Source organism: Nannobrachium achirus (genome assembly GCF_963921795.1).
Source record: "Nannobrachium achirus genome assembly, chromosome: 3".
In the NCBI taxonomy this organism is placed as follows: domain Eukaryota; kingdom Metazoa; phylum Chordata; class Actinopteri; order Myctophiformes; family Myctophidae; genus Nannobrachium; species Nannobrachium achirus.
Window position 1 is genome coordinate 58,419,577 of NC_137812.1, and position 71,724 is coordinate 58,491,300.

Below are 71,724 nucleotides of genomic sequence, written 5' to 3' on the forward strand. Positions count from 1 at the left end.
TCCTCATGAGCAGCATTCCTTATACATGGGGATTCAAGAGGGTCACCTGGAACTTTTCAGAGCGTTCCCATGGAAAGGGCGCACCTGATGGTGTGGGAGGGGTGCTGAAGCATAAGGCAGACATGTATGTCCTCGGAGGCAGTGACCTACAAACACCGAGGGATCTGTGTGAGTATTTACAGAAGTCCTCTGAAAAAGTCACTGTCATGTGGATCGAAGAAGAGAAGATATCCAACATGGATGAAATGGTCCCTCCATCAGTGCGTCCAGTGACTGGCATCAGCACTACGCACCAGGTTCTTTCTATCTTCCCGGGAAAGATAGTTTACAGAGACCTGAGTTGTTTCTGCCAGTTTCCTCAGATCTGCACCTGTCACAACCCACGGAAATTACAGTTCGACCAAGTCTCCAGGGCTGAGGTGCCAGGTGACAAGACAAGTGATGAGTAAGTATAACTAAATCATTCTCTTTGCCAATTTTATGATACCTGTAATTGTACCTGTTTAATGACAATAAAGTAACTTATGTCATCCATTCATTCCTTTTCTTCCTTAACTAAGTGGTGGCCCATCTGCGGAACTGCCCCCTTCCCAGGTCAGCTGCAGGCCCAAAACAGCTTCCGGAGCTCAGTGAGTATAACATACTTGGCAAACTTGAGGACTTGCTAGTAATTACATTTTACTACTAAAAACAATCTACCTGACAAATAAATTACATTTAAATGTCTCCTCCTGAAGGTCTTCTACTCAGGTGCTGGACACAAGTGCATCTATTGGAGAGGCCCAAGCTGAGGATTCAGACACCTCCTCAGATGAATACACACAAGGACAGTTTGTCATAATCAAATATGAGGGAAAGCCATATGTGGGGCAGATTGTTACCATTAATAAGGAGGGGCTAGAGATAAACTGCATGAATCAACTTGGAAAAATGAAAAATGGTTTTATCTGGCCAAAGGGGCGAGACTGCATTTTCTACAAAGAGCAGGAAGTTGTCTGTGGCATAGCAGAACCGCAACAGGGCAAACGGTTTGCTACCCTCACCAAATGTGACTGGCTGATGTACAATACAGTCTAAATGTCTATACCCTCACCAAATGTGACTGGCTGATGTACAATGCAGTCTAAATGTCTATTCTAATCTAATCTAATACTTTTGTACTTTCACTCACTGGACTGGACAATGAGGTAAGGTAGGACCCGAGACAAACATAGCGAAAATAGCTGATCTACAAGCTCTCAACGCATTGTGCTGCGAGAGCTTGTAGATCAGCTATTTTCGGAGTTGCACAACCCAGCACTCTTTAGCTAGTGGAGATGTGGTGTAACGACATGATTCGTAAATAAATTTGTTCAACTCAAAATGCTGTGTTCAAGTTCAGGAGACTTCGGAAAAAAGTAATACACCTGAATGCTGAGTTGTTTCCAATAATTGGTGTTAATAAAATGTTGCCTTGGCTCCCAGTGTGGCTATGCACCTTATTGTCTCTTTAAGATCCTTCTGCCGTGGGCCGGCAGAAGACTTAGGTGTGCGTAGCATTCCTGTGCACATCCTCATCATCCATCTACTACTACAATTCTTTGTTATCCTATGTTAAGGCCCAACAATACTATCCTGTTCAGAAATATTAAGGCCATGTTATTTAATGTTAAAGCAATTTTACTGTTGCTGTTTTTCCTGGGTAATTGTTTAATCAATCAGTAAAGTTCAGTACTCACTAATAGGTAGGTTAAAACACAGTTTGCTTTGACACATGAAGATATGGTCATCTGGTGTGACACTAAGTCATCTGGTGTGACATTCCAAATAGTGAGAAATCATACCTTTATTAATGATGAAACCGAAAAAATGTGTATGGTTTACATAGAAAATAGTATCAGGAAGAGTCACAAATATTTGTGTAATTTTAAAGAAAGTTTTTGTCAGAATAAAATTAAAATATGTTGAAAGATCGACAACATGGGCCTCACACAGAGTGTTGATTATGAAAAAAATATACAGATTCAATTAATTTTCACAAAACTATAGTGGATCACAGGTTAGTTATGATAAAGGACTTTGATAAAGTGAGTAACTTAAGAAAGGTGTACTCCATTTTCATTTTATGAACAATTATTGTCATGTCACACCAGATGACGGTTTTAGGCACAAGTACAACAAACTGCTCAATAAAGTCTGATTCCAATAAAATATCTAAAAACAAAATGTGTTTCCATAAAGTTGAGAGTGAGTAGAACAAAAGTAAATAATTTTTATGCCTGCTATTTAAAGTTTTTTAAAAAACATGTTTTTTGGGGCGTCACGTCACTGACCCATATATATATATATATATATATTTTTTTTTAATAACACAAGTTTAATAGCCTATAAACTCTAGCACTTTTTCAAAAGAATTCCAGAGAAAATAATAAGAGGAGGAGGGAGAAAACAGGGGTTGAGTGTTTTACTCAGGGACACTGCAACACATTGCTAACCTGGCCTGGAATCGTACCTGTGACAACCAGGGATCTGGTTCCCTTGGCAGGCTCACTAACCACTCAGCTATGGATGGCCAAAATGTTTGACATATAGAAGATAAAGAATGAGCTTCAACTTCTCTCACCAGAAGCAACTTACACAGGACAGGTAAAGTAATACGAATAAGAATACTGAGTTAAACATTACATCACATGACCATGTTAACAGCCTTTTGTTAAGGGCCCTTTTACTATTTATATATGAGGGTATTGAGAGCTTGAGTTTGAGAGCTGGTGGGGCACCAAATGAATTTGGGGGCCCTCAAAACGTTAAATATAAATATATACAGTATAAATCTTGTTTATATTTTTAAGGAGACTAAAGTAACTTGTGACATTAAAGCTCTTTTCAGATAATCAGAGCCCATTGTTGCAGCGACAGGCCAACTTCTTTCAGGTGGTAATTAGCTGCATGTCTGTGGCAGAAATGTCATCTAAGGATGGTTGCTTCATGTTAAATAACACACTTCAGCTCAAGTTTCATACACTATTAAACCTATGAATTGAATCAGTGTTATTACTTATAGTGTTTTAAAAAAACGTAATTATAATAAGAATAAGAATAACTTTTAAGTGCATGTTTTGCAGTGGTTTTCAAAGACAAAGTTTGTCTCACAGGACAGTCAGTGGGTTAAGGCTATACATATCCATTCGAAGTTAAACACATACATTACATGACTATGTTAAGGGCCTTTTTACTGTTTATTTATATTTGACGGTAACTCATGGAGCCCCCTGGGTGTTTCTGTTTGAGAGATTGAGAGGCCCCAAATGGATATATTTGGGCCCCTCAAAATGTTAAATATAAATAAACAGTATACAAACTATGCGTGCCATCTTTAAGAAGCCCCAGTAAACCCTGTGAAAGTATTTCAAGTTAAACATAACATTTCATGTTAAGGCCCTTTTTACCCTTCTTTTATATTGATCTCATCCCGGGCCCCACTTCAAACTATCTGGGGCCCCCAAAATGAAATGGAATTGATACACATATATTATATGTATATATAAATATGGGGGCCCTCAAAACTTTTTTTAAATATAAATATATACACACACTTTAGAAATAATGTATCCATTCCCTGCATCGATCCTTCTTAAAGTTAAAGTAATGTACGTGACATCACAGAACAGACACAAAAGAACCGCTTGGGTAATCAGGACCATTGTTCTCTGGTCACACCTTTGAGAGCCACGCTCTTTTCAGATTCTAATGAGCTAATGTTAACCCTCACCCTCACTTCAACTGTTCTCTGTCTCACAGTTGAGAGCTCAACTGGGGCCCCCTGATGGCCATGTTGGTTAAAAAATAAAATAATAATAATAATCTCATGAGGCCCCCAGGCTGTGAGGGGGCCCCAGGCGGCTGCCTATTTTGTCTGTATGGTAAGCACGGCCCTGCAGTCAATCTGACCCTAGATCTGTACTTGGAGGCATTAAAAACACTGGTTGCATCTTTCCAGACCAGTTTCAGGCTTTTATTTGTGTAAGCTCCAAGAAGTTGCCTGCCTCCACACAGCATATCTGATGCGTTTTTGTCACGCAGGAGTCTAAAACGAGGTCGTTTCTTAAACTAAAGACGCATTTTTTTGTGAAATTACGTTTTTACGCGAGTGATTTCTCTTTTTTTGGCGTGTACGATAGTTTCATGTCAAATACGATAATTCTGAGCCTCCGGTACGATAATTCAACATTTCCCATCTGGTAACACTGTGTTTACCCAAGAAATGGCCGCTCTCAGAACTACATTTGGCACACCCTATAGTAAGTGGTGACTGGTGAGTGTTCCCCACACTCCGCGCCCCCACCGTTGCGCTCAGGTTCACCGGAAAACCCGTGGTCGCGAGACAGAGGGTGGGAGGGAGTGAGGAACAAGAGAGAGAGTGTTCCAATATCATACGCTATCTATCGTTCAATGACAGTACAGTAGCTACGCGGTAGTGATTGGCGGCCATAGGTGACGGTAATAGACAGGTGTGATCTTGTGACAGGCTGTGACTGAGCACTCACTGTGTGGTATTTTTTTGATGCGACGTCCACCGCTCTTCACACCTCTGAACTCCGCTGCCGCCTACTGCAGTTGCATTTGGAAAGAAGGTAGGCTACTGTGACAAATATAAACTGCTATTCTTTCAAAAAGTGAGCTAGGGGCTATGCAAAGAAGCTGCCATAGATGTTTATCGAGATGATACAAATGTCAGAATCGATTACAAAAAAAAGAGAAAAGGAATCGATTGGTTCTAGCCCAGTATAGCCCTAGAATGGTGTATATTACATACATTTCATGTAATATCACAGCCATTCAGGGCTAGTAGGTCGGTTCTTGTCCAAGGCTAGCAACTTATCTCCGTTAATGACACGACGTGGCTATTCTGCAACAAAATCTTATAACAAAAAAACAACAACAACGTAGCGACCATGGTAGCCTTGTGCGACTGTCATGGGTGAGGATCGAACTGGGTTTGCAATAGCGACTTCGTCAGCCCATACAAACTACACAAACTTTCAAATTTCAAAAGAAACGTGCTTTATAAAGTCTCACACCTGTCTAAATACTGTCCGGTATTTTATAATTACCCGGATCCTATGTGTTCTTTAATAAGAAGACTTTTTATCCGATATTTTTCTGTTTTCCCATGTATTTCCGGACCCATGTCTCAAGGCCACGCCCACATCCCAGTGTTGGTGCGCATGGGGAAAACCGTGGAAAACAGAAAAAGATCGGATAAAAAGGCTTCTTATTAAAGAACACGGAGGATCCGGGTAATTATACAATACCGGACAGTATTTAGACAGGTGTGAGACTTTATAAAGCACGTTGTTTGTGAACTCTGAATGTTTGTGGAGTTTGTATAGGCTGACGAAGTCGTTTCTCCAAACCCAGGTACATCCTCACCCATGACGGTCGCACGTCATGTTATCAGCGACCGTCATGTTTCAGGGCTACGACCATGGTTGAGCACTTTAAAATAACGTTTAAGTTGCCTATCTGATCTGTAGCCAATAGGCTACTTATTTACCTTTAATAGTCATATAAACTATGGCGTTAACAGGCTATATCTTCACTTAAATGTACATTTTCTGAGAATCATTTATTAGCAAGCAGTGACTCACTAGTTTCGTTTCTATAAGTTTCGTTTCTCTTCTCTTTCGCAGCAGGTGTGACGTAGGCTCTGTTACTGTAGCTCAGACAGGGGGGGTAGGCAAGGCAACCGTAGGCACAGGTGCCAACATTGGCACAGGGGAGGGTGATCACCAGCACACTGGCAGAAGGGTCAGAGAGAGGATTTTTATTCTACAAACAAATCTTTTTTTAAACGTGGTCAATTAAATGAAGTTAGCAAATTTATAGCAAATTACATCTTACAGATAATTCTACATTCATTAAAACTCTGAACTCTGACTGGGGATGGAGTCTGGGAGATAGGTGGATTATTGCTCTGGTTCTAATGATCCTTATAACAATGTCCTGCATGCCAATCAAAATATGACAACATATTTGTCATTAAATGTATGTTAACATGGCACACTGACACTCTAGAAAATAAAAAACGTGGCACTTCATTTCAAAAAGGTTGCTGACCCCTGCGTGTAGCTGCTGCGTGCACATTAAGCTCCCGTGACGATGTCTGACGTGGGCGTGGATCTGATGGCTCTGGAGGATGAGCTGACCTGCAGCATCTGCCTCTGTCCATTCGACTGTCCGGTCACGATCCCCTGTGGACACAACTTCTGTCAGGACTGCCTCTTGTCCACCTGGAGAGACGACTACGTCTGCCCCCAGTGCAGGACCCACTTTGCCACAAAGCCCACGTTGACGAAGAACACAGTGCTCAGCTCTGTGGTCGAAACCCTCAAGATGAAGTCCAACCAGAGCGAGGAGGACCTGCCCAGAGAGCTGAAAGAAGCGGAGCCGCGCCAAGCCGAGAAGGTGCCGGCCGCCATACTGTGCGACACCTGTATGGAGGCCCCGGCGTCCAAGACCTGCCTCACCTGCATGGCATCCTACTGTGCCGTCCACCTGAGGCCTCACCAGGAGAACCTCATCTTCCGCACGCACCAGCTTACGGAACCACTGGGTGACCTGGCTGAGCGCATCTGCCCGGAACACCACAAGATGATGGACTTCTTCTGCGTCCAACACAGCCGATGCATCTGTAGCTTCTGCCTCCAGCAAGTTCACAAAGGTTGCACTTTCTCTACCCCTGATGAACAGAAAGGGCTGAAACAGGTTTGTGTGTCCGTGTCTGTGTGTGTGTGTGTGTGTGTGTGTGTGTGTGTGTGTGTGTGTGTGTGTGTGTGTGTGTGTGTGTGTGTGTGTGTGTGTGTGTGTGTGTGTGTGTGTGTGTGTGGTATTTGAGTTTTTGAATAATCACTGTGTCACATTGATCGCAAATTTCACCTTGAAATGACACCTTTTGCATTTGTTATTGTAGTCTGACTTGAGAGACAAGTTGTCTTTGCTGGATGGCAAGATCAAGAAGAACCAGAAGGTGATATCTCAAATGAATGACATGCAGACCAAGATAAAGGTATTAGTATTACTCCTGTCCTGTATTACTCTAAGCAATGTGTTACACAGCCAAATCCTGAGTGTAAGTTTAAAAATGTTTTTTTTTTTTTTTACAAATGGACTAGAAAGATGCAATTGGAAATTGCAAGTGTGGTTGCCGTGACTCGAATTTCGCAAATGAATTCCGTCTTATCATTTGAATTTTGCCCATTCAAGTCAATGGGGAAAACGAATTCACTAATAAATTAATGGCCATATATGGAGCGCTCTGTCAGTCCTTGTCCCTTTTATGCCCATATATGGACATCCCTGATGTCATTCATATTAAGCCCATATCTTGGAAAGCCCATATATGTACATACTGTGTCAATCTCATGTGGTCTATGATGTCAGCCATCTCTATATTTGAGAAAAGTTACATTTTTAATTAAAGTCAATGGAGAAAAGTAATTCACAAATACATTTATTATATCAATTAAATTATAAACATATCTCTTAGCAGAATAGCACGCATGCGTGTCCCGATTGAAGCTGGTCGATTTAGCCCATTTGCCTGCCACCAAAACTGTGGGAGGAGTAGCGAGGCAAAAAAAAAGTTTACTTAGTAGACGGTGGAAGAATGGAGATGGAATGAAGTCGGACAAGTACTATAGTCTCTGGTTGCCCTGCAGGGGTAACCATACTAACTAATAATAACACTCCAAGAATTTCCTTTGCAGGCTACCAACAGGCTCGAAACATTTGAACGATCAGCTTGTTCATTCTTGAACAAACTATATATAAAAGAACATAATGCATACCTATTTAACTATCTTCTCTGACTTTCACTAGGACTCAGCATCCAGCAAGAAGCAAGCTCTGGAGGCTGAGTATCAGCAGATGCGAGAGCTGTTGGACAGTGAGTTTCGCACAGCGCTGAGCGCCGTGGATCTTGAGCAGGCGAATGCTCAGACGTCGCTCCAGCGCCTCACCAAGAGGTTTTCTCAGAACGTGGAGCAACTGAGTGCTGCCAAAGATGGCGTCAACAGCTTGTTGGGTCAGTCCCAAACCGTGGCCTTCCTTCAGGTGAGATTTGTGACAATGAAATTGCAAGTAGATTAGCCTACATTAGTTGTAATAACATTTTGCTCAGGATCAAAGGGGTAATAGTGCACAATGCACATCCGACCACTTGACAGGTGCTGGCCCCAACGTGGACTCAGATCAAAGGCAACAAAGTACACTGTATACTAGGGTATTCACCAAATATTTGAATTTTCGAATATCAAAGTCACTATTCGACGTTGTTCACCGAAGTCGAATATTCAGTTATTTTAATTTTTTTATTGTTTTCTCTTTAAAAAATATATAGTTTATAAATCTTGGCTAGATAGGAAGTCATAAGAATGAGTTGTCAATGCCCCTGGTGGATGAATTTTTTAATGCTTTATGCCAGGGGTTCTCAAAACTTTTTAGGCCGTGACCCCCAAAATAAACATATTTGAACTGGGGACCCCCACCCTGACAAGCACTTGGAACTGTAGGTATTACATTTAATGTGACTCGGTTCCGCAGATAAATATTGTGAAAATAGCAGATCTACATGCTCACAACGCCTCGCGTTGCGAGGCATTGTGAGCATGTAGATCGGCTTTTTTCACAATGTTCGCCTCTTGTACTTAATATTTGACAGTTTGGCCAGTCCTGTCAAATATTCGACTAATCGAATACTTTGAGGTCGAATAATTTGAATACTAAAAATCACTATTCGTGAATGCCCTAGTGTATACTGTATCTTTTATTTAAGCAGAGTAACGTTTTGGGCTCATGCCCTTCTTCCGACTGAATGTTGCTTCCCGTTAAGCCCGAAAGCTTTGTACAATGAAAATAGCTGATCTACATCTACATCTCACATGTTGCCATGTGACGCGTTGTGAGCTTATAGATCAGCAATTCTCACCACGCAACACTGGCATACCTTTGTGTAAATTAAGTAACATTTTTTGAGAATTTTCTCTTATAATGAAAATGCCAAAATGGGGACGCCAGGGTTAATGTGGTCAAAAGAAAGAACCACAACTAAAAAAACAATGAATATTCTTTCTTTCATGCTACAGGCCTCAGTTGACCTGCCCTCTGTAGCAAGCTTTGACCCATACACCCCTCGAATCACCCTGGACTCCAAGGCAGTGACAGGGTCGCAGGCTTTCGCTGCTGTGCTGAAGGAACATCTGCTGCACATATTCCAACAGCCCATCGAGGGCAGGCTGCAGATGCTAAAACCAGGTAAGTGTGGAACATGATGAAAGAAAACAAAAGAAATACAGACAGTTAGGGCTGCCACAATTATTACATAATCGTCTAATCTCGATTATTTTACATAATCGCGATTATTTTACATAATCGTCATAATCGTTTCCATGTTAAAAAATAGGAAAAAAGCAAAAAATTGTGGAAATAGCCTATCTACAAGCTATGTTATTTTTTTAAGTAGTAAGTTGTCAAATATGTCAGTAATTTTTTTGTGTATTTAGGTTATGTGTCATATCCGCCATGTGCAACTTCAAAGCCTAAAAGCCAAACAGAAATGTAATTATCAACGACAAAAACACAATTTAATTGTTAATCGCAATCATTTGAGTGACAATTAATCGTCATGTAAAATGTCATATCGTGACAGCCCTACAAACAGTACACGTGAGGCATAGAATGCTCAACTAAAAACAAAAATCATCTAACTCTGTAATGCTAGTTCTAAGAGATATATTGTGTGTTGCATTAGAAACACTAACAGGCCAGCTAATTTTGCACAATTCCAAAGTATCACAAAAAAAGTTGGCGGATTGGAGGTAATCAAATTATTAAGAGTAACATTTTCTATGAAGCTCATAACTATCATGCAGGCATTGTAATGCATTATGAAGACATATACTGTTACTGTATACTGTATATAAAGTAGGGGTGTAACGATACATTTTAACAACGATATGATACGCATCACAATACATGGTTAACTATAAGATACATGGACGATATTGGTTCATTCCTGGCAATACGATACGATTCGATTCAATCAATGCTTTAAAATCGATATAGTAACTATTTAGCAAAGAAATGAAATCTCTGTAAAACATGTAAAAAATCCATTATTATGGAAGTAAACGCTGTGATTATCTAGCAAATACTGTACATGGACATTATATTCCACACATATGGACAAACCCACCTTGACATGAACACAGAGATTACACACATTTATCGATAGACCAAGAGTAGCTACTGTATATGGAATGGAAAAGTAATTAGACCCCTCTTTTTCATTTTCCCTCTTAAAATTGCCAAATACAAGGCACAAATACTTAGTTTCCATACAATCAATTATTTGCATTGCAAAACGATTTGATACCGATTACCGCATTTTAAAACGATACGATACGATACAAAGCTAAAACGGTACGATATTTAGCTTTTGCAAACGATATAGTAGATCATTGCAAATTAAAATCGATTTTTCGATTCAGTTACTATATCGTTACACCCCTAATATAAAGCATCACACTTAGATATATGGGCAATTGACTGTTAACCACTGAAACAATGACATTTAATTGCAACAAAAAAAGAGTGAATGGTAGAGCGCATTCTATAATCATATCATAGCTTAGACCTTGCTGCAATCAACACAGATTCGAATCCAACCTGTTTGCTGCATGTACTGTAACCAACTCTCTCTCCTGCCATCTCCTGTCTCTCTGCTGTTGCTATCAAGACTTAACTTTTCCACTGTACTTTGAATGCTCCATTAACCCTTGATACTCAGGCTTAAAAATGCTTTCTGGTCTCATTTCAGAAATGAACATTGGTAGGTGTGTAACAGGTGAGTTGGTGTCAATTGAGCCATGATGGATGGCAATCAAATCGAATCGAATGAATCCTTGTACAGTGTCGTCATCCCAAAGCCTATACCGCTTGTGCAAGGACACACTGTGATTGGCCAGTAGCCAGTTGGGGAAAATGCTCTCAGGATTTACGATTCTGTACCTATAGGTACATAACTCAGATGGCGCTATCGGCTCAAGCGAACTATGCAACGTTCGGCACGGCGACTTGATTGCTCGGTGGTGCCTCTTGTGGCTCAAGTTTGCTTGAGACGGTGCGTCTCCGTCACGGTCAAAAATATACTTTATTGGCCACAAAAATAGTCTGCAGTTCTAGGCGAGAGGCAGTTCCACTTCCGCATTGGTCACAGAAGCGGAGCGTGGTTATAAGCACAAGCAGTTTAGGCTTTGGTATGTCGCTGTACAGTGCAGGTCTCCACTAATTGGTGCTAAATTGGTTGGTTGTTGCATCGTTACACTATTTTAAATTCCATAAATAAAGAAAGACTCTTGTAACGAGAGGTGTGGTATCAGCTCAGTGGCACTGGCCTTGTGGTTAGAGTGTCCGCCCTGAGACTGGGAGGTCGGGTTCGATCATCGGCCTGGTCATACCAAGGACCCAGTGCCTCCCTGCTTGGCACTCAGAAATCAGGGGTTGGATTGTGGGTAAGTCCCTGCGACATACTGGACATCTCCAGGAGGGGGTATACTTGTACATCAAGCTGTACAGTGCAGGTCTCCTCTAATTGGTGCTAAATTGGTTGGTGTTGGTTATTCCGCTATTCACTATTCACTCACCGTTTTGGCGAGTACAATTTAAGACCTGGCTTTGTGCCGAGGTAGTAAATGACAATATTTGCATGGCGACCATATTGTCCATCCCGTGCTGGACAATAGTCTTTGCGTTCTCACTTCCCAGGACATCTTTATGCTTTCTGTCCTAAATCCTAGTATGGAAAATTGAAATGGGGCTTTTGTGTATTCTGTACCCTAGGCGTGGAATACATTGCGAAAAAGACTTGAAACTCAGTGAATTGATTTTGCTTGAATGCTTTTAAATACATAATGAAAGAATCAGAGGCAGAATCTTTAATATATTTCTATATAGACATAAATCTTATCAAATCAAAAGAATCCTTGTATGGCGCCGTGCTTGTCTTAATTGGTGATAAATTGGTTGTTGGATCGCTACAAGTATTTTAAATTCCATGCATAAAGAACAACTCTTGTAATGAGAGGTTTGGTATCTCAACAGGTGGAACAAGTGCTTCCCATCCTGGATTTAGTGTCTTCTCACCTGCAAGAACAGTTCCACAGCCACTATTTGGTATTATTTCAATTTCGAGTACAATTTGAGACATGGCGGCCATATTGTCCACTCCGTGCTGGACAGTAGTCTTTGCGTCCTCAGGACATCTTTATGCTTTCTGTACTAAATACTTTTTGTGTATTCTGTAGCCTAGGCATGGAATAAATTGCAGAAAGACTTGAAACTAGCTTAAATGCTTTTAAATCCATAATGAAAGAATCAATTCTTTAATATGTCTGCCTTTTTATCTGGTCACAAAATTGACTCAACAGGTGAAACGAGTGCTTCTCATCATGGGTTTAGCGTCTTCTCACCTGCAAGAACAGGTCCACAGCCACTATTTGGTATTATAATTTCTGTCTTACAGTTTTGGCGAGTACAGTTTTCTTTGTGCCAGAGTAGCATTTGACCATATTCACATGGCGGCCATTTTGCTTGGGGTGGTTAACCCCAGGGTCAGCAGTAGCTCAGGTGGTAGAGTGGGTTCCCGGTTCGATCCCAGGCTCCCCCTGGGTTAGCGTAGAAGAGTAAAGCCCTTTGCACACAGGCTCGTTTATCCGTACGGATAAAACTGACAATTTCACTTTTTAAAAAGAAAACAATGATTCTCTACGACCTCATGCACACCGGATCCGAATTAGCCGTGCGACGAGTGGCTGCGGCCGCGCGTCTTTTTCTCGATCGAACCCAGTTCGATTTGTGCGTCTTGTCGCATGCGGTAAAAAACTCATCACTCCTTTTGGGATCCGCAGCGCCGATTCCGCACAGCATTGCACACCAAATCCAATGCGTTTTATTCATGCAGCAAACGGAAAAAACACAACTGTCCTGTGTGCAAAGGGCTTTAGACACTGAAACCTAATAACTTTGCATGGTTTACTCTGCCGACAGTGTGTGAATGGGTGAATGTAATGCACTGTGTAAAGCGCTTTAGATAAAGGCACTATATAATTACCATTTACAGACTCTGTCCCCCTTCCTCCCGAGTATGAAATGAGAGCAAAATGGCTGCTGTGTCAATATGGTCCATACTATTAAAAGTTTACTTTAAAAGAATGCTTAAATATTTGCTGCTGGGTTTCAGGTGAAGGGTTACTGCAACAAGGACAACCAAGACACCACAGGGCCCCAAGTCCAGGGGCGCCGCTCAGGGCTGGCCAGGCCAAGAAACCACCAAACCAACCAAGTAGGAAAATGTTGTTAATGACTAAACTTGGATCTAATTGTCTCCGCCAGGCCAAAGTATGTTTGGCACCTGTCCGTCCGTCTGTCTGTCCGTCCGTCCGTCCGTCTGTCTGTGACCAGCTAATCTCCTCTGGATGCCAGAGCAGAACCTCTGGCCCAAAATGTTAAGTTCCTCAAGACACATTTAGTCAGCTCCTATCATCCACTACAGATGTGTGTGTTTATATCTCAAAGCATGTCACATTGCGTTCCCTTCCCATTAACACAGCTGCGTTGTTGTCAGGACAACGCAACGTGTTATCACGTAAACCAGGAAGAACACAGAAACGAACAGTGCAGCAGTAGCCTATCGTTTTTATTTATTTTTACACGATATGAAGAACATGATTTGAATCCTGACCATCAATTATAAAAACGCTTCCGACCCGTGCTCGGCCCGGTGGGATACCCGTCGGTTATCCCACCTCTAGTGTGTGTGTCACTCATACACAGTATATACTTTCAGAAATTAAAATGAACTAGGACCACAGTATATGAGGGATTGAATGTAGGAGTCTCAGAAGTAATGTTGGAGAACCCAGACTTACCAGTGATGTCAGTCATCTCCAAATTTGGGCATTGTTTCTGCAAGCATATTTGTTTACTGATGCTATTGCGTTTATACTGTTGCTTTTCCCTTTTAGAACAAAACAAGGACCAAACTGAGAAGAGCCAAAAAACTGACCGTAAGAATACTCCTACAAATCTTAATTATGTTTCCTTGATATGCCTCCTGAAAACCAGACAAAAAACGAATGTATGTATACCTGTATATACAGGTATACACACTAGGGGAAAAGGCTGGAGCATACACTTAAAAACATTTTAAGGTTACGGTCACACCAAAGTTTAATTCTACCTATGTAGAAATCCACAAATGGCAAGAAACCACTCCATTCCCATTGAAAAGCGTTGGCAGAATCCACCCTCATAATAAGTAATTAACTTCGGTGTTACCGTACCCTAATACAGTAGCCACAAAATGGATTACTGGATGATGTTTTGACAGCAGTGTCTTTGAAGAAGCAAAACATCAGTAATCCTATTTGTACCTATTATGTTTTTAACATGATCCATGTTCTTCAGCCTCTTCCTTTTTGATGCTGCTGTGGTACCTGTCTGAGAGACAGCGGCTCTCATCCTTAAAGTGGGTTTTAGCTTGTGAAATTTCTCAAGTTTATATTTAATATGTATGTGTGAGGAAGGTGTGAATACAGAGTATTCAACTAGAAAGATGCAATTCTAACACACTCACTTTAAACTACAGGCAGGCTCATGCTATAAAGACCAGAGTCAGACCTTCTGGCATGTCAACTCCACTAGTTGCAGTCAGAATTTTTTTTAAATATACAAATACAATATATTATTGGTACTGTTGGACCACTTGCATTTAACCTGAAATTTCTAAATGTATTCCAAATATATATATGTATTTTCTTTCTTTTTTTCTTTAAGAAAAAGGCAAGAAGCCACCCCGTTCTCAAAAAGACGGTACAAGAAAGATGAAAGCAGCCCATTCCACGGAGAACCTATTGGATTTGACGGAGAACGAGTTGGATGTGACATTGAAAGAGACACCCAGAGGCCGGCCCCAGGCGACGGAACCTAAAGAGACACCAGGTTGAAGATCCTGTCCACATTTAAAATAGAAAATGGAATAACATTTATCAGTGCCAATTCCAGTGCTCCCCATTACTGACACATTGTCTGTAATGTTGAAGGTTTTCAGTAATGTCACAATAAGATCTAATCTTATCAAATGAACATTATTTTAGAATGTTAGTCATCTTTCCAGGTGCAGTGGCACAATAATCTATCATGATTTGTTAATAATATTGCTTTTCCCTCTAATTTTTTTTAGCCTCTTTTCTAGAAGCTTCAGGAATCCCTCCTAGCATTACATCTGCTGCCAAAAGAACCGAGCTTCTGCAATGTAAGTTTGTGGGCCTGACTTGTTAAGATCAGTATCGTCATGTGGACAAAGTAGCTGCAGTAGCTCAATGTTAACCTCTGCTTGTCTCCCCAAAATAGATGGCACAGTGCTCACCTTCGAGCCAAAGACGGCCCACAAGCGCATTGCCCTCAGTGAGGAGTTGACCAAGGCCACTGTGTCCGACGAGCCCGCGACCTACCCAGACTGCGATGCGCGTTTCACTGTCTGCACCCAGGTGCTCACTTCCAAGGGTTTCTCCAGAGGACGGCACTACTGGGAGGTCAAAATGAGTAGCAACAACTTCATTGGCATAGGGATAGCGTACAACAGCATTGACCGCAAAGGGCCCTCCAGCAGAATGGGTCGCAACAGTCAGTCGTGGTGTGTTGAGTGGTTTAATGTCAAGCTGTCTGCCTGGCACGATAGCAGCGAGACAGTGCTGGCAAACTCCAGTCCCAAGCGTGTGGGTGTGTTGTTGGATTGTGAGGACGGGGCAGCCACGTTCTACAACGTAGCTGACAGGGCCTATCCCTTCCATACATTTGTGTTCCCATTCACTGAGACGGTGTACCCAGCCTTCTGGCTCTTCTCCAGTGGTTCGTCCATTAGTTTGTGCAAGCTGGGGTAATGTCACCCGAAAATCCCCATATACACACCCACACTCTAAATACTTGCATGTGTGTGTGCACAGATTAAAAAATATATATATTTTGTAGAGATAGAGAGTAATGTTAAACCCATGGGTACAATATGTTATGCTCTGAACTTTGGTCTCCAGTTCCAAGAGACTGCTATACAGCATGCTATAAAGTTAAATCAATGTCTTAAATTTTACAATAAGTCTATGTTGCAGTTGCAGTTCAGATTTCAAGTTTTGCCATAATATAGGAATTATTGTTTTTGCTTATTGGTCTTGAAAAGTGACTTGAACAAAAGCTGAAAAAGACATGAAAGCATGTGTGATCATACTGCAAGCCACACTGATAATAACTAGCTGTCCTAAAAAGAATGTAAGTGACCAGTATATATATAAAATAAGAATGTGTTAGTGACCACCAGTAAATATAGCAAGTTTAAGTCACTCCCTATTCATTAATGATTCACATTATCTCATGACCATTGGTTAATACGACATGCTCTCTTTTTGAAGGATAGAGGTTTTCATCAAGTGTTAGTTTCATTCTGCAGTAACTATGTCGTTCTGAGGCTAAATACATGTACTCCATGGTACCAGATGGTGGAGTTCGTCTCTGAACCAAATACAGGTTTAGACTAAACACTTACGGTACAGCAAATGCAGTATTTGTGTTTACTGACTTGACTGCCAATGATAACCTGATGCCTCAAAATGTGTCATGATGAAGTAAGCTTGCCATTTTCAATTTGAATGAGGTATAGTGAGTTTACACAGTGAATACTTTCAATGTTTAAGGTCTTGTCCTATGTGGCTTGACTGATAAATACAGAGATATAGCATCGATATGAAACACATTAACACTGGCACCATACTTCAAAATAAGTGAGATTAGTTCTCTGGCTTGCTGAAACCTGTTCTCTGTGGAAGAAATGGTTTAATATGTGATGTAGCTTCGCTTTAAGTACTGAACGATCCGGTATACAAGTGCAGCCCTTAGTTGGATTTTGTTGTGTGTTATGAGTGGACTTGTCCTCATAACTTGCCAGTGATATAAGATACCATGGCTAATTCACAACTTGGTGTCTTCTGTCTTGACTTAGCTCCACAGAGTGCATCAGTAGTTGATATGATTCCATAAAATGACAAATGTCAGGATGCTATATCTTCTCTAGATTTCGCACCAGCTTAGCTGTTCTTTACAATAAAGTTGGGTCAATCCGCCCATCCTAAAGGACAGGCATGTTGATTTTGGTGTGCAGTAAGCCCAATGGAATATAAAGTGGAAGCCGTTGCTGGTCAATGCAGAGTTCTATTAAAGATGTTTTCTTTTGCTAAACCTTACTGCTTACCTGTGGTTACATGGGGATTAAAGCAGTATGGTCAAAGATTGGTTCAAGTAACAACCAACTACATCTGACTATAGTACTTCAAACTACAGACTGGGTAATTTCATTAAGAATTTTCCCAGTGGGCATTGCATACAGCATAGTTCCATTATATATTGGTACAGACTAAACAAGGGTGCTCCTCAGATTTAAGATTTCAAAAAGCAAAAGATGTTTACATTTGAAACTTATCCCAAGTCTTTCATTGTAAATGACTGATTTATAATGAAAGAACGAGTAGGATTTCAATCTTTTGCTATGGAAATCAAGTTTCTGTAACCACTTGTATATACAATATGTACTAGTATATAGGTAACGTGCGGTACATCACTTTAGTGTATACTACTGCTGGTTGTAATCTGAGTGGGGAAATACCATTATGCATGTTTGCTGTTTGGATGTCTTTGGTTTTGGACAAACTACTAGACGTGAATAATATAGTGTCAGTCTGCTTAGTTTGTTTCCTGTTTTTGTGGAATTTAATTACACTTTGCATTAAAGTTGTGCACGTTTAGTTCCAAAATGTTAATGTTAATATACTTACTTTTTGCATTCCAATAAATGTTAGTATGCCATAGTGCATTAGTGTATTGTTATAGGATATTTAGTGTATTGTTAAAGGATATTTCTTGATTCAGAGGCAAAGAAAAACACTGGCTACATGTGAAAATATTTATGGGCACATATTCAGATCCAAATAATCATTCCAATACATTCAGTTAAACTTATGTCAGTTTTTGAACATTTACCAAATCAGTTTGTTTTTCAATTATTTAATGATTGTTTTCAATAAAAGCTTGTTTACCCAGTCCTAGTACATTTTTGACTGACTTCAACAAAAGTGTTCTCAACTCCCTACCCACAGCTTAACATGCCACAAGTTCTGACACAATGGTTGCTTAGACACTCATCTTAGTTTTTCTTACATAACTATATATATATATATATATATTAATATCATGTCGCTCTGACAGAAAGAAAAATAATTTGAGTTTTACACAGTGGCTGTCTTTATGATTGTAAACACATTCTAAGACTTAATATCAGCCACCTCAATCCCATCCATGTCGGAGGGAAAAAAGTAACCAATCACCCCTGTAGTTTACCAACACATGGAAAGAAAATAGAATCACTGAGCAATAAAATGAGTATAACATACAGTATACTGCTCTGTATCTATGACAGTGTTGTAAACAGAGGTCAATGTTCAGTTGGCAACAAGACATTCACAAACACAAGTTAATCATCACAGAAGTTAATCGCCATGAAGAACTACCTGCAGAATTGCTGCAAATTCCACAAGCATAGGCATTATTTGGGAAACTACTGATACTTGATCAGCCTTATGTGCAGCCATATTCTTAAAGATTGATTTAATTCTGTATCATAAAATATTTCTATGCCAGTGGGCTTTGATTACATAGTAAAGCAATAAACATTCTGTAGACTTTTCTATTATGGCTGTAAGCACCAGGCAACCAGTTTGGTAGAAAGAGTTAAACATCCATCCACTGTAATTTCCGAAAAATATTTACATTCTCAACAGGTAGGTAGGCAAAACTGTGACCAATTCAATAATTTGAAGTGTACACGTTACAGATCTGATGTAACCAGTAAAAATAACAATAGTCACAAAACAATGTAACAATGAGAGGAAAGAAATGTATGTGTAGAAATGACTTCAGGAACTGTCATACAAAATACTAACTCTAGGACAACCACGCTGTGGTTAATGTTGTCAACTGCATGAATAAGGAACTTAGGTGGGATTAAGAACTTAAAAAATACAACATACTTGACAAACATTAAAATAAGAACACAGAAGTAAAAGTAACATAATTTCGCAAACACCAACGTATAGCAGTTAAAGTCGTTTTAGGTGGTCTAGTCTTGACAATTTCACGATTATAAACCGTTTTCTATGCCGTGCAAGCGCCACAACAGTGCAACACAACGTAAACAGGAAGAGGAATAAAACGGAGTGGATAAGATTTCTCGCAGGGCAGCTCATTAGCAGCAAAATATATATTATCCACTCTGGTTGGCAAAGGGTCCTTCTGGAATATACTGTAGACATGTTTTAGGACTATGTAATGCATAGTCATTTGGCCTGCATCTTCTCTTGTGACAGTGCATTGTTAAAGTAAGCGAAATCTGAAAATCTCCAGTGATTTAAGACGACATAAAAATATATTCTTTGTCAGTTAAAGTGTCGGAGCCCTTGCTCTCTCCTGAGTCAGAGATTTTGGCCTACATATATCACCCATTTCAGAGCCAGAGTTCTGATCTCTTGAAGCAAAACAAGACAATATAACCATTAACTAAACCTAATACCATTTTATTACTTAGAATATGTCAGTTTTTCTATTTCCATCTACTGTATGTAGGTTGTAGTTTCTAAAGGATTTTCGTCCTAGTCATGAATTGACTAGGACTTGCCCATAAGTTCACATAGTGACTGGTTTAGCAATCCCATCGTAAAGCCTGATATACTTAGTTGTGCGACGGTGGTAGAACTTGTAGATCTGCTCTTTTAGGTGTGCGACACAATGTGCCGCTCAACAAAGTATAAATCAGGTGTTAACAGTCTGAAGATGTTGTGAAATATGGGGCCTCTGATCCCTGCTGTGCAGCACTGAGCATTCTGTCTGCAAAGGCAGTGTTTTCTACAAGGGATTACTTTGACTATGGCAGAAGGTAACAGTGCAAATTCTCAAGAAACTTTGAGCAAAACATTCTTCTCGTGACAAGGGAATTGAAAGAGCTCTGGGTAATAACATATGTGCGAGTGAAGGTAAGTTATACAAAGAATATACACTACCAATACTGAACTAACCCCTGGAACCAACCGTCAGAAAATAGGTGAATCCTTTATAAGGATGTCAGAACCAAAGTTATTATAGTTTTACATTTTTCATTTTGAAATATTATATACTTTCAATTTCAGTTTAGTTTTGATAAAACTTTCAAGCGGATTTGCTGGTTACTTTCGTAATTTTAGTTTAGTTTTATTTTATAGTTTCATTGAAATATGTATTGTCATGGGCAATATTCAAAAAGGTCTGAATGAATTAGCAAAAATAGATGCAATGTGAGCTTGTAGATCTGCTATTTTTGACTAAAATAGCAGATAAAACTATATGGACATTTTCTCTAAAGAAAACACATTTTAATTGGTCACTAATATGTTTTTCCAATTCTAGTTTTCAGTATTTTGTTAGTTTTAGTTAACTATAATAACCCTGGTTCAAACTTGAGGTCCTTTACATTAATACAAATAATACAAGGGACAAAGAAAGAATATAAAACGGGCTAAACTAAGGCAAAATAAAGCAATATAGCGGGGAGCTTCAGATCACCAGGTGTTGGGCGTGTGTGGGTTATGCACGGGCGTAAACGGGGGGCCCCGGCGGGCTGGGGGGCTCACGGGGGGTGGCGCTGTCGCCCTCCGAGGCGCTGGATTCATCGTCGTCATCCGTCTGCTCCGCGCTGTGGTACAGCATGAGGACCTGGGTCTTGTGAGTGATGGTGATGGTGCAGGGGCCCTGAGCCCACGGCTCACCATCCACCTGCATGGGCATCCTGGAGCTCTTCAGAACCAACTGCAGCGGGGAAACAGCCGGAGGGAAACATTCCGTTTAGGGCTGTCACGATTATGACATTTTACATGACGATTAATTGTCACTCAAATAATTGCGATTAACGATTTAATTGTGTTTTTGTCGTTGACAATTACATTTCTGTTTGGCTTTTAGGCTTTGAAGTTGCACATGGCAGATATGACACATAACCTAAATACACAAAGAAATTACTGACATATTTGACAACTTACTACTTAAAAAATAACATTGATAGTGGAAATAGACGATCTACAAGCTCACAACGATGCGACGCCTTGTGAGCTTGTAGATCTGCTATTTCCACTATTTTTGACTTATTTAACATTTTTCAACTGGAAACGATTATGACGATTATGAAAAATAATCACAATTATGTCAAATAATTGCGATTAGACGATTATGTAATAATTGTGACAGCCCTAATTCCGTTACAAAGGTATTCCTTGTAAAATGAATGGTATGCTGAGGAAAATTATGGAATTAGCAATACATACTTGATCATACTAGTCTAGCACCCCCACAGTATACTGGGGCATAAAACGCAAACAGGATGTGTTGTTAGGCCTGTCACAATTATTACATAATTGTCTAATCAAAATTATTTGACATAACAAGCTCACAACGAGTTGCGATGAGAATATGTCAGTAATTTCTTTGTATATTTAGGATATGTGTCATATCTGCCATGTGCCTAAAAGCCAAACAGAAATGTAATTGTCAACGATAAAAACACAATTAAAGGACAACTTTGTTTTTTTTTACAACAAGGGTTTATATTTAAGATTGTAATTAGAGAAAAGATGAATGTTAAAATGCTTTCATTCAATGCTTTCTATCGTTTTAGCCATTTTAATGATGTTTATTTCAGTGTTTGGGGCATGCATGCAAGTGGCTAAATATGCCTTTTAGACACAATAAGCCGGAGATTTCTTTATTACTATTTACAGTAACACTACTATCCCCCATATGTAAAATGTCAATCGTGACAGTGTAGTGAAGCGAGTATGCGTTGTCACCTCACCCTGACAGTGTGAGCCTGACCCAGCCGTACAGGGTTGGCCAGCTTGACCTGGATCTGAGCACAGTGGAATGAACCAAACACCCCCACCACCTCCAGCAGACCATCATCCAGCCTGGGGAGGCAGGGATTTACACAAGAGGAAAAGTGTGAGGAACCATGAAAGATGGTGAGATACATAAACAACACCTACAGCAGTGGTTCTCAAACTATTTCATGTCAAGGACCCCCAATTTAATATGCATTTGGTTGCAGGCCCCCTATCTGAAAAGGTTTTGTGCCAACGACCTCCATATAAGTATATGTCACCGCTAGATCGAGAATCAATTAGATCGAGAACCGGAGCGCTCGTTGTGCGGCGCGGGGCGGAACAAGCGGTCGCTTTGATCCACAACAACGACAACGTAGCGTCGGCAGGAATGATAGCGCCTCACCCCACGGAGGTTAGGGTTAGGCATAGTTTTACTGAGGTTAAGATTAGGGTTAGGGTTAGAGTTAGGCATAGTAAGCTAATGGCTAAACACAGCTGAGCTAGGCTGGTAGATAAACAAAGAGGGGTCGCAAACGAGTGACGTCAGCGACTACACAAGTGAATGGCTGTTGTCGCCATCTCATGGTGATTACGCAGAATTACACAGGTGCGCTGATAAGAGACTATCAAAGTGAATTGATCCAGGTGGCGGTAGGGTAGGGGTGTGTGGTGAACGACAAAACGAGTGCTCTTACCACGATCTAACTGAGTTACCCAATCTAACTGTAACATATATATAACAGATCTTGGCTATTTTCAAATAGCCTATGTATACACGGTTAAATGTTTAAACAGATTTTGGTGGGGACCCCCTGGAACCCCCTCAAGGACCCCTGGGTGTTGCCAGAGCACACTATGAGAACCACTGACCTACAGAACACAGCTATATTTGCATTTCCAGGTAGCCATGTGGTCTTTGCATGAATTACTATTCAGAGAACACAAATATACTACAGCATCTGCCTGAATGCTAGAGCTAAAAACACAACTGAGCTATAATTATTAAAACATCAACCACGTCCTAATGTACAAAAAAAACTCCAGTTAACTATGGGCTTTATTGTCCAGACATCAAGGTGCTTGTAATTCCCTCGTAAGAAAGTGCAGGTAATGGTATTACCGTGTTGGGGGGCAGGGCTCATCTCCCATGCCTTCCCACAGTCTGCAGCCCCCTCCCCAGTAACCTATGTTACAGACAATGATGCCCTCCAGACTGGGCAGTGCCACTCTCTCCCCGTCCAGCTCCAACTGGGAGAAATCACATACAAAATTACAGAGTAAATACAAGGTGAGAAAGAGGCACTACTCAAAGCAATGTTGCACGCACATCGATGGAAACATAGTTAATACATTATTGAGTTGTTTTACAATTTAATTTAATTAGTAATTTTTAAAGATACAATCTGTAAGTGTTGTTTGTTGTCTCCCTCTTCTGACGGAAAGAGGTCATACATTGCAATGATGTCTAAAGATGGCAGAATATCTAGTGTCCGGCTTCTGCTTCAAAATAACTACCCTCAATGGAACTAATTTCTTTTAACCCTAACCCTTTTTTTTTTTTTTTTTTTTTTTTTTTTAACTTTGTTTATTTGATTTTCAAGTGAAGCATTTAAGGCAATGAAGTGGTACAATAATAAGAGTAGCAGCTTCTTTTGTACAAACATCAAATATACAACAGTGGTATGAGGATTGAAAATTTCACCCAAAACAACAATTAAAAAAGAATATATACATAATATAGGATAAAGAAAATATGTTATTACAAACAAGCAAGCACAAAAAAAAACAAGACAACAACCAAAAAACAAAAATAAAACAAAAACATCAACATCAGTCAAACAACACATCCACGTCTTATGAAATCCATATAATCCGCATAGCAGGACAACACACCCAACACAGCAAACCCATCATATCCAAACCCCAATGGACCTCCTGTATCCTTATAGTATGTCCTCAACCAGAGATGGATTCAGGTTCGTACCAAAATGAAGGAAAGGACCCCATAGGAACTAATTTCTTAAAGATGCGGTGCCATGATAAAAACATGATGATCAGGTAGTATGATTATACTAGGAGGAAGAATTTTTTCCAAATAATAATCAAGCGGATCTCAAAACTTCTAAGATATTTGCTTTCATACTGTATGTGTACATGTAAATGGACAGATTATCAGCCCAGAATACAACAGCTATGGAGAGAAATGCCCAAGTCACAGAGGACAAAGCACAGAAACAAAGTGATATTGATCATAGTAATTCAGTAACATAGTTACTATACCTCAATCCTCTTATCCAGATCCTTGCATTCCTGCAACACACAATCTTTGGTGCCGTAAAGGAAATACACAACCTGGGAACACAGTGGAAATGTATAAATTAATAGGTGTATACTCTTTTGTTTACAATGTTTCAAGTCTTTGAAACAATGTACAGTAGCAAATTTGTTTACAATATGCAGTACCCATGTTTGTCTTATCACTATTTACAAAACACTGCCATGGTCTGTGTCGTTCAATTTACATTTACATTTTAATATTCAAATATTCTTTTCATATGGAAATGTTTTCAAAATTAAGTAGGTCTCCCTTTCTCACCTTGTTGATGATGCGACTAGAGAAAAAGGAGGGCGTTTTTTCTCTGTGAGTGTGGAAGTTCAGTGCCATCAGAGCATCTGGCCCCATAGAGAAGTAGTTATTCATAGACAGAACCTGGAGAGAGAGCATAATGTCACCTGTATCTTTGTATGGTCAGTGTAATTCTGTGAGAAGTAGGTAAATAAAGTAGTAGTAGACAAGGATGCACCTCACCTTTGGTTTACGAAAGTAGAGGCCTTTTGAAGGCGCTACCTGTACTTTCCACCTGAAAACATCAACTGTCAATTAACAACTTGAACACAAACATTTTCAAAATAATTTCCAAAATAGCAGATCTACAAGCTCCTTTTCTTCCAGCTATAACAACATGCCCAGAACTGGGATGCCACGGTTCAAATCTTTAACAGTAATGCCATATATAGTGACATAAAAACAAAGCCAACCATTAGTCTGGAGTGAAAGACAAGTTGTATCATTGCCTCACCTGTCCATTTTAACCACCTCTGCCTCCAGGACGTTACGTAGAACCTGTTCAACAGGGATCTCCCCAGCGTATCCAGCCCCCCAGCCCAACGTATTGGACAGGTCATTTCCTGTCCCCAGGGGCAAAATGGTCACCCTAGGAATAAACTGGTCATGGCCCTAACAAAATAGGAAATTGAAAATATGAGAGCAGTAGTGAACAGGGTAAGGAATGCATGTTATAATAAAGAATGAAGCAGAGGTCAAGCTAGAAATGTAAACTGCCAACCACAATGACAGGAATGATTACAATGTGTTGGACTTTTGGTATTGTAATGCATACCATGAATGATACTACAGTATCATTTTGTGTTATGGTGTAAATAACCCATTAGAGCTTGACGTTGCATCACTTCACAAACACATTAACATGCTGGGACTTAACAAGCATTGATGATGAATTTAAATCATCTGAGAAATCACACAGATGACCACTGCACAGCAGAGTTCTCACAGGACAAACAGGGCTATATAAGGTGACTAAATGCTATTAGACCATTTTGTTTTTGTTATTTATCCGTCTTATTTAATGCTAATGATTTCATTTCTTAACACAGACAAACAAATACCGTAAAATGACAGTGCGTGCCTGCCTGCACAGCAGATTGTGAACAAATAGTGCGCAGTCTGCTCACACAAAGTTCAGTACAACTGACAGTGATCATCATTTTAGAATCCAATCCACTTCAACTAATGACCAATACCTACCGTAAATGATCAACAACTAGGATGTTTAGAAAATGTGCATAGTGACACTGTCTGTTCATCAATCACCAGTATTTGAAGGGTGGTGTGGAGTTGCGACATGTCTCACCTTAAGCTTCATGGTGTCAATGGCATCCAGCACCCAGCCCACAGTGCCATCCCCTCCACACACAAGCACCCTAACACTGCCAGGGGGAAGCAAGGTGCACAGCTGGAGGGCCTTGGATGGAGACAGCTCTGACAGATCGAACACCTGGAGGAGGAGAGGAGAAACACAATGTAAATTAATAGACATGCGTAAGAAATTCAGTACAGAAAAAGAGGCAAGATTTGTGCAGTATGAGGGAAAGACTGTATATTGGGAGGAGGTGAATCTACGATGATATTGCTATACTGTACCTTGTGTGGGCCACTGACTATTAGTGCATATACAGGTACAATACAGACAAACCATGATGCCCTCTAGTTTATGAAGAAATATTGTCATTCAAAATCATTTTTAAACTCTATTGTCGTCGTTGATATTTTGTTAACAGTCTATTTTTGACAGTCTTATTTGTAGAAACTTGGCTGGCTTGTAGTTTATGCCTTGTAAACATAACATTTTTTCTTCCATTTGTGATGATTTTTGGAGAACAATTTGTATTAAAATTTGTTTTTAATGGAACATTTCTTTGTGACCCAGGGCGGATGGCTTTGACATAAGGACTTCAGTACTTTATAAGCGCAGCAGGGATACTGACCTGAACGGGGTTAAGGACTGTACGAAACTCTCCCAGCAACACCTCGCCCATGTTGTTACCGCTTCGAGTGTTAGCCAGGACTAGCACTGGAGTCCAGCCACTACCACAGGCAGAGGCCAGCTACAGCCACACACACACACACACACACACACACACACACACACACACACACACACACACACACACACACACACACACACACACACACACACACACACACACACACACACACACACACACTTAATACCATTGTGTGAAATAATATGTCAGCATCTCAGCAAGTGCTATCCACAGCCTTCAAGGTGCCATTTATAACGTTCAGAGTTCAGACCTTGCTGTATTCATCAGGATGTCTGCGGCGGAGCTTGTTGACATGGTGCAGGTAGAATGGGGGGATGATGAGGCTCCGGAATTCTCCCAGGTCACAGGCCCCGGGTGCCAGGCTGTCCATGCAGTCATCATGCACCGTCATCTGACACCACACACACCTGTGGGGGAAGAGAGGGGGGCACGATTTTGTTCAATGTCAGAAGTGTAGCCGAAAACTTCCTGGTTTTGGTAAGCGTGTGGACCTAAAAAAAAGAAAAAGCACTTTCAAAGAAGCAATCATAGTAAACAGTTAATAACAGCTCGTCCATTTAACTCAAGCCAAGTAATTAAAGCCAAGACATTAGATATTTGTGTACAGTAGAGTGGAATATGTTACACCAGTGTTTCTCAAATGGGGGTATGTGTACCCCTAGGGGTACGCAGAGGTACTACAGGGGGTACTTGAGAGAGAAAATGGAAAATGTTTAATAAAACATTGACACATGTATGTGTAAATACTGCTCTGTAAAGTTGTAAACCAAATGAAGTAAGAATTTTGACTAGCACAACTGTTACTGAATAGAAAACAATAGGCTACTTTTATTTTCAACATATTGATATCAAACCAGGACTTTTGATGTCAGTATTGTCTAATCAAAATGTTATTGTTTAAAGGGGGTACTTGGATTCAGCAATCAGGAAAAGGGGTACTGAAGCCCAAAAGGTTTGAGAACCACTATGTTACACTATAATGAACATATCTGCAGTGGCAGCAGGTGGATTCCCTACTCTTCCATTGAGAAATGTAGAACCTGGTGTCATGGTAGGAGTACGACACCTACTAGTTGATGGTGAGCAGTACTGCCTGTAGCTCATATGCGCAATATATCCCCTGGGCAAGAAGGGATTCTGCCTTGGATCTCGAGCGAAACCTGTGATCTAATCCCGGGTGAGACATGAAACTAAAAGATTGTTGCATCAAGGACTTTACAGTGCATTATTACCTGAAGTCGCACAACTTGGGCTGGGTCCCACACTGTTGTTTACACACCGCACAGTAGCTGGCGAGGGGGACGTTGCCGCGGGCCCAGCGGTGCTCCATGGTGTCGTGCTCGGTCGGGGCCATCATGATCTCCTTGCAAGGCAGGCTGCGGTCGGCCCGCCGCAGACACTGCTCGTCGGCGCACAGACCGCAGCAGTCGCAGAAGGCACCCTGCATGATGTGCTGGGAGCACACACAGCAGTACGTGGGCTTGTTGAACAGGTCTGTGACGTGCCAGCCATGCTTGCTCTTACGGAAGAAATCCTGGGGATGGGACGATATGAACATTTCATGTCACCATTTAATGGCCTGTCAACTCTCCTGGATTTCCCAGGAGTCTCCTGGATTTTGACCCCATCTCCTGGCATGCTCCTGGATTGGCAAATCTCCTGGATTTCTCCTGGATTTTGTATCAAACTCCCAAAATTCACCAGAACACAGGAAATTACATCTACTATGTTAATTTTCTTCTGGGGGAGGACCCCCAGACCCCCCCGCTTTAGGGGTGGGGGCAATGCATGCAAGAAAGATCATACAGATATTCACTTAAGTAATGACTTAAAGATGAGAAGTCATTATTAAAGATGTCCTTTGCTTCAGTCATCAAATCTGTACACCTAAATTTGGCAGTTTAGGCTGAAATTGTACCCATGCTAGTAAAGCAAGCCTGATAAAAGTATCAAACATGCACAAAATTCACCACAACACAGGAGATTAAATCTACTATGTTAAAAAAATTCTGGGGGAGGACCCCCAGACCCCCCGCTTTAGGGGTGGGGGCAATTCATGCAAGATCATACAGATATTCACTTAAGTAATGACTTACAGATGAGACATCATTATTAAAGATGTCTTACTTTGCTGCAGTCATCAAATCTGTACACCTACATTTGGCATTTTAGGCTGAAATTGTACACATGCTAGTAAAGTAATCCTGATAAATGTATCAAACATGCACACAATTCAACAGAACACAGGAAAATATATCTATTAATACGTTTTAGGGAGAGCACCCCCCAGACCCTGGTTGGGGAGTTCCGCGCACCCCCAAAAAAATAAATCTCCTGGATTCTGACAGTCCAATGTTGACAACTATCATAATCGTAAATCGCAACTTCTTTGGTCACGATAATGGCATTATCGTGACCAAAGAAGTTGCGATTTACGATTATGATAGCGATAATCAAAATATTCCCAACAGTTGGGGATATTTTGATTATCGCGATCAAACGTCCATTATCCTGGACCAAAAATAGCAATATCGGATAAGAAATTTGATAGAGTGAAAAAAAGACTGTATCAAGTATGTTATTTCCAGGTCCGTTTAACCAATGGCCAGAGAATTTAAATTTTAAATGGTACCGGATAATGGATATGCAGCTTGTGAATTGATCCCAGTGCATGACGGAGGATAATCTCGCGATTTAAATCTCCACAATACGATTATTGTGAGTGTTTTTCATCACGATAAAATGCCATTACCACTGGGCACGATAACTAGCCTATATCTTCCACCATTGTATTTTTTATAGTTGATGATGTGAACACAAAACTATATGAATGTTTGTATAGTTATACCATGCCAAGACGCCATGTCTTTGCTGTCTGGCCAGTGATGTATATCGGACCAGGCAGTTACCCATATATGGAGACTCCTGGTACCCATATATGGAGATCCATGTACTGTATATGGAGATATGTAGCCCTAGAATGTCTGTGATCATTCATATAGACTTTGTCAATATGAGATTACACTAAGTGTCAATCGAACGAAAATCAGAGACATTCTAGGGCTAGGGGATATGCTGCGAGACCCCAAACATGCTTACTCAGTTATTTGTTATGTGAAAATTCTATGACGTATATCAGAGATCCCTGTCTGAACCAGCCTCACAGATATGGGCTGTCTTCCTCCATATACTGTATGGGCATTCCCATATGAAGTCCTGTTAGATATGGGTGATATCAGGGATCTCCATATATGGGCATAAAATTATGTTAGAGTGGTTCCCATCAAATCACAACATACAATTCCTTTTATGCCCATACATGAAGAGTGTCTGAACCAGCCACACCACTGTGATGTCCCCTGTTTATGCCCATATATGGAGATCCATGCTCTGAGTATCTGACATCACTGTGATGTCACATGCGATGTCACGGTGATGCGTCAGGGGAACCACAGTCAGTGTCAGGGAAGGCGTTATACGGACAACCTGTGACGGTTCTGACCTACGGTCGCAATTATAGTGTTCAATGTGAATGGCCCTTAAACGATAATAATGATTATCGTGGCAATATCGTCTCGTCATCCCTACCTTCATGTGCGTTTTCCTCTTGGAGCGCTGGGCGCTGCACCACAGCGTGATGATAACAGGCACGATAACGGCCACGGACGTCCAGAACAAGAGCGTCCATTCCTCTTTGGAGCCTCTGTGGTTGTGGTGGTCGTCGTTCACCTCGCCGCCCCCAGCCTCCCCGCACATGATCGTTCACTTCAGACGGGGGGAGGTGGATGGATGAGGGAGGGCGCTGTGAGGTCGCGGTGACGGCGATTTTAGGCAAGGAACGAACGGAACGACGCACGTTCAGCCGAGCAGAGATCAATCTGTGTTGAGCCCCTATGTAAACAACACAGCCGACTGTGTGCGGGGCGCGGGCATCATTGTCCCCAGTAGGGTTCCCATTGTTATCATGTTATTATGAAACGACCACTCCAGTCTTCAGATGAAAGAAGGGAAAGAAAATCCACCACCTTGCTAACTCACCAGGCTAACCTTAGCATCCGCAGCTCTGAACTCCAGCGCCTGATGTTGGCTGCTGCCTGCCTGGCTGGCTGTTGTTGCTGCTGCTCATAGATAATCTACCGCTTCTGGTTCATTCTCTACTTTGTACCCAAAACCTCGCGAGAGTGTCGATTGCCAAAAAAATACAGATCTACAAGACAACTATGCGTCGAGTTGCGGTTCGCTGTCAGCTTGTAGATCTGTACTTTTCCGTACAGGACACGGAAACGGAAACAATGACGCAGTTTAATTCTCTGATGTGCAGCATAATCAAATTATGAATCACTCAAACAAGACAGATCCGTTAGATTGAACCGAGGTCTGAAACTATATATAGACTAGCCTTGAAATGATTTAGCTAAAAATGTTAAAGTATGATATTTTTGTTGTAGAGTCTACTGATACAACAAAAATATAATATAACCCCCCCTCCCCTTTTCCCATTTTTTTTAATATAAAGCGAACTAGATGTTTAGTGGTCGTCAAAACATGAAACAAGAATCAAGATTGATCAAAAGGTAATACAAAAATGTTAATATCTCAGTCATTTTAGTATACATTTAGCACTGGCAGCCAGACTAGCTTCAGAAAACCAAAACACAATACCGGTAATGTGGTTTTGGTCGCCATCTAGTGGTCAACATCATAGTTGCCGTGATGTTTCTTAAAGCTGCGCTCCCTGCAATCCGTTATCTGTAGCCTACATAATAAATAATGTCCTACTCGAGATTTGAAGTGAACCCGCGCGGGAGAACGACGTTTCTACCGCTTTTCCGGACTAGTCGGACACTGTCAGAGAGATATTGAACTTGTTATGAGCTTGAGGCAGTACTACTTGTCAATCAGTAGGCGTTCTACCCGATGGTAGGTCTTCATTAAACCTGCGTCACAATATATAGTAGGGCTAGGGAGAAAATTTCAATTCAATTCAAAGGGCTTTAGTTTATTGGCATGAGAAAATACGTTTACATTGCCAAAGCAGATCTGAGTGTACACAATACAATACAATCAGAACAAAATATGTACAGGTGAAAACAGTTTTCATACATCACGGTTACATGCAGGCAGAGCAGGGATATAGACCTATACAATGGTTTTTAAGGTGGTTGGGTTTCATTTGATATCCTTCTCCTATCACAGCAGCTCACGAATCTTGCTGCTGTGTTTGCACATTGTTTTACTTCACCCAGCAGGTATGGGAGTTTTTCATCATTGGTCATATTTTCAAACTCTCCTTGGGTGGTGGGAGACACCCACTGCAGACGTGCTAGTTATATCATATTCTATTAATATACAGATCGGTTAAAATTACGTTTTAAAATATTTAAAATAAATTCCGGATTGCAGCTTCAAATTAAGGCAACATTTGTAATGAGATTAATTATTTCATCTTTGGCATTAAATCAAATAGACCTGTGATGTAGCAGTAATAGAATAGCAATAGGTGTATCATATTACTTTTTTTTTGGGTGACGTGACGTATAAGGGAATCTTAACCCCTTTCCACTTGTGAGCAGAACCTCAGAGCAGAAGAGCAGGGACAGAAGAGAACATGAAGAAGTTTGCCGTGTTTTTCCTCTGTGTGGTCCTGTTGGCCATCTACACAGGTAAGATAATATTTGGGGCAAAACGATGCAACCTTTATTTGGGATTGTGCATTTTGATTAATTTAATTAAGATAGGCCTAAGCTACTTTCAGATTAAACGGTTTGTATTTTTTAGCTTAGTTTAGGCTATGTGATTTGCTTTGCAAAGAAATAGAACATGCCTGTAAGACATGAATTTTGACTAACTACAAAATGGTAATTTTATCTTTTCTTGTAGAAAATAATTATATTTCATTTTACATTAAACAGTGAACATATTGATAACAATAAACTATCATTAAATTAAATTAATTAACCTTTTTTATTTTATTAACATACATATTCTTATGCATTCCATTCCTTTTCTTTCAGTCCAGACATTCCTCTGTATAGAATTAATACACATTCCTGCTTAAAACAAATTAAAATAAGTAAAAACTGCCTTAGAAAATGTGGATATTTTGGAAAAAAAAAGAAAAAGGAAAGAAAAAAAGAAACCAAAACGATAATCTATATGACTAGCTGAAGAATGTAGAATGTGTTGGTGTTTTGCCACGTCGCTGTGAGTGAGAGGCAGCTGTACCACTGGCCTTGTGTTGACAGAGCCTGCTTCATTTCTCTGGCAGAGAGGAAGAGTGAGCCAGCTTGGGCTGCCTGGGGTCACGTGCTTCATGGGCCATGCTCCCCAAGGAGAGGGGAGGATGAATGGGCACTTTGTTGCCTTCCCCTCAAAACCCTGCCTCCTAATGCAATACTGAGTCAAAGAGAGAGAGACAGAGACAGAGAGTCCTCGTTCGGCAGAGACCTCTGTGCATGCAATGTATTTGTGTGTGTGCATGTGCATGTGCATGTGCCGTGTGTGTGTGTGTGTGTGTGTGTGCGTGCGTGCGTGCGTGCGTGCGTGCGTACATGCGTGTGCATATGTGCACCGTGCGTTAGGGCACATTGGGGCAAGTCCCCTGGGACTAACTTTGTGGGATAAACAGACATACATGGACTGGCTAAACAAATCACCACGGCCACAGCCGGTCACCCCGTCCACCCCTAAAGCCTATGCATCCCTGACAGACAGAGGTGTACTCATGGGATTATGTTTACACAGTAAAATACTCTGAGCGTGCCGTGTACAAATGTAACCAAACACTCTCTCAGAGTTACTAACGGATAAATTAACATTTCTTGTGCTCACATAGGAAAATCACAGTGTAAAAATGCTTTCCAAACAGCATTCACAACAGTAAGCCTAATTGACACAGTCCTAATTAAGAGGGACAAATGATATACGATGTGCACCTTACACCTCACTATGAAATAAATATATTTGATGAAAGCTGAACAAACAAGCCAGCTCATGAATAGAAAACATAGGAAACAGGCTGCATACATCCTTCACATATACTGTACACAAGGGTGGGGAAATGGCTTACAAATGCTACTGAATGGTTCTAACATGTGAATAATATTTTTCTTTTGTTTTTTTTGTTTTTAAATCCACAGATTAAACAGCAAATTATTGCATTCATTTTTATTTATTTTTTCCCATCCCTCTGCAAGATGCTAACCCAATCATCAAGGAAAGCTTTGCCAAGCAACTTCTCCGCAGCAAGAGGCAAGAGAGGCCAAGGAAGGCCGGCCACCCTGATGAGCCAATGAGGGTAGGGTTTAAAGTACAAAGAACACAGAGATACACTATCAGAGGTGAAGAGTATAAAGTCCCGGGTTGATTTAACTCTCTGAGTTAAATGAACCCTCAGGATGTTACTGGGTGACACCTTTCTGAGATTACTTATTTTAAACTAAGAGGAATTATATATTTTCTACTTTAACTCTGCCTTAAAAAATGTAATAGCAGGACTTATAGAATAGTGAAATATACCTGCTCATCGCCATCAATACAAGTTAATATTATGCTGTACTGTACATTCTCTTGACATACTCACTTCTGTCATTTTATTGGGGATCTTTCTCTTTCTTTTTAAGATATTTTTAGGGCTTTTTCTGCCTTTATTGATAGATGTATAGTAGGCTGACAGGAAACGGGGGGGGTTACACTCAGCAAAGGTCGTCAGGATCAGGACTCGAACATGCGACGCTGCAACGTTGGATTACCAGCCTAGGTGCCTGGACCACTACCCTGTGGCCCAGGCCATATCCTCTGTTTCTGTAAAAACGGGAAATTGTCTATATCATTCTACCACCTCAATACAGCACATTTTTCTTAACTAACTTTAATTATCAAATTCACTCACACCTTGACCCCTGTTTCTTTACCTCTTTCCATATCCTCCATCTCTGATTGTTATGAATATCCACTTTCACTCATGGTGTCCCTATTTTGGGTCAACACTCAGAATTTCTCTCTATAGAGTTCCCTCTGTCCCAAGCCCCTTTTCCACTGGCCCAACACCACACCACTCCACACCACACCACCCACTTGTGCCAGGTTTTCCACTACAAGGACCTGGTTAGAGTGGTGTGAAAGTGGTACTAAATGTGGTACTAAAAAGTATCCAATCTAGAGTAGGTCTGAGCTAGGCCAAACAGGGCCAAACACTTCATAATGACTGACTTTTCATTTAGACCACCAGGATATAGTTGTGATACATGATAATAGATTCTATTGTGTTATAACCACTATTATAATCTATTATAGTGTATTATGATTATCATAGTAATACATTAATACTTTATAGTGTATTATAATCACAGTTATAATCCATATTATGCATATAATTTAGGATAGTTGTAATACAAATTTATATTGTATTATAATCACAGTTAAAAGGGTAAATTTGTTTTTTACCGATAGGGGTACTTTTGTGTAATGGAAAATGTAGATATTTTTATATGGTGCGGTGTGGTGTGGTGTAGTGTGGTGTGGTGTGGTGCTAAAGCTGCAGTCGAAAAGGGGCTTTACTGACTCTCTCTCTCTCTCTCTCTCTCTCTCTCTCTCTCTCTCTCTCTCTCTCTCTTTCTCTCTCTCTCTCTCTCTCTCTCTCTCTCTCTCTCTCTCTCTCTTTAGGAACATATGCTCCACATGCAGGCTTTGGATCAGAGGGCCCAGGAGACCAATCTGGAACACTGGTTGAACCCACACTGCTACCCACGCTGTGACAGGAACTATGGATACCCAGTCTAGTGATGAAACACATATACTGTAGGTCACTATAATAGCCTACTCTCCACTCAGTAGGCTACAGGATATTATTTAACAGAATGTCAAATTATCATGCACAGTTGCACACACACACACAAACACACACACACACACACACACACACACACACACACACACACACACACACACACACACACACACACACACACACACACACACACACAATACGCTCAGGAAAGCAAGGCTTATTTACATTGAGGTCCTTTTTTTAACTCATATAGATATAACATTGAATGACAGACAGAACACAGTACTAACAAACAAACAAAACAAAAAAAAACATGATGCAAAAACAAAAGGTAGAAGTTTACTGTTAACAGTTTTGAGTGGCAGAGCTGTTTTAAAGGAAGTTAGGGATGTACTCTCCTGCATGGTTCTGCAAGGCCTTCGGTAGGGCGTTCCACATTTTAGTGGTATAGCAGGAGAACGAATTTAACCCTTTGTTTGAGCCGAATCTGGGTTGAACATGATCTGTGGAGTTGCCTCTGCATTGTGTTGTGATTGTGGACATCCTTGACGTTTTGGAAGTATTTTGTCAGGTGGGTATCTTAGTGGTGTATAGTGTATCTTGTACACCAGGCCCATTGCAAGATGCTATACTCTGTCATATAGCCTATACTGTGAGACATGCACCCCACGCTTGAAAAGTGAAAAGGGGTGAGGTGAGCCGAAAAGGGAGGTTAAGCGGGACCCTAATTAGTTTGTTTTGGGCTGTTTGGAGCCTTTAGGTGTTGAGATTCCAAAGTCAAACTCCATACCTCTCTCTCTATCTCTATCTTTCACACATGCACAATGCACATGCTGCAAACATTTTATTTATTTACTTATTATATATATTTTGGTTATCTTTATTGTTTATTCTTTGGACTTCATGGGACAACTTTGCAACAATTAGGAAAGTGCAACAGATGGAGGTACAAAGACTGATACTGCTCTCCCCCCCCCCCCCCCTTCTTTCCACAGGAGAATGACTTGGCCTGTGATGACCTCAATGACGACAAAATCATTCAACATTGACAACAACATTAATTGTTTTTACAGACTGAATATTTTGTTAGATTACTTTCCCTCTTTCTAAAACATGATTTATACTTCTATTCGACGGTGTCGCGTGCCGAAAATAGTCGATCTGTAAGCCCACGGCGTGTTGCATTGCATCCGCAACGCGAGCTAGTAGGCCTACATAAATCTGCTAGATTCGTCGCGCGACACCGTCATACGACGGAGCATAAATTAGGCCTAGTGGCCAATGTTGGAGACCTTGGACAAGCAAATGTCCTTGATGCATGCATAATATGCTTATTCAGAAATATTACGTAGATTTTAGATTGTTTTACATCTTGTGTCATATAAAAGATTTATTTTAGGACTATGGAAAATTATACAAAATTGTAAACCCTGAATAAATGTTAATGCACGAGTGCCGAGCCTGATGTGATTGTATCTTTTTAGATGTGAATACAGAAAAGCCTTGCCCAGTCTGATGAAATGATAAGCCTACTTCGGAATTCACGCGGTAGCCTAATTGAAGAGGGATATTTCAATCTACAATGGTGCAGTTTGGATCGTTGTGAAGTTGTGTGTCCACAACCAACCTTCAGACAAGAATTGGCCTATAAGGGAAATGAAGAGTTAATTTATGAAATAGGTCTGTTTCTAAGCATAGGCATACTGCATTTTTTAGAAGGTAAACATGACTGCTATTATAGTTATTAGGTCACTTGCATTCACGGGGATTATTCTGTTCCCCTTCTTTACATAAGACAATTAAATGACTGAAAACTGACTTGCCTAAATCAAAAGATGTTTAAATGAATGTTCGAATGTTCAGTCTATGGGGAGGATATGTATTAAAGAAATCTCATCCCAGTGTCTATTGCACACAGAAAAATAATGGTTCTTAAATGGTTCTTTAAAAGGCTATATGGTTCTTTGAAGAACCATCACCTACTAAAGAACCATTTTATTTAGCAAATGGTTCTTCAGGATCCTCATATGGTTCTTTGGGATTTAAAAGGTTCTTAGGCCTATATGGGGGTTACAGTATGTATTTTGCAACTTATAAATTATAATCTACATAAAACAATTACAATTTTCAATTTAGGCATTCAGCAGATACGGAGATGGAAAGATTTATAAAAAAACAATATCCTATAGGCCTATTAAAATTGTCTTAAAGGAGGAATGTTTGGCCAGCAGGCAGGCTTACCTCTGATGTCACGACTCAGCCATAAGCTACACCCAAATATGAAGTGTTGCATGTCTAACCTAAATATGTTGTCATGGCATCAGGTGCAAATAAATCAGTCTGCTACATATATGGGTACAAAAGGTAGCATGCCTTTATATGGAGATATACTGATGGCATCAGGGAGATCTCCTTATATGGGCATATCAGTTGGCTTGGTGGTGCAACATAGGTGTGAGCGGCCATTTTGCTGTCATATAGATTTCAGAAAATATGCATATACATTATTATAAACCTGGAACCAAGACATCCAGTCCCTAATCATGATTATAAAACATCTGATTCTGTCAAAACATATTTGAATAACTGAAAAATGTATTTGAATATTAAATATATAGGATAATATCATTTTATATAATATATATTTTTAAATAGGCCTGTCCTGGGCAGGTGTCAAGAATCTAATGTTTTATCATGGTCATCATGATTCACCATGACCAAACCTACTGCTTACTGTTTTAAACCTGTTGTCCACCTGTTGTCCCCCCCCCCCCCCCCCCCCCACACACACACACACACACCAACAACAAGCTCGCGCTGATTGTTGGCCACGCCCACTTCCTCCTTCTGTTCTCTCTCCACTCTGTGATTTACTGCTGCGTCACCTAAGCTCACCTCCTCATCTGTGGACAAATTTAACTAACACTTTTCGGTTTCAAGTAACTCCAGATTAATCTAACAGCTCTTCAGTTTTACCTTCATTCTGTAAGTAAAGTAAGTTTTTTTCGACTTTTAACATGTTTTAGTTGACGTTAGGATGTTCCACAGAGATGAAGAACGAGCAGTAGTTGAGTTTGTTATATAATGGCAAGAGACGCCATTGTGTTGTTATTTTAGCTACAGGTGCAGCTTTTTCATTCAATGTAACAAAGTTAACTGAAAGCTAAGAAGGTATGTTTTTGAAAATTCGATGTGAACTAGCGTAAAAGTCAAGTTTGGTAAAGTCATTTGGTCATTTTGAGTAATGTAGTGTGGTCTGTGTGTTATATAAAGGACAATGGCCAGATTAATGCATTTAAAAAGAGCGCCAACAGCTACGTCAGTCCATAAAGGCACCCACACTTAATAGTCAGTAGTGGCGTTTCCATAAACTTAATCGAATTAGGGAAGCGAATTATCAGAAATACGTATTAAGACAAAGCGAATTTAGCATGTTTCCATTTGCGGGTGTCATTCGAATTAGCGACGTCGCAAGAGTTGATCGGGCTGATTTTTATCAGACCGAACCTGAGCACTGCACCGTCTGGCGTCTGCACGTCTGACTGCTGTGACTCGGTCGCTGTCTAGTAGTGGGAAGAAGGTGTTATCATCATCATGGCCCCAAATAACTTTTAAATACAATTGGCGACGAGTCTCTTACGAAATTGGCAAAAGTTCCTCTCAATACATAAAGCTATCGGTTCACCGGGAAAACCGCGGTCGCGTCGCTGCAGTTGCACAGTGCATGTTTTAGCGTCCTCTGGAAGGTCAGGTGGCCGATCTGCAAGCTCTCAACACGGCGCGGAGACGTGGATGCGAGCTGCTGCATATATCTATGAGCTGCTGTGCCTGTGAGCTTGTAGATTGGGCACGTCAGGCACGCAACACCGTGGGATGGGATGAGGAAGGGTTCGCTCGCCACCGATGGCTTGAGGTGAAAACGGGAGGAATTTACACATGGTCCGTGTCACTCCGTGTGTACCGAGGTTTGTTTTGTGGGCTGAATTTTTCAGACCGAGAGACGTGAGGGCACTGCTGTGACTCGCTGCACACGCATCCCGATTCCCGACCCAGAGCCAGTCGCGACGCACCGCCGCGGAGAAAGTGCGGCCGGCGGGAGCACAGAGCAAGCGACCCCGGCCGGGGCGCCCCGAGTCCCCGAGCCGAGGCGGCCGCCCCCCCGCCTGGTTTAGTCCTCCGGGCAGACTGCATCCTGCAGCGTCGCAGATGCGAGCTTGTACGGCCACTTTTTCCACGCGCAACGCGGTGTGATGACGAAGGGGCACTCCGTGTGTAACAACCGATTTGTTTTGTGGGCTAACGCTATACAATGGACGTTAATTAAGCGGCGGGGGAAAGTGTTATTGGAGGACGATATGGACCAGAACGTCATATTTTATTCGCATTTATTGTCTGACCCGTTTCCATTCACTTAAGCGAATTTAGTTTATTCGATTAACCCTCAAAATCCTCCTCCTCCAAGCGTATTATCTTTTTTGCGGATAATGAAAGTTTATTCGCAAATTGAAGTGTTTCCATAAAAAGATTTTGCGATTAAGCCGTTAATGCGCAAAAAGTAGCTTTATGGAAACGCCACTATAGAGAATGTTTTAGATCCATTTGAGAATACACTTTGACTCATTTGAGCTCTGAATTTTCCAGAACATGTGAAAAAGGATGTGCTGTCAGTAAATGGAAGACGGTGGAAGCCAGTGTTAAAGAAAAGTAAGTTATCGTGTGTGTGTGTGTGTGTGTGTGTGTGTGTGTGTGTGTGCGTGCGTGTCTAATATGTGTACAATTTAATTAACTGCTGTATGACTACAATTTTGATAGACCAGCATTGTGATACAAATAAAATGTCAGTAGGCTACAATGGAAAATGCTCTTTTTAGATGGTTTTATATCAATGGTGAAATCGATGTTTGACAAGAATTGGACAAATGTTAAATATTATAAACATTTTGCTGACCCTACTGTACATACTGTAACCCCTTAAAACCTGGAACACATTATCAGGCATTATTACTTTAACCATTATTATATGCTTTACCTGGGCTATTGAAATAGCAGATATACAAGCTCACAGCACGGCACCGAGTGCTGCACTGCAAGCTTGTTGATATCTTTAACATTTGTGCATATCTTATCAGGTGTTCAGGCCTGGTGATGAGGTGGACTTTCACGCCTTAGACTCATACCATTTGGAGGGTAAACACCTCATTACAGTGATCCATCACCCTTTCAAGCAGTTGAGTAAGGTAAGAATGGTAATTGGTAAATGGTTCATTTATATAGCACCTTTTCCTAGAGCGCTTTACAATGTAGTTTACATTCTCCCATTCACACACACACACGTTCAGGCACCAATGGCAGAAGCAAACATGCTAGGCACCAACCTAATCCTCAACAGAAGGGTTTAGGCAGCTCAAGGACACTTTGACACTCATCCAGGGGGTGTCACAAGGCACTGATCATATTGCAATCGTACCCTAATATTTTGTTTATTTTTGCCGTAGATAATGAAATAGATGGTCCTACTCTTCTACAGATGACTGAAAGAATGAGTGAGCGAATTAAAGACCAAGTGAAATTCATGTCTGCTTTGGAGCAGTTGAAACTGTAAGTTAATTACGGTATACATTGAGTCTACTCTACATCTGATGTATTTCAGACTTTGAAATTCATAAGATGATATTAATATATAAAAACTATTAACTTCTTTGCTTGAACTAAGTTGTTTTTTCCCCACTCTACTTTTTACAGTGGAAAAGAAGCCCCTGTGATCCAGTCAGCCCCAGCAGCAGAAGCAGTCCTACCAATGTTGAGCAGCAGAGTTAGGTTTCCTCCAGCAGTCCTCACTGCATTGGCCAATAAGGATCCTGCTCTACGGTCACATGGAAAAAACAGACTCAAAAACATGTTTATTCAAGCATTGTTTGACCACTTGAGCGAAACATGTAAGCCATACATGTAAGTTGATATCGTCATCTATAACTGCGTGTCTCTATCTTATCTGTCTATTTATTTATCATATATCATGTCTCTATTTATACAATGTAATAATTAATAGACATCTCTATCCCTAGATTTATGCATCTAGCCATATCCAATTATCTATCCGTAGTTCTCAATTGATTTTCATTTCAAGGAACCCCATAATCTGTTGTATATTTTAAATGGTCAATTTACAACCCCATGCCATGGCATTGGTCTGACATTTCATTGTTCCTACATTCCATTAGTCTGAATCTGGTGATGTTAACCTGGTGAAAATACTATGCTTAAACCTAAACCTAACCTCAGTAAAACTGCCTAAACCTGACCCTAACCCTAACCTCAGTAAAACTATGCATAACCCTAACCCTAAAACCCACCCTAACCAAATTAAGACTGAGATGTAGGACTTGTGGGCACCTGAGGGTCCCTGAACCATACTTTGAGAACCACAATTTTATATTTATCTAACCTCTAAGCTGTCAACCCTAATAGGTTATCGGGTGCCTTTGTGTTTAATCATTCTGCTCACCCAGGGAAAATAACTGCTTCTTATGTTTATCACTGATAACTTAATCAGCCCTAGAGCTGATACACCAGTAGATGACATCACATCAGTGCAAACATAAAAACATTAAAAAAAACATAAAAAGTGTCACTGCATGATGCACTGTCACATGAGTGACCTCAATGTCTTTGTATGTGTCTTTTTATAACTTGTAGGTATCCAGGACACGATGGATATGTGGAGGTCCTCAAATCTGTCCTGTTCAGCTTCCCTTATTTGAAGGAACCTTATGGAACTGGATTTGTAAGTTTTAGTTCACTGTTATGTTTTTGTTAATACACGGGTGTGCATGCGTGGTCAAAATGAATGTTGCGTGGCAGATCAAATAAAGTGAAGCGCTCTTGCGCACCTGCCGCTATACGTTTTTTTATATATATATATATATATATATATATATATATATATATATATATATATATATATAGTAGTGTCAGTTACAAGCTAGTCACAACTAACTTCCTGAAAGTAGACTTGGAAATAAAACTAGTGGTGACTAATCATTACAAGTGGCTCTTATTTGAAATCTGGCAAAACATTTTACCTGATGGTCATTTGCTCACTGGTAAAAATGTTGTCCAACCAGGTGCAAATCCTTGGTAGAAGAGGACAATTACATAGTCCTGCTTTAAATAGTGATCACTGTTTTGAATTGGCTACCTAAATATCATTTACATTATGTTTAATATTTATCTTATGTTACGACTAAAAATGTACATTGACCAGAGCTTGAACAAGTAAACGGTAAATATTCATCTGGAAGTTCTCAACTGATGCTATTTTATTTTTTATTTTATTTTTTCTCTAGGATGGCCTGCATTATTCCTTGAGGAACAAGTTTAAAAAGGAAAGACGGCCACTAGTGAACGTGGAAGAGATTGACAAAAGGAGGCAGAAATACTCTGAAATACTCTGAAAGTGAAATCACTGTCAAGATGGATGGTCATGATAATGGACAATGGAAGCGTTGACATTTCAATGGCACTGGGTGCTGTGTTGGGAATCTTTCATTTGTACAACATAGCGTATCCAGCCCAGCTAAAAAAAAAAACCATTTGCTTTCATTGAGGCATTCATCTTAAAACTCAACATTTCAAAATCCAAAACATCCAAAGTGCCCCTCTCTGTGAGGAAGGTAGCGAATGCACTAAATCTGTAGGATGCCACTGTATGGCAACTGTGTAGGCCAGACATGGGCAACTGGTGGCCGGGGCTACATTCGGCACCCGTCTTCAATTAATGTGGCCCACAGGTTTATAGCTGTTTAAGGACTAGTATTAAAATGTTATTGTCTTTGTCCAATGCGATTGTATAAGTTCATAAAGTAATATGATGTTAACTAAATGCATGCAATTCAAAATAGATCGTCTACTTTTGTGTGACATACTATTGATTAAGTAGTACATTCATTTACAGGAAACAAAGTTCAAATATGGAGAGACGGCAACAATATGCAATGTGGCCAGATGGAATGAGTTTGACAATATATTGGCCCCCTCCATTAAAGTTGCCCACCCCTGGTATAGGTGGTTGAAAGGGTAGTGATGTCTTCCCAAAGGACAACCCCTTAGTCATGTAAATAGGTTCTACATGCACTATTTATTTATTTCTTTATTTGTGTATGCATTGTTGCACAGCTCTTAATAGTTAATAGTTTTGTAACTGATGTTTGGTAAATAAAATTCTAAGTTATAACTAATCTTGTGTTCTTCTTTTCCAACAAATGATATTTTAAAGTGTAATGAAACATTTAGCTGAAGAACCATTTTGTAGCTGAAGAACCATTATAAATAACCATTTTCCAAAAGGTTCTTCAGAGAACCTTTTTTTGACATGGTTCTTTGAGGAACCAGAAACGGTTCCTCGAAGAACCATTTTTTGATGGTTCTTTGAAGCACCTTTAATGGTTCTTTATCGAACCATTCGAATAAATGGTTCTTTAAAGAACCTTGGTGAAAAAGGTTCTTTGTGGAACCAAAAATGGTTCTTCTATGGAATCGCTCTGAAGAACCATTTTTGGTTCCAGTTGGAACCTTTTTTTTTCTGTGTGTGAGGCAAAACAACACTTGTGATTAACTGAGTAATAGGCCTAGACATCCGTCGCCGTCGGCATTTATGTTTGTTTTTTTAGCCAGCATACCATAACTGAAACCATAAATAGACATGAACGGGCACAGACATGACTGATTTGTGAAATTTGTTAATTAACTGTTGGCTTTGCATAATTTGGATTTATAGACGAATCAAAATAAGGTGCCTTACCATATGCATTAATAGTTGTCTCTCAAATTGTATCCTGCATGTGCTGCAATTTGATAGCGATATCCGCACATTTATATCCGTTTCACTTTATTTTGAGCGGTCCGTCTTTATCAAACCTTCATGTCACGTGTCAAATTAGTCTAACCATTTTACTCTCCTTCTCAGTATTAAATCGTGAGCTGTACCATATGCTCTGAATTAAGGTATAGAGCCAAAACTAAAACATGAAGTGAAACTGTATAGATCTAATTCAGCGCGTATTTCTTTTATCAGGTTGCTGATTGATAATGCTCCCACGTAGACGGATGGTCATCATAAATGAGCCGTTTGATTTAAAAAAAAAACTAAATTCCACTGAGAAATTACCACGCCCAAATTATAGATATCATAACTTGCAATGAATGTTTAAAAATGCCTAAATAAGCGTTTATAGCTACATGATAAACTCAACTCAACAATCAAACAAACGTGGGTCTTGTCACGAAGGTCATGAGGCCTGAAATATAGGCTGCTGCCTACCACACTCGACGGCTTTTGGTTTCTCAAATTTTAAAAATAATCATGCCAAGAAAATGATAGTTCAAAATGTTTTAATGAAAAAGGTCTTGAAAGCAAATTAACATCAACAACTGTGATCATCTCGCTACATCAAGAAAGTATCTATACAAAAATAGGCCTACTGTATTAATGTAGAAATGTGCACGGGAACGGGTCTTGGATATTTAATTTTCTTTTTTAGTTAAAAATAGAACAAAGAACACATATCGAACTGTCCTATAAGGCAGACTCAGTCAGACTGATTAATCGTTAGACGAAAAAGTGCTTGAGAAACTTCAAATTAAATGGGAGACAAGTATAGGATAAGCCTTTGTTTTAACGGGAATAGCGCATTAATCAAGGCATATTATCGTCCGACTCCAATTTGTCTTTTGAATTTGAAAAAATCAATAATGCTCCAATTCCAACTTTAAAATGTATAGCTACATTTTTTTATAAGTATTTTCGCACATTTGACACTTGAAAATCGACCATGAAGCGCTGTACAAAAGGTAACTATTTGCAGCAAATGACACATGCAAGTTGCAACCGTTGCATTTTACCCAACGAATGTTGTGAATTGACTTCATTTAATTTGGTCAATACATTAAATAGATGTCCAGATTTTTTTATATAATATATACACATTCTGTAATTTTCCTTTATACATTAGATACAAAGCTGTTATGTTTAATCACACTATATTCTTTAGACATCAAAATGATTATGGTACAAGCTATAAAAAAAAAAAGAAAGAAAAAACAAAAGTGACAGAAGACACATTGAAATGACATAAATCATCTTTTGTCTTTGAAGAAGCCTTGTGAAGTGCTGCTCTCCTTGATGGTGACGGTCAAGAAGTTGGTGGTCACGTCTGTGACCAGGACCTTCTCCATGTTGCTGCGGGACGGCCTCCACGTCCCTTCGTCCATGTCACCGATGACTCGGGTCGGGGAGGGCCTTTCCAAGAAGCAAGGCTTTCCCGTTTGACAAAAGTCACTGGACTGACCGTGGTTAGTTTTGGACTGGTGTTTGAAATGTGCAGGCACTAGGTAATTGGAGCCGTCTTTGGCCCGGTGTGTCTCTGAGCCCGTTCTGTGTTGCTGCAGACTGCGGTCTGTGTAGCGCTGCTGCTGGTGCGAGCTTCCGATGGAGATGGCCCTGCTGTGGGCGTGGTGGTGGTGTTTATGTCTGTAGCCGTGGTTCTCCTGGTGTCTGTGGCCTAGTTTAATCAGCCTCATTGCAGAGCCCCTCTCCTCATCGCCGTGAAGCTTAGCCACTTTGTGGGGGGGGCTGTAAATCACCAGCTCCTCCGCTCTCCTCTTAGGCGTGTCGGAGACCGCAGGAGGTCTGGCGGCGGCGTCCTTGAAACGGAGCTTGGGCTTCGGCCCTCTCTTTTTGGGCACGTGAACGAATCCGTCCGGGCCCGTCTGCTGGTCGCGGGCCAACTCCGGAGGGCGGACGCGTACGCTCTCGCCACGGTTGACGGTGCTGGGTGGGAAGATGGTAGGAACGACAGCTCTGAGGCCCTCTCTGGCCCTGGGGGTGACGACTAACTCCGGACTGGAGTATGTGTTACGCAGCCCTCTGACTGCCTCACTCCTGAACTCATAAGACTTGGCTTTAGCTTTAGCCTGTGCCTACATGAGGAAAACAAATATAATAATAAGACAAATTACAAACAATGATGACAGGTAGACTGCATTTGTGCATTAATATCAGTTCACTTAATTAACTATTAAAGATTAATACTGCAAGAAACCAGATGTTTATAAACAGGGTGAAGCGTTCATGAAATTCCACTTTCTCTATAGCAGCTTTGTTCAAAAGATTCTGTATGACATTTCTTGATAATTAAACGACTATCACTACCCCTTCGTGGACAACTTGAGGCACTTATTAACAATGTACATATTTATTCAGTTTAGTTCACGTCGGGTGTTGCAACAATTGGATCTATTTTAGCGCATTGGATCTATTTTAGCACAGTTTCAGCAAGCCATATTTCAATAAAAAAAAACTGTTTGCCAAATGAACAGGACATTAACAGACGGGATATAGGCTATTTAAGTCATTCCTAATAAGCATTCGCTGAATGCCAACAGGCATCGGTCAGATTTGACAGACAAAAGACCGAAATACACAGCGCTGAATAGGTAGGACTGATTCGCATAATGAAGCACATTCATGCAGGGACATTTAATGGAGCGTGAACCGATGTCAATTTGCAAGTGCATAAAGTGTATAAGTAACGAGTTGGCTAATAAGTGTTTGAAATTATTGGGTGAACATAAGATTTATTGGTATTTCTACAGCAAGGAGTCGTTCCCATGATTTATGTCGCACAAAACGTACCTTGAGCAAGAACGTCTTGGGTTTTGGCCCTCTCTTTTTGGGCCCGTACAGTTCCCTTTCGCGCTCCCTACGAAATGATCAAAACACACCCACGGTAAAGTGTCAATATGGACAGAGAGACGGGCACACGCATTTAATATTTGTCGTCCGCCTGAGCCTGATGAAGGCCACTCTTCATCTTACGGTTCTTACCTCTCCTCGAAAGCGACGAAGAGACGCGAGTCCAGGATATTCTCCTCTGGTTCCCAGGTGCTGTATCTGTGGAGGAAACACGGAGAGTGGTCACGGTTCACTGGCCGATGCACTGGAAAAACAAGCGCACACTCGGCCACACACACTACCTCAATGGCCCTACAGCGTTAGCTCGCAAGCTAACCATTTCCAGCGTGCAGCCTGCAATGACTTTGCCACTAATCCAGAAACCTCGCTAGCCTTCAGCGAGCTAACGAAATGCACAGCTGAAAAAGACCAGACACATAAAATGCGACGGTCCGGGTTATGTAAATGACACAGAAAATGTGAGCGGACTTACTTGGGAGACCAGCCCTTCCATTTCACCAGATATTCCATTCGACCCTATAAAATGCCATCGGAAATAGAAACAACACTTGGGTTAGCAGGCAAAGTGAGGCTGGTGCTGTTGCATTATAAATACAGCAAAAACACGCGGCGAGCCGCCTCGCACTCACCCTCCTGATCCGCCGTTTGATGATGGATTCTGCGGCGAACACCCGCTCTCCGACGGCAGACAGCTCCATGTTTACTGCGTCCTGTCTACCGTTAGCCTGCTGAACGCTAGCTGGCTGCTGCTGCTGCTGGAAAGAGATTTTTCTCCCCAGCCCTCTTCTTACTCTCGCTCGCTGACTGAATTCCCGACAGACCATAATACTCTCGAACCGAGGGCGACGTCATCACATTTTTTTTAAGGCGTTGCTAGGGAACCGCCGTCGGTGGAACCGTTTGCGGGCCGCTCATTGGTCCAGCCGTTGCTACGTGCCCCGAGTTGCTAAGTGAGGAGGAGGAGCGAGCGAACGACAGGACTGGTGGAGGAAAATGGTGGCTTCTTTCGCGCGGTGGCTCGATTTCGCGCAATATTTTCTGAGATTTTCCAAAACAAGTCATCGTTCAAAAAGGGCGCACGTGACGTTATCCGTCACGCAAAAGGTGACTTTTGAAAATACTGGTCCCGTCTGGTTTAAACGAAGGGAGAAACGGCAAATAAAAACACCATTAGTTTCGTCTTTATCAGCAAACCGTGAGGGTTGGTTGAGGTTTACACATTAGGCCGGTAGCCTGTCGGGTTTTATTTCAGAAAATCCCACGCCACGCCTGTATAAAAAAGACAGCGAGCATACATTTCACTTGACTTGTCTTCAATCAATTCTTAGACAAGGCCCAAATCACCAATCTAAATATAGATAGTTACTCGCATTTGAAACCGCTCACTCAACCCCTGTAGTCCGTGTGTGGTAGAATAGATTAACCTTGAAAACGATATTCGGATCACTAGGCTAGTGTCAAGGAATTGTAGGTTAACCTAAACCTACGTTCCGCAATGTATTACAAATATTTGGCTATACACGAGAGGATGTATATAATTGAATAGCAAGGCTATTAGCGGGATGCATAAATTATACCGAAATAGCGCTCCATCTAGCTTTCATTGTAAATGTCGGGACAGAACAAATAGCCTATGTGGAGAAAGTAGACGCATATTCTTAGGCCTATTTTAATATAGCCTATACAAGAGTCAAGACGTGTTTGTGCAAAACCCGCATCTCAGGCTGGGATGCAAAGGTGGACTATCCCCCTTTCATACTGCCCAATAAAGCAGATGTAATAAGTCGTTAGTCTGCCTGTGGTCTCTTCGTCCTTTGTTTTATTTGTTATGGTTATAATTGGGATTTACTTATTTGTTTGTTTGTTTCCTTTTTGTATCAGAACGATCAGCAAACTCTGCAAGCATATGCATAGGTTGCTTGTTTTCAAAGCAATATCTATAAAGGTTAAATTAGCCTAATAATAGTTCATACTTAAAATAATGTCATATAAAACATCACAATCAGACAATTAGTCGCAAAATGGTCATAAACTGATTTAAATTATAAAGTGTTATTTTAAGCTGAACGTCCGCCTAGCCAGATACACGTGGGGTGTGATATAGCTGTTCCACAACGAGGCAAACATGTATTACCAATAAAGAAATAGCATCCCTGCCTGCCAGACATAATAGGCATGCTATTACTATCACAGTCCATCAGTGCTTGGAATGTGATGAGTAGCTATTTATCAACCCCGACCTAACATGACATGAATCACTTTTGTTTACAAATCATAAATCAGGCTCGTGCTGTTTTAATCTACCATAGTGCTAAAAGCAATTACAATTAGATTATTCAAATCACAGAAATAGCCTGCAATTTTGAACAAACTCAAGTATCAGAGGAAGATCCTAAAATGATAACCTAAAGGCTAGGCTATGATGATGATAATGATAATAATAATAATGATATGCTAAGGTCTTTTTGGATTTAAATAATTAGACAAGTAATATTTATATGTATTGCAGATAAAGTTCTTAAATTGTATATTACAGATTTCCACCGTTGTTTTGGCAGACAGGACATGCATGGGATCTATGTGAATCTATGTGAATTATGAGATACTTAAATGGTTTCCTGTGGAAATAAGCTTAGTCTTTTCTAGGATCTCCTTTTAGTAGACCTTGTACCAGTGAACTGTACCGTCATGACCTTTTCCTATGAAAACTTCGAATAAAGTCTTCAATCAATCATTCAATCAAACCCGAATACGCCGTAAATGATAGATAATTATTACATAATAATACATGGAAAATTGTTCTCTCGGCTACACTTCACAAAGTTAATTGAATCATTCCTTCCTGATTTCCTAACATCCACTGACTTAATATTTCTAATATTTATTATAACTGTGTGAGCCCACAATATAGCCAATATCACACCAACATTTTACAGTTTCTTTGTTTCGGCTGTAGCCTGCATGGGCTATGAGGTGTGCATCAATATCGCTTTACTTTTTGTGAGAAATGTCCCTTTCCATTTTCCAAGATGATGATATGATATAGGATGCCCATAACACATCCAGCGATTCGCAAAAATAAATACATATAAAATAGGCCTAATAGCTATATATGCACACAGTTTAGATTGCACTGATAGAGATTAAAAGCAAATTAATTTCAATATTTACAATTTTACATTCCAGACTCGCACCCTCGTCGTTATATGTGATTGAGAGTATAGCCTATAGGCTATTCTGATACCTTGCTATTTATTCAAAATAGATCTTATAGGCCGACATACTTTGGACCACAACTGTTAATAACAGACGGTTATGATTCTTCTAGCAATGCAATGCCGTCTTTATTTATTTATTTACATACATTTTTGGCCTGTTGTTTTAACGGTAGATTTCATTCATGGCGCCTCCACGCATTCAATCAATAAATCAAAGTTTTAAGAACATGCCTTTAGGCCTCTATAAATATATACAAGTCTACTGCCAGTCTGCCACATGCATGCCAATCCAATCCATTATGAAAAAAGCCGTTGTTTCTAAATGTATTTGATAAAGTTTAATTACTTATAGTAATTATTTATAGTGGCTCATAGGAATAGACTATGTGACAACCAGGAATAGTTTGGTGACCACCGGAGACTCGGTTGACGGCCGGAATTTAGACGGCACCCGGGAGCAGGTTGGGTTAGCGCCCCAGCCTGTGTCTTCCGTGAGGAAGAAGCCCAACAAATCCACGGTGAGGCCTTTAGGAGGGCCATTCAACTGCAGCAGCTGAATGGAATGTTTGGATTGGGGTCTGGTGCAACGCACAGGTTCTGAACCTGGTGAGAGCAGGAGAGGACCTGGTAAGACGTAGGAGGAGCCCGGCCAGGAGTCAACCCATAGAGCCTAGTTCTTCCACGCGCCAGAATGGCTCCCCAGTCCTGGCAGAGTAGTTCCGGTGCTGCACATTGAGTGACCCTGTCTTTCCCTAATAGGACTGATCGTGGATAGCTACTGGGACGTAAGTCGGGACTTGATCAACCCCGGCTGGGTCACCTGGGCGAGGGTGTATGATGTTGCGAGACCCGAAACACCCGTCGACCCCAGGCTACATCACTGATGATACGTCCCAGCTGCATCCTTGTGATGTTTTTTTTTTTTACACCGGTAACTGGGGTAATAATAATAATAATAATATAAAAAAGGTTAATCCATATATCAAAGGACCTGTGTGGATTAATGGCAATTCTTTTCATGCTGGACAGATAAGCAGAGCCGAGGTCTTTTTGATTAGGCCTGATGATGTTTTCTCAGTTGATGTTGCTTCAGTGCTGCCTTGATGTCAGAAGAAAGAACTGTTGTGGCATTTTCCGTCTTTTCTCCACAATATGCTATTTTATTCTTCCATAAACAAACTACACCAGTGTTTCTCAAAGTGGATTCCATGCAGGGACCCTCTGGGTTCCTTTACAAGTCCGTAACTCTGAAAGCGTTAAGGGGAGACCTTGAAATTTGCACTGTACAGTAGGCTATAATAAAATGTAGTGCGCCAGCGCCAAGTGACGAGGAGTCGGCGGCAGTGAGAGTGGACGCGATTGGTCTGGACGCGCCTGCAGTGCAGCAGCGCAGCTCCAGTATGCGGGAGCGCGGTGGACCTGGTACAACGTTATTGGTTCGCTTGTATCTGGGCAACCGCCAGGGAAAACCAAGCGGTGATTCCAACTGCCGAGACTTCGGGGAAGAAAAGAACCCCCAAATTAATACGTAGGGCCTATAGCTATTTGGCCACGGACCCCCCTGTATTTTGTGGCGTGTATAGGCTACCCCAGGCCCATACACGACTTGTCTTTAAAACATTTCAAAATTGTCAAGAAAATAGCACATCTACAAGCTCTAGAAATGAGAGCATACACATTTTGGAGACCTCTGCAACTTGTATTTTAAACCATAAGCTAATGCCAACCAGAAGGACGAAATGTTAGCAGTGCTGCGTTCTACCTGTCGACGCGGGTATACGGAGTAGGCTATGCTGTGAAGATCTTTTTTCTTTTTTTCTTAATCGTAGGCCTATATGCCCTCGTGAACCTTTCAAAGTAGCGTAGGCCTATGCCTATCTGATAGGCATTATGCACTGGCGTATGCGCTGGCCACACGAATAGGCGCGGATCATAGATTATAGCCTATGCCCGGAAAAAAGTCTAGAACACACCACTGAATGTTAGGCATAGCCGGCCTATTCGGGGACGAAATGGCCTATTAGGTTAAAACCATTACGTGTTTATTATTTCACAGCGGGTTTTTTTAGGCTACTAGGCTATAATAAACCTCTAATTGGCCTATGGAAAAATAACGAGGTGAAGAACTGTAAAAATAGGCTACCTGGACTAGGCAAAGCAACCTATATAGGTAGCCTACACTATCAGGGTTAAATTAGTATCGCAATTATAGGCTATACATACGGTAGGCCCTATTTGACCTATAGCCTACACACCAACTACTTTCCAACCTTGCGCTCACCTTCAACTTGACGTGTGAACGAATGACATAAATAAACCTGGCTGTGGTATCTTTTAGACTCGATGAAAACAACGACAACACATTATTATTATTGTTATTATATTATTATTAGGCTATTATTAGGCCTATGTATTATTATTAATATTTTCTGAGCACATGCGGCAAATTAAACCGATAGATTTACAGTTTGGCCTACACCGACACACGTATGTTTCAATGTATAAAAATGCATTTTAATCCATTTCAATCCATTCACCTATTATAGGTGAATGGATAGAAAGTCTACGTTGTGCAATTATTCATAATTATGATCAATAATTCAGATAATGGCAAGATAAACCTATATTCAGAACGAAAGTTCGGCTATGTCCATTTCTGTCGTTTGTTCAAGTTGAGTACCATGTACGCAAATGAAAATAATAATAATAATAATAACGAATTAGGAATCATTTCACCTCATATAGGATATTGCAATTTCACCGCAATTCGAAACATAAGCAACACTAATGTGTTTAGTGCTGTGAGTGCAGCTCCTGAAGGCGTTTCAGAGAGGCGCGCGATCGAAAAGAAACTGGATCGAGAGGACAGCCATTTTCTCTGTGGATCTCACATTAACGCATACCGAGAGCACTTTGATTCGCTGCAGCAGAGAAAATGGTCGAGAGCTCGAGCCACAGGCACAGCCGCGATTGGACTACTAGCCTATCATCAGCCTATGATATGCGTTTTGGTCTTTGCATTCTGTTTCTGCTTTGTTGTCAGCGCGGGTTACTTGTTAAATCTATGTGCGATATAGCCTATCATGTCTTCTTTATACCGAAATAGAGACAAGATATCTTGGAATGTGTGTGGTTATTGACAAGGGTCTTGGAGGAATAGCTTGCCTACACTTGATAAGAAAATGTTACATGCCAATATGTTTACCGGTATTCTATTCGTCCCCGAAAAAATGGCTTGGTTGGTTGGTTGGTTCGGTTGCGCTTTTAAATTCCCATTGATTGAGAAATTGTCTTATTTCTTTAAAGCCGTGTTAAAATGGCTGCTTGCATGTCGCCACATGCAATATAGTCTCATAATGTTGACGTAGCCTAAACGAGCAAAAGGATTAACGTGAAAATAGATGAAAACTAATACATTAAATAATGAAACTAGGTCTCCTCCATCTTCAATGCTGAGGTTGCAACGCCTTGTAGGCCTATACAGATTAAACGGGTATGCAGCCACTTCACTATAAGCTATACCATTCAAGAGAAATCCTAAAACTATACAAAACAATAGGCTAGTAGAATTATGGAATCGGGATGCAGTTATATTATAATGTTTCTCATTTCAGAATGTATAAATAGCCCAGTGGTTCTCAACCTGTGGGTCGGGACCCCCAGGCCAGGGGGTCCCCAAATTATTTTGGGGGGTCCCCAGATGCATGATTAACTTAACGTGCAACTGCTGCAACATTGTTTTCTCACTCAATAATAAACAAACGATGAAAGTTTAAGTAGGGTATCTGCACATTGACAATTTAATGTATTTTAATACCACTAAAATGACAAATTAAACATTGGCCAAATTGTTTAGAGGCAGAAATCGAGAAAATAGCCAATCTACATGCTCACGAGTCACAACGCCTCGCAACGCGAAGTGTTGTGAGCGTGTAGATCAGCTATTTTCACAATAGAACCGTGTTATACAAAATGTAATGCCTCAACTCGTATAATGCTCGTCAGGGTGGGGGGGGGGTCCCTAGTTAAAATGTGATTATTTTGGGGGTCGTGGCCTTAAGGTTGCCTGCTATGTCGGCATTTTGGCAATGCAGCATTTCAGTGTTGATCCATGCACAGCTCTGACACAGATTCAAATGCATCTCACAAGTCAAGTGAGTTGTGAACTGCATGCATTTAAGGTGAATGCTGTTATTCCCCATAACTTAATATGAATATTTCCCAAGGTCAGCTTCAAGGTCTCTGATATAGCATAGCTTTAGGTCTATTTGCCTTTAGTTCAGCAAACATTGTTGAACAATCAAAAAAGTAGAGTTCACTGCACAACCTGTTGCCCCAGCTGATGGCTTATAGCCTAGGCTATATGTATATATTAATGATCGTTGATGTTCTAGTATTGGTCTGAGCAAACAATACAGACAATCAGACAATTTATCCACGTTATTTTCACGAACGAGTATAGCCTAAATCGAAGTCACAGTTCTTCATTATAGACTACATTGATTGTAGCCCTTTGGCGGCTTTTGGTTTTGGGGAAAAAAAGGAAAAAAAAAGAAATTATTGTCAGCAGCCTATGGGCTATGGCCTTCTAAACACCCAAAGTTCATAGGCAAATGATGGTTTAATCTAAATTGTTGGTCTTGACAGCATAGATTGTTGGTCTTGACAGCATAGGAGCTGACTGTATATAATTTGGTCTGAAAAAGCAATCGCTAACGTTTTTTTGGATAAAACAAAACTTTTGTCAATTTGACAATTTCATCAGGGAGAGTAGCCTATAGACCTATATCATTTCCAATTTTATAGTGTTCCATTTGAAAATGTGTCTGCTCATTTATTCGTGCATTACTTCCAATTTTTCATTTTCACTGTCCTTGTTTCTTAAAATGTCAGGAGTTTCCGACCTGAAAATGCATTTTCTCCTGTTGAGCTTCAGAGAGGACACATGTAACCAAACACACGCTATCAGAATATAGCTGTATAACAAAAATAAAGTTAAGGCACCATTACGTTTTTAAGTCAGGAAGATGCAGATTGTTCTGATAGACTTTGCAATGTCGGTATACGCCCGGTCCTCACTCAACCTCTCACCCATAGGGCATGTGGCTTTGGCAAACAGAGGTCTCTTCAGTAGGCCTACGACCTTGTCAAAACCTTTTCTGAGAAGCCTATTTTGTAGCCTATTAAAATCCCGTGTCATGTGCAAGTTGTGTATTTTGTATGAGGCAGGTGTATTGTAAAGGTGTAGCTGCACATTAAACCACTATATTGCAAACCTCTTTTTTATTGCAAAACTTTATCTCCAGAAACCTTTCAACGTAATCTGAACACAAAACACAATCAAAAGTGCCTCAGATCACCTTCTTAAAGAGGAAATAAAATCCATCTTCAGACCACATTTAGGCCTAAAAATAACTTCATAAAAACGGCAAGAAGAAGCATGTGTGACATTAAGGGACAGGTTTGATTAGGCCCAATGTGTGCTTTACCATACCAGTTGTACTTGCACATTAGCACAAAGCATGTTACAAGTTCCATTTTTGACACCTAGCATATTCTTTTTTTATGAAAAAAACAAACATGTAAAGTCATACACTTCTCATGTAATCAAATGGCATGTAATCTCTCCCGCTCTTGGGTCTTATTGAGATAACACATTTACACTGTTCAATAATAACAGAGATGAGCAGAAATTAATATCACAATTAAATTACAATGATTCAGGATGGAAGAGATGGACAGTAAGCTTATACTAAAGTATTTCAAACTCTGAAACAGTAATCCTGTTGCCCACAACACAATTAACAGAGGCAATGGTTGCATTCCTTTTTGTCTTGTGCTCAATAATATCAGGCCTTTAGGAATCTTGACCAAGAGAAATCCCAAACGCTCAACATCCACCACTGATAATCATAAGTCATTTGAAAAATTGATACTCCATCGTACAATGAATCTGGAAAATTCCAGATAATTCCAACAAGTGCGACAGTCACTTATTTGCTTGTGTAAGCAAGGCTAATGACAAGACCTGTCCAACTAGAATACATACAAGATTACATTTGTGCATCTGTTCTCTTCCCTCACTCGCTCTCTCTCTCTCTCTCACACACACAAGCGCGCGCACACACACAGTGTAATTTACCATTTTTCAGTATAATATCTATTCCTTATAACTTCAATATACACATTTTACCCATTTTCTGAGGTGTTGACAGTTAAGTATATAAATCAAAACGGATCTGAATCCATAGAAAAGGTCAGATTATTTACACACGTAACGTTAAGTGCTTCTTCGATGAGCCCTGACACTACTGGTCAATTAACATTTTCTAATTAGTTTTTTAAACTCAATTTGAAAAAGCTGAAATTAGATACTGCATACGATTAAATCTCAAGAATAATAACAGCATATGCGGAATAAGGTTTTCAAACGGAATTAATCCTGGAAAACCACAAGGGCTCCTTTGTACATTCAAGCAGCAGAAAAATATCAATAATGATTCATACATTTTCTTCAACTTCACACAGACGTTGCTGCGTTGGGATCATCTTCACTATACCGTTACATATTCCTTAAATGTAACAGTGAGGCAATTTGTGGTAATGTCTGTGATGATTATATTCCCAAGGAAAGGCTTGAAAACAGGAAATGTCTCCTCCTTTGCCTGTTTTGAGTCAGAAGGCACCACTTCCTCTACCTTGTCGTCTTGATCAACCATATGCATTTCATCCTGCACTTTCAATTGCGTCTCAGCCTTTTCTTGTGTTTCGGGCCGTTTTTGCGTTTCGTCTTGCGTTTGTGTTTCAGTCCGGGTCACAGTGGGTGCTACAGTCTCAGGTTTGGACTTGACAATGCTCAAGTCCATGGGCTCCACTTGGTCAGCATACACATAGTCCTGTGGTCCATTCTGGCTCTGGTGTCCATTTAGGTCTATGCTGATGCTTGGGGTGGGTGAAGACACGGTGTTAGGTGCACTGATACTCCTGGAGCTCAGAAAGCGCTTAGCATCACCCCTGTCCTCATTGTCTGCTTCAGAGAGGCGCCGTTTGAGTGCTGCATGCACCGCCTGGGTTCCTTTAGGCGCCAGCAGGGAAGAAACGTCCGTATCCAAAGGCACAGAGACCAGATTAGGCTTTGTTTTCAGCTCTAAATGCCCAGTCACTGGGGGCTGCTTTTGACACGCGACCTCTGAACGTTTATCCTGTTCTGTCACAGTTGGATCCAATTTAGGAGAATGCACCTTCTCTATAGGGCAATGTCCATTATATCCAGAACGAGGGACATTTGGTTTGTCGATGGGGTTTTTAACAAACCCATTGACAAGGCCTAGTTTCTTGACAAGCTTCATCTTATCAAGGTGGTTCTCCATACTGGTGTCGTTTTCTGGTGGCGGCTTGTCAGCGGTTTCAGAGTCTCCATTCTTAATCCTAGCCGCCTGCATTCCATTCTCCATGTACTTGCTCATGACAATTACAATCCGTCCATTCTTGTTTTTGTTCTTGACTATTTTAAGCTTGTTGCTGCTGACACCATTGGGCAGTGGTAGAGCCTCCTGTTTAGCAGGGATCTTTGCTTGCTCAGGTTCAATGTTGCCATTGAGGTCTGCTGGCAGCTTCTTCAGCTCCATTGTAATATCCTTAACCTTGGTCAGACAACCTGAATCTTTGTCTCTGACCCATTTTTGCTGCAGCGCTGGAGGAAGGTTCCAGGCCTGGTTAGCCACCTCTCTGGGCTTGGGGAACGGAGGCTCGTACATCTTTAGGTCTGGCTGGTAGTGGTGATGTTTCTTGCTGTTGAGCTGGTAGTAGAACTTCTTCTTGCCGTTGGTCTGCTGCTCAGCCTCGCGCTCCTTGCACAGAGGCTGGTATTGGTGGTGCTTCTTGCTGTTCAGCTGGTACTGTTGGGTCAGGGAATCCACCGTCTGGTTTGGGCAGGCCTTCTGGCAGTCTTCTTCTCCCATAGACACATCGTGAAGGTCAGACAGAATGCTGGATCGCCTTGCGAAGGACGGGACCTGAAACACAAAGTGTCCAATATTGATTATACATTCATAAATGATCATACAAAGATTAATTTGCGATGATCCTCTAATTAATATCTCCAATGTTCAATTCAAGGCACTGTCCTGGTGAGATGCACAAAAGTAGCCCAGTGGGGGCCCATGAGAAGTATTCAAGAAACTGCTGTATTCCAGGGGCATTCATCCATGCTCACATTGCCCTTCTACAGTTAGTGTGTGTCCCTTTCAGCCACTGGCACAGCCATAAGTGTGACATTTCAAAGTGGGCCCTGTGGCTGTGACCTCAGCACAGAGGAATGCCACTGGCTGCTTTGTGTCCCATCACTGACTTTATCCCATGTGTTACCACCAACACGCTCCTGAGAGGAACAAACAGTCCTCTGAGGGTTCCCCTGGCCTAAAGGATTTGGGATTGATGCGCTACATGTACAATTCACGGTCATTCAGCCACAACTGGTAGCTCAGGGGATTGCTACCTATAGAAAGAAATACAGCTTAGCGTCACTATATTTAATTGGCATTCTATTGCCATATTTGAAATGGTACAGTAAGAAAATATATCCTACACCAAAGGGAAACAGTCTATACTATTTAAAGAAACAAAGCCTCTCCACTAATGTGGAAAAGGAGTCAGGGGAATAGCAATGCTGCCAAAAATGTGTTTGTAATACAACCTTATTACCAACTGTGTAAACATTCCACAGAGAGATGACCCAATTAGTAGATAGAAAAAGGTAGGCTTCTAGAAACACTAAAATATAAACATTTATTCCATATTACACCCTGGGAATAGAAATGAGAGAATAATGCATAGAAATGCTGAAGAGAAGCATATGTCTTTAGTTTTTCATCCATGTATTTAGTATCATCCAGTATTCAAGAATGGCCCCGTGGTGATATTTCCTTACCTGAACCAGTAGGTGCTTGGGTTTAGGACCTCTTTTTCGATATCCCACCAACTGTTCTTGTCTTTCCCTGCAGAAGCAAAGAAACAAAAGCAAACAATGACTGAAATCATCCTGACAGATGGGTTGCTGCTACATGGAAACACAATGTAATGGCTTTCTTCTTCAAGTTCAACTAGTTATTTCTAAGCAGCAGATGTCACAGCCTGGACTAAAATATGTCTAGTATTTTTAATCCTACACTTCTGTAGGATTAAAATAGGACCACAGATTGAGACCTAATTATTTTCCACCTTTCTCTACTACTCAGACACCCAACACCAATCCAACTGGAGAAAGTTCATGAATGGCCTATGCTCCCTAAAAAAAGCTAAAGGGCATTTTTGGACTCCTTGCATACTCTGCATTGACTATTCTCGTCCATGCCAAAAATAGCAGATCTACAAGCTCACTACATATTTCGAGCTTGTAGATATGCTATTTTTGGCAAAGAGAAATGGCGTGTAGAGAAAAAGCAATCCACACAGTTGCAAGTTGCAACACATGGTGGTTAAAAGGCATTAAGTAACTCGTTTCATGTTAACGTATCTATACGTGGTGGAAGATACAAGGCTGACTTGCCTTTCCTTGGCTACATGGCAAGTGTTTCTCACAGGCAGTAACTCAATACCACAGACAGGAGTGATGTCAGTCCCCTCCCCCTCCCTCCTCCCTCACATCTAATTACAATGACGACTCAGTGTATTTTCATAGCCTGGCATTCAGACGATTTGGCTCCCCGGAGAGACGTGCAATTAGTTTCAATAAAATCTCTCCCTTTAGAGAGAGGTAATTGCAAAAACAGATGCAGAGCATGGTCAACGTTTTGCTTTAACATGTGACCTACCCACTAGAAGGTTGTTGTGTGAGGAGACCAAAAGGAGGATGAGAGAAAAACCAGTGCTGGTTTCATTTACTGTGTCCTTCATATGAAAAGGTGTCTGGCCTATCTCTCAACGAAACATCTAGCAATAGCCTTGCAGCTAACACAACCAAGGTAGCCCACATTAAAAAAAGGGCTGCCTGTGCTCCTGCAGCTACAATTAGATTTCCAGAGGAAGTTATTTTGGTATGGTATATCATGTTCTTTTGAGACTGCATATACATCTGATTTATACAGCTATTGCAGTTTGGTTTCCTGTTCACTTTGTCTACACCTGCATTACCGTGCATGCAATTTTTTAATGCATCATAGATTCATAAGTCAAGGCAAGGAGCAAAGTACATGCTCACGAAGAAGAAATGTCAGCCATGTCCTAAAGAAAAGATAAGACCCACTAACAAATAACAAAGATAAGATAAGATAAGGAAAATATATGACTATTTGATTAAAGTGGTGTAAATTATTTTTGGTGATGGTCTTCACAGTCAAGTGCAAGCTCACACAGGCAGTGGTGTCGCACCAAATTCTGGGCCCTGGGTAAAAGGATTCACTGCGGGGCCCCCATGGTTGTTCTTCATAGGGGGAGGGGGTTTAACCCTTTTAGACTGGGAATGCATTATTGTGTTTTAACTATTGAAAAATAGCAGATATACAAGCTCACAGCACGGCTCTGCAAGCTTATATAGATCTGCTATTTTTCAATAGCTAAATAATTAAGGCCCCTCCACCTTGGGCCCTAGTAACTCAGTCCCACTCCCCCCCTTGTGACGCCCCTGGTTATCACTATAAACACTCAATCTGTCTGCACACACAAATGCAACTCCAGGTGGCAAATGGACAGGATACCATGAAACTCAGGTAGGTAACCAACACTTTTCTCTTCAATAATTCGATAATAACTGTTATGCTATCAATTAAACTAATTGATCATGATAGGAAATTTGGGGTCATTTCAAACTTTCCCTTTTGCACCTGGATCATCATAATGTGCCCACCCTTGAACTCACCTGTCTTTGAAGGCATCAAGGAGCCTTGGATCCAGAATGTTCTCCTCTGGCTCCCATGTGTTGTATCTGTTCAGAGTCAGAGATTGAGAGGTTGAGGAAGATATTCAAGAATTAAAACTCACATTTCAAGGATCTTAGTAGGCCTAGATGGGTGTATAGGCCTAATTCAAAAGCAACTTTTACGAAATGTAGTTAAGACGATGGAGTGGGCTATCGAACAAGTGAAGTGACTGCCCCCATTCGACTGCATTCTATCAACACGCAGGCATTTCTCAAGGCAGACGGTTAATATGCAGTGCGTCCTTGAAAGGTTTGGGATTCTAGACATTCTAAAGCCATGCATCGATCATCGAGGTAGTGATCGCGCAGCTAAGCGCGCAAATCAGGCACGCGCACCCGCCCATACGCAAGCGCCCCAACACACACACACACACACACACACACACACACACACACACACACACACACACACACACACACACACACACACACACACACACACACACACACACACACACACACACACACACACACACACACACACACACACACACACACACACACACGTCCGAGGGCGACTTACTTCGGAGACCATCCTCGCCACTTGACCAGGTATTCAGTCCTCCCCTACAAATGGAAGAGAAACAAGATAAACACACTTTACACAGCGAATTCAGTCGAGAAAACTCATGTTTACGATGGCCAAGAAGACACCGTTTTGTGTGACGATCGAGGCGTCCAAATAAAGCACACAAACCTTCCTGCTCCGTTTCTTCTCGATGCTCTCCACCGCAAAGACATGTTCTCCCGCGGCGGGCAGCTCCATTTTTCGGTTGCTGGCGGTTGGGTGATAATAAATGCCTTGTTTTTCGCTGTCGTTCCTCCGCGGCGTTTATATATTGTTTTAAATATATGTCCTGGCCTGTGGCCCAGCTCGTTCTGTTTCCCTCGAAGGCTAACCGCGAGAAGAAGAGTCCCCTTCCTTATCTCCACTCGCTCCCGGGTTTGGGATCGTTTGGCAGGAGACACGGTGACACCGAGAGAGCAGGGCTTTGAGTTGGAGCTGCAGCACACATACACAACACTTCATGCAAATGGCCATTGACGTGACGTCGGCTGGGAGGCGGGGACTCCGCTCTCTCGCCTTCGTCGTGCGACGGTGTCGCGCCGGCGAAAACAGCAGACCTACAAGCTCAGAACGCGTTGGGGACCTGCCGCGCCCTGAGCTTGCAGGTCTGCTGTTTTTCGCAGCATAATGTGTAAAAGATCGAGACTCGACTCAGCAAGAGGGTGCTATGAAAGACTGGACGGAGATCAATTCGTCAACATCAATGTTGGCACCCTAATTTGTGTGTGTTTTGTGTGCGCCAGCGTATTTTATATTCCAGTAACCTAAGATCTCCATAACAGGTAGACATATGTCATAAACAAATATGATATATAAGTAATATCTTATTTATATATCATATTCGTTAAGGGCATAATATAAGGAAGAATCATTCTGAAATAGCCTACATTAATAAGGTAAGCCTGGCTAAATAAAAGTGGCATTTAAAATAGTCTATACGATAGGCTATTTGTGAGATCTACAATATTTCAGGAGATCATTTTAGTAGATCTAGCCTATAACCCGAGACGCGTGCAACTTGGTGCAAGTAGGCTACGTGTTTGTTTACGACCATGGATGGCTTTCCCTTCCGAGTCAAGGTCACACAAATACTACATGTTTATGGCACATCGTTGCGAGCCGAGCACGCTTATTTTCTGCTGGCTTTCTCCAGCACTGAAATGGCTCGTGGTCGTATATACGTGCCATCGCCCTATGTAGGTCAACATCCTCTGTTGGGTCTTCAAACCGTCAAACGAAACCCCGATGGCTTTTCCTCTAGTTGTGGTTTATTTTCTGACCGCTGAACCTTGACAGGCACCAGCCGCTTGCGTTATCACTTGGCAAAGAGGCGCACAGCCTACAGCCTACAACTGCCTCCTCTCTCAGTCCTCCTGAAGTCCTCTGGCAAATTATAAACCCGGTCCGTGTCTGTCTGTCTGTTAATGCAACATTAACAGAAACCCCACTTTAGGGTCATCTCATCCATCTTCTATTCATTTGGCTTTATATTACGTTTCGTCCTCATTTTGCATGTGATGAGGGGACACACACACACGGTTACCATCCATCTACCTGTATTTGGCTTTCCATAAGGCTCCCCCATTTCCATTTCCCTGACCCATGTCTCATGGTTCGAATATAATACAATTTACAGTTCAGAATGATGCCTGCTATATCAGCTAAGGCTGTTTTATTTCATGTGAAATGAAGTCGCCCACACGCGCATACCGAATAGGCTTTTTTTTGTTTCAGATCCAGCAGCCACTAAATAAAATACAGCAGTGGAAGGGTTAAAGAGTGGCGGCAGTGTTCAGCCTATGGCAGGCAGGCACGCCTGCATGTCCTTATAAGGCATTGAGCACAAAACGGTGCTGAAATATCAAATGAACCGGTGTAACTACTTCTGTGGATTCACGCTCGTGTATTTGCGTTCGAAATCACTTCCATGCTTGTGCTGGCTGTCAAAACACACGTTAATATTCATTAAAGAGTTGACCAGCAGCCTTCCACGGGGAAGATTATAGTCAGACCACCAAGGAACGTCTGCGACTGCTGCTATTCTCGTGTGTGTCTGTGTGCAATGCTGTGAAACCACAGTTCAAAACAACTGCGTCATTCTTAATTTAATTGTGACTAAACATGATTTGAACATGCATTGACTAGTAGGGCTCACCAAAATTCGTTTGGCTTTGGTTTTGCCGTTGATCTGTGTGGTATTCCGCAAGAAATGGCACCTGCCAATCATTTTGTCAACGGGGGAATTTCACCCCACCGAAACCTCAGACGGTTTCACAAAGAGGTTTTTATATTAGGCTACAGATATAAGATATAAGACATAAGCCGTTGATTCATTGTGAAACAATGGATTATGTTGTGGTCATTCGCAGATACTGGAGGCACCATTCAGCCGACAGTCTGGGCTGAGCTGTCTGTCTCCCAGCCCTGAGCACGGCACGTGTTTCACGGGTTGAGGGAATGTGATGCTACACGTGCGCGCGTATTAATATGTTACCGTATAAACTTCCATTTGAACTGCTGAGTCCACCCATAATAACCCATGTATAATGCGAAAGAAAATAACCCGACAGCTGAATGTATAGAGTCCAACAAGATATCCAACCTTTCTTTAACTATTTCCCAAGCTGCGCTGTCAATTAAATGACAATTTGATGGACTATCTGCGGGACCATTAAATAACATTATAATAATTAGACATGTCATCAAAATGTGTGACTAAATCCTACAAAGAGTAGAGCCTTATAACCAAAACTTTACTCGTGCTGTTAATGCACATTTTCAAGATCCATACATTGAATTTTATCTTATTCTATTGGGGATTGGGCTAAAGGTTGCTGCGCAGTCCAGTCCACACAGAGGGTTACAATTAGGCCTATAACAGCATCATTGAATGTAAATGGTCACATATAGTTGCTACATGTTTGTATAGCCTAGATGTTGCATATAGCCTTTGTGAAGTTGATTCAGACTACATGAGATGAGAATTAGATGATTTGTCGTAAACCAATGATTTCAAGACAAAATGAGGCTCGTTTAGCCTATTTGTATATAGCACATTTCAACAAGGCAATTCAAACTTTTCAAATTAAGAGCTTTATACACAAATCGTTAAGAGCATTAAAACGATGTGCAAAATAAATAAACATGATAAAACAATCATTAAGAATGTGAAGAAAATAAATTAAGGTTCTGTGAATTCATTAATGAGGTGAGGGCACAATCCCCTGTCAATGTGGGTGTAGGGAGTAGCCTAGGTTCTGTGAATTCATTAATGAGGTGAGGGCACAATCCCCTGTCAATGTGGGTGTAGGGAGTAGCCTAGGGCCCTTTTGTCTTTTAAACTTGAACTTGATATACAACTCACACATGGTGGACTTTTTGAGTTTGGACTTCCTCTTCTCAACAATGGTTTCCACATCAATCAATTAATGTCACTTATTGACTTCATGTTTAGTTATTGCAGCTGCAGTCTCTGAACAATTAGCCTAGCATGCATTCCCTGTGTAAAATATATCTCACACAAGATTTGCAATACAGATACAGAGAGTAAAAATGTACACACATTTTTCTGTTTCTGTCCATTTTTACTTCAGAGCTAAATTAACACACAGAATAGTGTGCAGTTCTACACTTTGGCTTGATTGGCCTTGGTGAATGGAAATATGGGAATTCTTACTGTACATGTACAGCCCCATGCATTATGTCCAAGGACAGACATGCATTGAGTCGACACTTTAACACACAAACATTTGCTATGAGTGGGGATCCAGGGTTTTCACACATGTGAGACTTTGGGACAGCAGGTGAGACTAACTGATAAAAAGATGTGGGTGCACTCTAATCTTTATGCAGGCAAGGACATCTGATTAAGATGACATTTCAGCCTAGGAACAAATGACGCTTTGCCTGCGTCAGAGTGAACTACAACAGATCAAATTACAACAGATGAAACACTTGACAATGGAAAGAGAGAGCAAGACAGAGAGAGAGAGAGAGAGAGAGAGAGAGAGAGAGAGAGAGAGAGAGAGAGAGAGAGAGAGAGAGAAAGAGAGAGAGCAAGGGATGTGGAATGCACACTTTAGGTTATGATGACAAAATGTTTTAAATAGCAAGCGGAAAGCACAAAAGGTGTAGATGACTGTCTCAAAAGGACTGGACCCCACACACACTTTAACTCTGAGAGTGTAACACCTACTAAAATGAAAATGTATACAACCTCAGAGTTAAATTAACACAGGATTCTAGTGTACAGAAAAACCAAAGGAAAGCAAAGGGGCTGACATATACAGTAAGTGCACTAAACAGACAATAATGGATAGAATACATTCTAGAGAAGCTGTCAGTGCATATGAGCAGCCAAAGTATGATTACACACTATTTAATTGTTCATTCCTTCAGCTGGGAATCATGACACCTGTTTCATCTATTATAAAGAATATGACCAATGAGTCATCACTGAAGTCAGCCTTTAATGGCAATTAAACACAAAGCTCTGCATGGGCAGTCTGTGCCTATGATGTAGCCTATATGATCATTTTTGGTAACAGTGGCCAGTGTAGAGGAACTGGATATACGGTAGCCATGTGACCCTGGGATGCTTCTGGAGTCTACAGTTGGTCTCCTCCTTTTTCCCCCTACACCAAATATGTTCTGCGAAAATTCAGTAGCTGATCTACAGTGAGCAATTTAGATCTGCCATTTTTTCCCATTGTTTTCCTATTTTAGCCAAATATTCACATATTCCTTCTGACATGCCCATGAGCATGATTGATTGATTGATTTTCAAGAATTTTCACAAATAACAGATCTACAAGCTCACAAGCATTGTGATGACGCAATGAGCGATAGTAGATCAGCAGTATATCTTTAATTGCATTTTTTAAGTGGTTTAAAAAGTGGTCTGCCATTTTCCTCAGCCCAGTATGCCATGCTGAAACCAACAAAATGTGGTTTGTATTTTTGTGCCAATCTAGCCTCCCCAGATGTGTGAAAAATGACTCATCCTTGTTACGAGCAGAGATGATTGAGGCACCAGTGGAGCGCCAAATGAAAACACGATTCTAATATCTCACTCCCTCTCACAAGGATTTTCACTTCACCAACGTTATTAGAGAAAACACAATCTCAGAGCGGTGCATGGGTTGGCCTGAGAGACATTGTTTTTCAGATGAATGGATGGAAGTCAACAGGAGGAATTTATAACTTCTATATTACATCTATTAGCCAAAGGATGAAAGACACACAGTCCGGCATGATAGAATAATTGTCTAAATATAATTCTCAACCATTTTAGTTCCAAGGGCCCCCCAGTTTGATATGCATTTGTCCACAGACCCCCATTTGATGAGTTTAATTCCGACTGTAGGTCGCTACTTAGTATATGAAAACCTCCAGCTCATGTCTGTCCGTCCATCCGTCCGTCACTCACTCTTCTGACATCACAACACCTCATCCCAGCTCAGCAGAAGGATATAGCTGACCTGTTCTGACATCACCTCATCCCAGCTCAGCAGAATGATATAGCTGACCTGTTCTGACATCACAATGATGTTGCAAATTAATTCCATCCCTGTCCATTTTATGCCCATATACTGTATGGGGATCCATGATGTCATCAATATTAAGCCCATGTGTGTCACAGTGCATGACATCACATTCCAGCTCATCCATATTTGGGAAAATATGGCCATGCACATTTTGTCCAACTTAAACAACCAACCGCAACGCGAGTCACACTTGCAAATTAACTCTGTCCTTGTCCCTTTTATACCCATATATGGAGATCCCTGTTGTCATCAATATTAAGCTCATATCTGGGAATGCCCATATATGGACATACATGTGTCAGTCTCATGTGGTTTATGACATCAAACGAATGAACAAATCTATGATGTCAGATGTCAGTCATCTCCCTATTTGGGAAAATATGGACACATTTTGTCCTGGGCATTTCTTTGGTCAAAGTTGATCCCATTAATAGAGAAGCGGCCGCACACACAGTAGCCAAAGTGCCAATATTTATTTTAGGACGCAGAGGGAAAGTTGATCCCATACCAAAGCACCAGTGCTCGCCCAGCAGTCTGCTGTCACCCAGGTGGATGCGTGCACATGCTCATGTGCTTCTCGCCCTTAGGGCATCTTACTGGTATATTTATTTGTATGTATCTCTGGCACTCCAATTAATCTACACTGCACAATCCTCAGTGTTATTTAACTCTGAGAATGTACACATGGAACCAAAAGGAACAGTTAGGGTCCGTTTGGTTCCATCTACTCCTTATACAGACGCAATATAGAAATGTCTCTCTACAATATAAGTACATAAAGGTTAATAGGCAAATGTGAGTCATAGGCAGTATAAGCATCAGTGGGAGGTGACTCCTCCTTTGTACGTCAACAGTGTTTCTGGATCACGACACAAGTTCAAGGCTCGTCCTTCGGCGGGAGAGATAGAAGCAGGGTAAGGGGGAAGACAGATGGAAAACCAGACAGATAGACAGGCTGATAGAGAGAGAGACCGACAGAGAGAGAGAGAGAGACAATTATGACAAAAGTGGCTTATTTTTCATGTAGAAATGAGGGAGAGAGAGAGAGGGGGGAGACAGAGAATCAGAGTGACGGGTGGATCGACAGAGACTTATCTAATCACAACACACAAGGTGTCTGTTTCTTTACTCTGGTGTATTTCATGGAGAAACAGCCAAGACAGAATAGAGACAGACAGACAGAGAGATAGAGAGATGAGAGCGATACAAAGACGTTCCACTGCGTCACTGTGACTCAACCTCCTGTGCAGGCACTTGCCGTGTAATTGCTGGTGACGTGCAGTGTGTGTGTACAATACGTCAGTGGCAGGTAGCACTCACGAGTGGCTGATCAATGGCCATGCACTATGACTCAGCGGATGTTACATGAAAAGTAATGTCCGCTATCTCTGAAAAGGACACAGGTTAAGTCTTATGTACATAAACATTCATGCAAATGCATGCACGCGCACACGCACGCACGCACGCACGCACGCACGCACGCACGCACAGTCAACAAGTGCTCCCATAATATCTCGATATCCCTCTACTGTACCTCTCACACTCACTCACTATTTCTGATAAATTGAGCCCATTAATAATAAAGATGCATTTATAGCGCTTTTCTAAGCAAGCTGCAAACTCAAAAGCGTTTTTGGTCCATTCATTCATACATTGGGAAGTGAAGCGGCGAACAGTCAACGCCAGCTTCCTCACTTCCCACATTCACACACCAATGGTGGCAACTGACGAGCTAACACCATTTGAGGCAATGCGGGGTTCAGTGTCTTGCCAAGGGCACTTCGACATGTTGACTCGAGGAGCCGGGATTTGATCCGCCAACCCACGGATCATTGGCCAACCTGCTCTACCTCCTGAGCCACAGCCGCCCATGCTGTTAGTGATGTTTTGTTCAAATAGCTCAAATGTCTTAAATAGCTCTATAGTAATCATTGTTATTGAGTGTTCAGCCAGCCAGCTCTTTAGTAAACAGAAAATACATTTTCAGGACAGGATTCCGGTGATTTGATCCAATCAAGAGAGACAACAGGATACAAGATAAACAAGAGGAATTGGAGGTGATTAAATAAAAAATCTGCTATTTTTGAAAAATTACGAAAAGGTTTGAGAACTGCTGATTTAGAAGGCATTTGTAGAATTGTCTTCAGTTGGCCTAGTGAGTTTGTCATCAGAGCAAGAGGACATTAAAAAAGGATGATCTGTCAAATTGACACATAGGAAATGAAGTACTACAGTGTCTGGTGGTGGTGGCAGGGGGTGGGGGTGTGTCGGCTGCCTGGTCCTTTGTCCGTGATGGTGGTGGCACCTCCGATTGCCAACGACGCAAATGTTAACCAGCCTGATCATGTCTCTGGCAGGGAAGGACGCAGACGACATGTGTGTTGTTGGTCGGGGGGCTGGAGGAGGCCCAGAGAGACACCGGCTGAACAACCATCCTGGCCGAGTGGAACAGCCTGGGGACAGACGGCTCCGTTTGGGAGTTAGGTGAACAGGTCAACAGAGGAGATCCAGACTGCAGACTTACAGTAACACAGACAGAGATACATACAGGCATCAGGCAGAGTCACGGGTATACAGTACATCAGAAAAACACACACTGTAGAATAGAGCAGCAGGGTTATAGTTTGCACAACAGAGATCCCTTTGTATCTTAACTACTTCCAGACTGAAAAATAATTGTCATCGGCCATAGTAAAACCTCCCTTTTATTTGTTGTGTGTATATAGACAATCTATATAATCTAATATATTACATGTTGGCTTTCTGTGCTTCTATGTATTTATAATATCTGACGTTTATGTTCCAGCGGAGAAAAAAATCTGTTCAAAAAGTACCAATATTGAATCATCACGATCCTGGTGTTTCCCCCTGCTCGCCACCCAAGCATGACCAGGGGAAAACCAAGCCTGGATCAGACCTCCACCTCTGAGACATTTTGAAACGGACAGAAACCAACCATTGTGCGTGCACACGCCTCTGTGCGAGGTGGTGGCCGTGACGCTGGCCATACTGTATATTGTCACTGTCGGGCAGAAACCTCGTATCTCTAAGTTTCAAATGTGTACATTTTTTCAAAAGTAAAGCACTGCTTCATCATACAAGGCCATCACACAAAAGTAGTGAAAACAGCTGATCTACAAGCACACAACGCCTCGCACCGCGAGGCGTTGTGTGCTTGTAGATCTGCTGTTTTCACTAGTTTAGATCATTTTAAAAATGACAAATACAAAACGAACGTTTTTGGACATACAAGGTTTCCACACGACTACGACGATATATGAGATGAGCCCCTAACGCCCTTCTCCTTCCCTATCAGACGCCGTGGTGGGGAGACAGAGCTGCAGGGCCAGTGCTGCTGTGGAAGCTGATGGGCTCTCTCTGCTCTGCAGATAAGGCTGAGTGGAAGGAAGAGCAGCGCACGTCACCCCCACCCCCCTGGGACACAGCCTGCTGAGTCCATCCAAAGTGACAGCGAGCCTGGCAGGGGCAGGGAGGCCTTAGGCAGAGCACAGAGAGAGAGAGAGAGAGAGAGAGAGAGAGAGAGAGAGAGAGAGAGAGAGAGAGAGAGAGAGAAGAGGGGAGAGAAGGGGGAGGATTATTTTTTCACACTTGTTTTTTTTCGTTACCTTTTTGTGTTTGTGTACATGGGTGTGTGGTGGTGCGGCCTGCAGCTCTGCTGACAGTGCACTGCAGGGGGTGATTACTATAGGGCTGTGCCATCCAGCCCGCTCTCTGGCTGCAGGAGCAGCAGTGCTATGAAAAACAAGGGGGGCCTGCCTCGCTACTAGGAAATGATGGAAGTGGGATTATTAGGCAGCGCTGATTAGCTGGCAGCTTAACGACATGCAGCGCTCTTCCATTTCAGCCTCGGCACATGACCTGGGGCTGATTGGGGAAATTAAATGATATTTCTTTTTGATCACTTGAAGAAGGGGCAGGAAAGGGGAAGAAAGAGTAGGCTTACTAGGTTGGATTTAAGTCTAATTCTGGCAATTACAACATGCCCTACTTGCAGAAGGAGTTGTGACACACATTTTAGGTTTTGGTTTCTTTATGTGTCAATTTTTCTAATATTCCACTTGAAGTGTTGCACATTGTAATTGTGATATTTCATTCGATTTTAAATTAGATTTTTTTTAATCTCTCTCCAACTAAAAACACACACACACACACACACACACACACACACACACACACACACACACACACACACACACACACACACACACACACACACACACATTTAT

General features: G+C 41.2%; 5 protein-coding genes and 1 long non-coding RNA gene across 9 annotated transcripts; 3 read left to right on the forward strand and 3 right to left on the reverse strand.

Moving 5' to 3' along the window:
- The first annotated feature begins 4,420 nt into the window (after nt 1-4,420).
- trim25 (tripartite motif containing 25) lies at nt 4,421-18,183 on the forward strand. Of its 4 annotated transcripts, none has more exons than XM_080722207.1 (13): nt 4,421-4,613; nt 6,091-6,747; nt 6,953-7,048; nt 7,861-8,094; nt 9,126-9,294; nt 10,859-10,885; nt 12,142-12,213; nt 12,468-12,539; nt 13,280-13,381; nt 14,064-14,105; nt 14,875-15,039; nt 15,281-15,352; nt 15,451-18,183. In XM_080722207.1, the coding sequence occupies exons 2-13, from the start codon at nt 6,142-6,144 to the stop codon at nt 15,978-15,980; spliced, it is 2,187 nt and encodes a 728-aa protein (XP_080578333.1). In that variant the 5' UTR covers nt 4,421-4,613; nt 6,091-6,141; the 3' UTR covers nt 15,981-18,183. The 4 variants fall into 4 exon arrangements, with proteins under 4 accessions (XP_080578333.1, XP_080578336.1, XP_080578335.1 ...); XM_080722209.1 differs by lacking the exon at nt 4,421-4,613 and adding an exon at nt 5,176-5,279; XM_080722208.1 differs by lacking the exon at nt 4,421-4,613 and adding an exon at nt 5,362-5,400.
- Nucleotides 18,184-18,302: 119 nt separating this feature from the next.
- Nucleotides 18,303-30,784, reverse strand: dgke (diacylglycerol kinase, epsilon). Its single transcript, XM_080722211.1, has 12 exons — nt 30,279-30,784; nt 27,923-28,224; nt 26,941-27,097; nt 26,610-26,729; nt 25,976-26,119; nt 25,124-25,281; nt 24,853-24,904; nt 24,640-24,753; nt 24,324-24,395; nt 23,164-23,291; nt 22,016-22,127; nt 18,303-20,976 (listed from the first exon to the last, which is right to left on the reverse strand). The coding sequence occupies exons 1-12, from the start codon at nt 30,444-30,446 to the stop codon at nt 20,755-20,757; spliced, it is 1,749 nt and encodes a 582-aa protein (XP_080578337.1). The 5' UTR covers nt 30,447-30,784; the 3' UTR covers nt 18,303-20,754.
- Nucleotides 30,785-32,298: 1,514 nt separating this feature from the next.
- Nucleotides 32,299-35,471, forward strand: cUnh17orf67 (chromosome Un C17orf67 homolog; the record flags this gene model as incomplete). The annotated part of the gene is made up of 3 exons (XM_080721850.1): nt 32,299-32,353; nt 33,887-33,987; nt 35,355-35,471. The coding sequence occupies 3 exons, from the start codon at nt 32,299-32,301 to the stop codon at nt 35,469-35,471; spliced, it is 273 nt and encodes a 90-aa protein (XP_080577976.1).
- A 4,648-nt stretch (nt 35,472-40,119) lies between these two features.
- On the forward strand, nt 40,120-41,413 carry LOC308281184. Its single transcript, XR_013961819.1, has 4 exons — nt 40,120-40,182; nt 40,608-40,715; nt 40,974-41,076; nt 41,221-41,413. It is a non-coding gene; the product is annotated as an uncharacterized lncRNA (long non-coding RNA).
- Nucleotides 41,414-44,923: 3,510 nt separating this feature from the next.
- On the reverse strand, nt 44,924-48,016 carry cbx8b (chromobox homolog 8b). Its single transcript, XM_080721075.1, has 5 exons — nt 47,860-48,016; nt 47,703-47,746; nt 47,363-47,428; nt 47,171-47,237; nt 44,924-46,455 (listed from the first exon to the last, which is right to left on the reverse strand). The coding sequence occupies exons 1-5, from the start codon at nt 47,926-47,928 to the stop codon at nt 45,613-45,615; spliced, it is 1,089 nt and encodes a 362-aa protein (XP_080577201.1). The 5' UTR covers nt 47,929-48,016; the 3' UTR covers nt 44,924-45,612.
- Nucleotides 48,017-55,730: 7,714 nt separating this feature from the next.
- Nucleotides 55,731-62,337, reverse strand: LOC308280969 (E3 SUMO-protein ligase CBX4-like). The gene is made up of 5 exons (XM_080721006.1): nt 62,061-62,337; nt 61,887-61,930; nt 61,304-61,369; nt 59,378-59,444; nt 55,731-58,463 (listed from the first exon to the last, which is right to left on the reverse strand). The coding sequence occupies exons 1-5, from the start codon at nt 62,127-62,129 to the stop codon at nt 57,003-57,005; spliced, it is 1,707 nt and encodes a 568-aa protein (XP_080577132.1). The 5' UTR covers nt 62,130-62,337; the 3' UTR covers nt 55,731-57,002.
- Between the last annotated feature and the right edge of the window lie 9,387 nt (nt 62,338-71,724).

Coding starts and splice junctions, on each gene's coding strand:
- cbx8b (XM_080721075.1), bottom strand. CDS start 47,928: ATGGAGCTGTCTGCCGTCGGAGAGCGGGTGTTCGCCGCAGAATCCATC. Junction 47,238..47,362: donor TTCGTCGCTTTCGAGGAGAG/GTAAGAACCGTA, acceptor ATCATTTCGTAG/GGAGCGCGAAAGGGAACTGT. Junction 46,456..47,170: donor CCAAGACGTTCTTGCTCAAG/GTACGTTTTGTG, acceptor TTCCTCATGTAG/GCACAGGCTAAAGCTAAAGC.
- trim25 (XM_080722207.1), top strand. CDS start 6,142: ATGTCTGACGTGGGCGTGGATCTGATGGCTCTGGAGGATGAGCTGACC. Junction 12,214..12,467: donor AGTTCCACAGCCACTATTTG/GTATTATTTCAA, acceptor TTGACTCAACAG/GTGAAACGAGTGCTTCTCAT. Junction 14,106..14,874: donor GAAGAGCCAAAAAACTGACC/GTAAGAATACTC, acceptor TTTTTCTTTAAG/AAAAAGGCAAGAAGCCACCC.
- dgke (XM_080722211.1), bottom strand. CDS start 30,446: ATGTGCGGGGAGGCTGGGGGCGGCGAGGTGAACGACGACCACCACAAC. Junction 28,225..30,278: donor AGAGGAAAACGCACATGAAG/GTAGGGATGACG, acceptor TCCCATCCCCAG/GATTTCTTCCGTAAGAGCAA. Junction 27,098..27,922: donor CCCAAGTTGTGCGACTTCAG/GTAATAATGCAC, acceptor CTTCCCCCACAG/GTGTGTGTGGTGTCAGATGA.
- LOC308280969 (XM_080721006.1), bottom strand. CDS start 62,129: ATGGAGCTGCCCGCCGCGGGAGAACATGTCTTTGCGGTGGAGAGCATC. Junction 61,931..62,060: donor AGAAGAAACGGAGCAGGAAG/GTTTGTGTGCTT, acceptor TTCCATTTGTAG/GGGAGGACTGAATACCTGGT. Junction 58,464..59,377: donor CCAAGCACCTACTGGTTCAG/GTAAGGAAATAT, acceptor TTTGTGTTTCAG/GTCCCGTCCTTCGCAAGGCG.